The sequence below is a fragment of the Daphnia pulex genome, chromosome 7 (genome assembly GCF_021134715.1).
Source record: "Daphnia pulex isolate KAP4 chromosome 7, ASM2113471v1".
Lineage (NCBI taxonomy): Eukaryota > Metazoa > Arthropoda > Branchiopoda > Diplostraca > Daphniidae > Daphnia > Daphnia pulex.
In genome coordinates, this window is record NC_060023.1 from 6,806,253 (window position 1) to 6,877,021 (window position 70,769).

Genomic DNA, 70,769 nt, shown 5'->3' on the forward strand with positions numbered 1-70,769 from the left:
TGGAGTGTAATCACCCAACCAATTAAAGGAAGCAAGAAATGGAAAAAGGAAGTAAAAGAAATCGAAATCAAAGAGAAACTTAACAGCATATTTATTTTATTATTAATGTCACTTTTCGAGACCAGGGATGTGTTTGGAACAGCGTTTGGATATAAAAAGTGGACATTGAGGTATCCCTAAATCGTCCCAGACACTGTGTATTCCGTGATGGAACGTCACTCTCGTACCAACATAACGTATATACAACATAACCAACATGACGAACTAACTTATTTGGCTCAAGAAAGAGTTATCCGCTTTATAATTTACTTAAGAAAACTTGAGAAAATCTGAAAAAGTTATACAGTTGACAGTTGACAAAAAATATCATCAGGTAACGTTTTACAAGTCATTTAGCTTTAAGCAACATGGACTCTTAATATCAAGTTGGCGTTGTGATTAATTTAAGTTGGAAATATAGGTTATTGGTACGTGGCTTTTTCTTCTTATGATATTTGTTAACAGTTGCAAGCATTATCCCTTTTGTTCCTCAGTTCGTTCTGTTGTGATAATATGGCAAAACAAAGTTATCCTTTGTGTTCGGTTATTTTAAAGTTTAGTAATTCATGTTTTACTGTTAAATACGTTCCTTCCTACTGACAATTAGTTAATTCACTAATACCATTGCACGATGAGTGTTGATGGTAAAACAATACGTTATCGCACAAACATGTCAGTAATTGAAAAAATTTTCCATTCACCGCAGGGCTGCTTATTTGATGCATTTTAATAGAAATATTCAATCAACCAAGTGCACTTATTCATTTGATTGTCATGGGAAGACAAACAAAAGAAATTTTGGAAAATGTGAAGGATCGAAAACAGTAATTTTGGAACATGCTGATGAAATAGCAATGAGAAAACTATCACCTTTATTCCTGTCAACATCTTTGTGTTGAATGTTATCAAAAATTAATATCAATTATGGGTAACGAGGATGTGAGTGTTCATAATAATTGTTCTTCATCTTCGACAGGTTTAAATCACTTGACAAACAAGTTATTGATATTCCCACCATTAAAAACGACGAATTGAATGCCGCAAGCAAAAGCAATAGAAAATTTGATTCTTAACTTTAATTTTTTTGCTTTAGAAATCCTTGGAGAATATTGAGAAAAAAAAACACTAAGAAGAAAATAGATCATTCAAATAGAAAAAGAAGGTTTGAAACATGTAACATTTTAATCAAATATATTGTGAAAATGTTTTATTTATATTTCTGCCGATTTGGGTCGAAGAGAATAAATTCCCGTGCACGCTCCGAGGAAGAAGAAAAAGTTTTGAGGGATAATATTAAGGAAATGAAGAAAAAATATATTTTTTAATTCCCATAAGATAAAATTCCATTATTTGTACATATATATACGTCTTTTCAGGGATTATTTCCGATAAAGGAAAGTGTAATCCTCTGTTATGATAGGCAGTAAAAACAGCTAATCCAGGCGAGCCTGAAAGGGGAATTTAAAGATGCCTAGAAAGGGGTCTTTATAGGCATCCTGGAAACATTAAGTAGTTCTTTGAAACTCATAAGAAAACCGGCACCAAATCGAAAATTGGGACCTACCTCAATAATTCAATGGAAGAAGGAGAGCTTCAAAAGATCAGAGGTAAATGAAAAAGTATTCCTAATTCTGTGGCTGTAACTTTAAATTTAAATTATTTTTCAATTTACTGCAATAAAGGAGATGTATCCCAAAATGAAGTGTGATGGCAACGAAAAATGGTCATCCACGGTCAAGGCGAGAGTAGGAACGAAATTAATTTGTTGCTGGCGTAAGACCAAAAAGTGGCTTGCCAAATCCCACAGTCTCACCCAAAAATGTCCTTCTCTTATTGATAAACAGCAGTGTTGAACAATTTATCTAATGTTTTGAAAAAATCTGAAATTAAAACAAGTTTATTTTTCTTATTTGTTGTTAAAAAGGAAATTGATTTGTCCATGACTCCATGGTCCATTCAAGAAAAAATACGTAAACATTCTTTCAGGTGGCTATGAAATGAAGTTCGACGATCAAGACTATTAAAAGAAGAAAAGGAAAACATTTAAAATAACAACATTTTTACCTTTACCAACCACAAGAAAAGCAATCTTGGATGGTCCTTTTTCCACCTTTTGTGAAGCTACGTTGAGTTTTGTGCAGCAACTTTGTAAAAACCACCCACAGAAAATAGTGGAGTGTCCGTTTTGAAATGTGAAGGGCTAATTCCAACTTAAAATTAGAATTTCACGCACTAAGCTGCATTTTAAAAATTGTAAAAAATACCAAGCGAATCAGCGTGAAAAACTGAGGACACTTATATTTATTTAAACCAAATCCCTTATTTTAGCACCGACCCTATTCAGCTTAAGCTTTGCTTATGCGACGTTGCCTTTTATACGAAAGCATGTATTCTGCTCCTTTCTCTGTTGTTCTCCTTGAATACGTTCGTTGTGATTGCTCTTCAGACAATGTTATTCCTCCAACGCTATTGCTTTCTTTTTTCACAGCAACGTTGTGGCAACGTCACTTAAGCGAAGCTTAAGCCAAATTTTTAGGCCCTTATAGTCATTGATTAAATTGCTTTGCGATATAATCAATAAGGCCAACACGCCAGGCGTTGTGATATTGTTTTTAAGAAAGAGAATAACTTGTTGTTGTGTTTTGTTGATGAGGGCAATGCGAAGGTTTGAACCCATTTGAAAAATCTAAAATACAATCCTTGAGATAAGGACATCTGCTGGATTCCGCTAGGGGTGCACAAGGCGTGCAACAGAAAAATTGCTGCTATAGGCTTTGAGGAAAAAGGCTGAGCCTTCTACAAAATTTGTAATATTTTGATCAATAAAATCTAGGAAGGAAATTTCTTTTGGGATTTTGATGGATGAGACACCAATAAAAATTCCCATTAAATTGTTTTTTTCCCTCTAATTACCCGCTTCTCAGAAAAACGATCCAAAGTATCCACAATCTCTAATTGAAATTCGAAAAACCCAATTTTTACTTTTTTGTTGATAAACTATAACAGCATCCGATTTTCAGTAATGCGAAGGAAAATTCAGTAAAAATAAAACAATTGAGAATTCAAACAGTGTATATTTATATTGCCTCCGCTTACTTTGTTGATGGAGAGGCAGCGGAGCCCGCGCTGCATAGGCAATGTTGCCAGATGAAAATCTATTTTCCTTAATGTTGAGATATACAGTCATGCTTGCAAGTTTCTTTAGCAGGCAAACTGCTCTATATGGTTTTATTTGAAGTTGATGGAAAGTATAGCTTAGGAAGCTTACCGTACCTCTCATTTTCGTCAATCTGGTGGGAAAGTTGAAAGACCGAAAGAAAGAAAAGAAGAGAATGGAAAAGCGCAAAATAAATCCAAAGAGGAGGAAAGGTGTGCTTCATAGTATACCTTCCGTCAACTTAAAATAAAACCATATAGAGCAGTTTGCCTGCTAAAGAAACTTGCAGGCATGACTGTATTTACTTGCCATTGTTGTATTTTCGTCTGCTTTAAATATCATTAAAATCCTAGGAATCGCGAGAGAATGAGCTCGAGGGGATATCATCAGCAGTTTGTCAAACGTCAAAGCTGATCCTGGCTCTGAGAGTTATACTTAAGAAGAATTGGAAATTGGAATTAAATTACTGAAATTAATTAATTAATTAAATTTGAATTGATTACTTACATGTTCCTTTGCTGAATACTTCTAGTCGGCAAGTGTACCGTGCTGACGGAGTTAAAGGTGTTACTTCACACTACCTGCTTGGGAAAAGTCTTGCCAATTGAATGACAACTATATGTGGAGGGTAATTTCAAATGGTCGCCAATCCCTTTTCAATTTTTTTTGTATTCCCAAAATGTGGCTCCTGGTTGGAAATCCCTATCAATTATTCAAAATAAAATTTTTTAAACCGCCAAAATCAACGTGAATTATATCAAAGAGCAAATACCAAGGCACTGCATTGTGTCGAGCACTTTACCTAATGGTGCCAATGCAGGGGCAGTACCATGGCCTACTTAACCGTAAGGGCCTGGTCCCGTATGAAGGGGCCCGTAAGTGAGCCCGTATGTCGGACATACTGTCAATTTTTCCTTACCGAAAACACTTTTAATTTCAGCTTCTTCTTCATATTTAGGGTTCTGCGATCTGCCGCACCTTCAACACACTGCCTTGCACACATATTTACAGTATTTAATGGATCCCACTCAGTGTTTACGCTATAAATCGTGCTTAAAGCAAACATTTTTAACTTCAGGATCTTCTTCGTATTTCGGATCAATGAAGTATAAAATGGCAGTTATGGTCAATACCGCCAAAATCAACGTGAATAATATCAGAGAGCAAATACCAAGGCACTGCATTGTGTCAAGCACTTTACCTAATGGTGCCAATGCAGGGGCAGTACCATGGCCTATTTAACCCTAGGCCGGAGATCGAGCTATACCCTCTATAGTGTAGCTTTTTCAACACATTCCCTTCCGTTCAACCTTCCTGGGAGGTGGCACCATGACGGTTCAGTTGGCCTACTGGAACGGTCTCAAAAATTTGGCCAGTTTTGCACAGCAAACATTTTTAACTACAGGTTCTTCTTCAAATTTCGGATCGATGAAATACAAAATGGCAGTTATGCCAACTACCGCCAAAATCAATGCAAATAATGTAATGGGAGAGAAGCAATACCGAAGGGCTGCATTGTACCCAAAAACCAAAAAAGTCGTTTCGTGTCGAGCACTTTGTCTAATTGTGTTCCGACATTGACACACCCTGTTACCCAATAGATAAAAATAAATAAAAAAACGGAGCAATACAAAATCGATATAATTATACAATATAAAACATTATAAAATATAAATAATTAATAAAGTCAATAAGAGTGATGGTTTATCACTACGCATCGGGTAATCTTTTACGCTGAGGCGAGAACAAGGATCATCCGGACGCTGCTGGGATGGCAGACTGCCATATTGAATTTATGTGATGATTTAATATAGTTAGTTTGAAGACGAAGATCTTCTTATGTTTTCGATCTCTGGAAATCCTTGTCACATCATCCTTGTATTACACATGTGAAATGTGTAATCCCAATGTGCAAGTTCATCATCGATGAACTCAAAAAGGTAGTACCCAGAGTAGTCACCAGTTGTAAGTTTGTGGTATACTTTCTCAGGTGTGAATATTTCTAGGCTTTCCGGGTAACAAAAAGCTGAAATACTGACTTCTTCCTTTACTAATGTTTTGACTCTAAGGCGCAGGCTGACCATTTCTAGCTAGTTGACTTGTCAATCTTCAACGAAAGAAATGTTGGGCCATCTGTGAACGTAGCCAGCATATAATTAGTTTTAGAAAAAATCAGACACAAATGAAACACTTGCCTTTCTATAAGCTTTTTTTCCATAATCTGTTATCATAACGTAAACAATAACTTAAACAACGGCAGGAATGCATCAGACTAAACAGGAGACTAATCTCCAATTGTATAAAGACTTTGAGAAAAATTTCATTAGAGAGAGCCTACATATACATGGCTTTGAAGTAAAAGGAACGACTACGACTCTGGCAATGACTCCAGCAAGAGCTAAAAAGAACACGTACGATTCCGACAGTGACTCTAGCATCTGATCGTTGGACCGCTAGATACTATTTAAAATTTCATCCTTAACTAATCTTTTTACCCTTTGGCGTACATTAAACCTTTAATGTAGGCCTACACTGGCAGTCGAGAATAATATAATAGAGCAAAGTGAAATAATAGAAATCATCGTTCTCATCGTCGACCTCTTCTTCAGCAATCTCCTTGGCCAGATTCTGAAGGTATTTCCATTAAATCTTCATCTGAAATTTCAGTGCTGACGTCCCCAACAACAGCAGCCACCTTTTTTCTGGTTTTCTTGGTAAAAATGTGAGCATTGTTGAGCCTTGACTTGATGGTCACGTTTACTCTCTGGAGTCATTGATTTGTCTCCCTGATGCCATGCCGTCCAGCGAGAAGTTATGAAATCTAATTCAGGAATGAAGGAACCAACATATAGAACGCAATTTGTTTCGTAGCAAAAGGAAAACCTTACTTTGAATTTGCAGTTTTGAGATCAACGGGAAATTTCGTTTTAGGCACGCTGTTGGGGATAGAGTGGCAACGTGTACCCGAGAAACTTACGGCAGTCGCATTTATGGCATCAACTGATGAATTGCCACCTTTTCCATATGTATAATCATCGCGTAAAGAATTATATCCAACCATCAAATTCCCATGGAATGGAACCTTTAAAATCAATACAATTACTTTAACAAAAATTCTAAATTGTAATAAAGTGTATTCTACCATTCTTTCGAAATTGGCCTTTTTTTGTCGTGGTAGATCTGCTGTTTGGCTCACTACGTTAGAACTTGGAACGGTGAAAATAAGCGGAGGCTTATTCTTAAATTCTTTATGAATATCTACTAAGTTAGTGAGATTCTCTCGCACGTCTGAAAGACAAAAACAAAAAATCATAATTGAAGTTCGTTGCAAAGAATTTACATAAGCTTATATATACTTACGTTCAGTTACCTCTCTTGGAGCTTCACAAAACAACTGCAAACTCTTCACTTCGTCCTCAAGTTCCATGATTTAATCTTGTTTTTCAGCCAAGTTTTTGTTTGCTAAAGACAAATCATCTTCTAATTTCCTTACTTTCATTTTAAGGTTGTTGAATTCCTGATGAAATTAAATGTTTAAGTTCAAGTGATGTTAAGAAAACAAAATAGACACAGTATTGCTTTTTCATATCCCTCAGTCTGTTTGCTGATGGTGCGTTTTTATTCCCAGAGCATCTCTCTTGAAAAGGTGATTTGTTTTCGTCGTTTTGAATGTCACCTTTTCTAAAGAGACTTTTACTACAGGCTGGGACTTTACCTGATGTAGATGATACTTCCCATTCCAAAATTTCTTCAAGATTTGGTTACGGAAATTACTTTAGAAGTTTAGCCTTGGCATCTTTTAGTGTATTGATGTCATCTGGAATGATATCGTGGAAACAAAAATTTCAACAGTTTACCAAAATTACATCACAATTTACCAGAGATCTCTAAGGGAAAGGCAGATCTGAATCGTGATTCAATATTCGTAGACGTTGTATAAATCACATTGTGCAATCCCGTGCAACCCTCTTGAGGCCACCTAAACACAAAGTGAAAAGTACCATTTCAGTAAAGTGACAATAATAAGTTCAAGAAAATGACAGAGGCAATTTTCAGGATAATGCAAGAGAAAAAGAATAATGAAAAGTTACCTGATAGCAAGGTGACTCTTATTCACTGAAATCAACCTGTTCACCATTTGAATAGCTTCCTTCACATTCCTTTGAGCGTGGGTCTCAAAATAGAGCTTACGGAAGCAATTCCTTTTGGTTCACCAGATGTAAACTGAAAAGAACGAAATTTTCTTACAAAATTCTGTAACATGCAGGACACCATTCACAAGTCAATTAAAAATATCAAAAAATTTACTTTCATCAATACTTTAATTGCTCCAAAGATCAATAATGGATTAGGCACGTAAGCCTATCTCAAAATACAAAAAATGAAAATTAATGAAAATTAAGCTACGGATGAGGTAGAAAAGCTTTACAAAGCATCTGTTAAAAAATACTCATCACACTAAAGATAAAGAAAACAATATTGTAACCACCGTTACGCAAATGGTATCAAACATTTCTTATATTTATACAATTTAACAAAATAACAGTTATTTGATTTAATAGGAAATTGAGAGTGTGCTAAAAAATGAAAGGTCTAAAACAGAAAGCTCGTGTCTTAACTTGGAAAAAGCTTGTACACAATCAACTATAGGTAGAAGAACATAAAGAATTATAAGAAGAAACTAGCTGTGTAATCGATCGGCATATTTCAGATTCACCTACTTGCCCTGTGGAAGAAGGTTTTGTGGAATATGTGGAAAAAGACGAAGAATATCAAGACAGTGATTTTGATGATGTATTTTTTCAATCTTTCATTTCGTTTTTGGCAATCGACATTTAATATTTATTTTTCTTTGTAGAACATAGTCCTTGAAGTACAACACCCACATTTACTTGCCGTTATTAAGCGTATCCCTTTATTTGCGCTACCATTTGACCAAAAATGCATTGCATAACCATATTCGAATTTTAAAAATTGCTACGGATTTGAACGTGAAGAAATTAACTAGTCAACATAATCTATTGTCTCAGTATGCGCCTTTAAGAAATGACGTAATCAAGATATTTCTCTGCCCAATCAAGAAATGTTTTGCTATTTTAACAATGCAGAAGAATAAGAATTTTCCAGAAGAAAATCATCCGTGTCTTCGGCGGGAGGTAGGGTCCCATCCGTTAGGTTTAGGCCGATCCAGTTAGTGCCACTCTTGGAATAATCTGGGCTATAGGTCAAGAAGAGAAGTAAAAGAATTTAGGGAATGTCTTTGATTGATAGGGAGCCTTTGTATCAAGGCGGTTAAGGGTTGCACCAGCGCGTGTGCCGACGAGTTGCAGGATACCGTCTCGGGCGACGTTAACGTGTGTATTGGCAAAGCATATTTCCCCTACTTTTGCCGTTATTGATTCGGCAGAGACAAGATTAATTCCCAGGTTGGGAACAAAAATTGCATCACTGAATTTTATGCTCTGGTCGATGTTATTTACTGACGTTATGATTTTAATGTCTCCTGTTCACAGAATTTTGACGTGACTCTGGCCGATTCCATTTATCCACCTCAGTCCCAGACGAAAGGTTTTAAATTTTGTTGAAATGAAAAGAACAGCGAACATTAATAGTACATATGCTGAGTAGTCCCTGGGTCCAAAAATGAGTCGAGTTGTAGCTTAGATTGAGAAGAGAGACAAGCAGTGTGGGCCATTAATTGTTTAAGTAAGTTATACAGTTGTTTAGAGTTCAGTCTAACCACAGACTGATCAGTTTATTTGTATAGAACTATCTCACGCATACACACCTGATATAGTATTAGAATAGAACACACAAAGTCATTACCTTACACTAGACATAGAGAAGAAGAAACTAGATCAGGATCGCCATCCTAACAGCTGAGCGCAATATGGTTAAACGGTGGTTGCAAAAGGCATGTTTGCCCTAGCGAATAAGTACCTAAGAACACTCTCCCTCAAACATAACTTGTTTTGTTTGAAAAAGTTCCCATACCAATACGTTATCGCAGTGTCACAAATCTGGGTCCGGGAAAGGGTTTAGTGAAGATATCCGCCGACTGTGTTCAGATTTGACATGTATGATGTTTACTTGTTCTTTGTTTTGTAGTTCTCTTACGAAGTGTACTTTGACATCAAAGTGTTTAGTTCTCCAATGGAACATTGGATTCTTTGCCAACTTGATGGCACTTTCATTGTCACAGAAAATTGGGACTATTGGCAATGCTTTTTCTTTGGTTGACGATTCGCCTTTAATTGGATTGAGTTCTGCATTGAATCTGTTTAGCCACACCGCGTCTTTTCATACATCTACCAACGCTTGATACTGGCTTTGTGTTGTTGATAGAGCAATTGTATTCTGTTGTCGGCTGGCCCGTTTGCTGGGTGTGGGTTGGCACAATACTTCGCTACTTGGCCTACTGAATAGGTGATGTCTGGGCGTGTTGCGTTTGCAAGATGCAAAAGGGCTCCAACTGCTGATTGGTAAGGAACTTTCGTCATATCCAGTCTCTCTCCCTCGCTGGTTGGCAACATCGACGCAGTGAGACGGGCGTTGGGGTCAGAGGGCGTTAGGACTGGTGTACAACTTGCCATCCCGTACTACTCGAGTAGACTTAGAACGGCGTCTCTTTGCGAGATAAAGATTTTCTGATTTTGTCTGTCGCGTTCCATGTTTAATCCTAGAAACCGGGTGGGTGGGAGGTTGTGGATCTCGAACTCACTCGCCCTGTAGTCCACGAAGGTTTCAGTGCTTCATTTTTGTTACTTGCATAGATGACATCATCAACGTACACAATAAGTAGTGATCCTTCGTCTCCTTTTAGACGAATGGGTGCACATCTATCAGCAGTGAGCGGATTGAAGTCTACTGCCTCCAGTTTTCCTTTTAGTGATTTGTTCCATAACATCGGTGCTTCTTTAGTACCATAGAGCGCCTTTTTGAGAAATACGGCCAATATTCTTTCCCGAGTAAAAGGAAACCTTCTGGTCGAGTCATGAAAACCGGAATGTCAAGGTCCGCGTTGAGGTAGGTGGTTTTTATGTCGATCTGTACAATTTCCAGATTTTCGCCTGAGACGATTTCATAAACATACAAAACGATTCGTTTCGAGAGACTGGGGTGAAAGTGTCTTCAAAATAAATACAAAGTCGTTGAGCACAGCCAAAAGCGGTCAGACGTCCTTTAAATCGAACCGGAATGTTTCCATAGCCTGGTTTGTATTTCACAATCCACTAATGTCCAATTGGGATGCATCCAGCTGGCAGTTGGGATTGAGGGACAAGTTCCCAAGAATTGTTGTTGATTTGAGATCTGTACTCTTCTTCGAACGCAGCCATCTATTTATCCGCATATTTCGACTGTTGGGCTTCTTTAAAGCTTTGAGGCTCATCCACCTCCGATTCGGAAGTGTTGTTTGTGTCCTCAGGAGCTGGCGATGGTGCTGCTAACCCTAATGACTTGCCGTACGATTTTTCAGACCTGGTTCGATAGAAGTGATCGTGTACAGATGCAGCCGGGCCCGCAGCTTTTTCATTTGGCAACTCATTTTCAGTAACACCACCATGAGTTTCATTGCCAACTAACGGTTGAGCCTCTGTATGAAATTGATTTATTTAAAACACACAATTTGTATCACTTGTGTAATGATAAGTTGTTACCTTTATCAAACGATTCATCATCATCAACGTCGTCGTTTTGTGCTCGTTATCACCTTGGATTTCATTTATTAGTTGCTCCATGTATTGGTTCGCTTCTAGTGCCTCCATAACCACTCGAAAAGGCTCGCACGGATTGTGTTTGACTTCGGATTTTGGGCTGGAAATTTCATCTCCGATAAATTTTGTTTCATCGAATACGAAATCGCGTGAGACAATTATTTTTCTTGTTTTTTTGTTATTTTTCGTGTTCTCACAGTATCCCTCCTAACCATACACTTTGAGAAGTCGGGTTGATTTTCAGTCGTAGTTCAGAGGGAATAAAAACTTTTGCTTCACACCCAAGCACTCTTATATGATTCACAGACGGTTTCTTTCCGAAGAATTTTTCATAGCGACTGGTCTTCGTTTGATCCGTTAGGATCCTGTTCCTGACATAGACTGTTGAGCAGAGGAACTCACCTCATAGCTCTTATACGTTATTTCCTGCGTTAGGCGATTGACGGTAATCACGGGCGTTGTAGAATGAACTTCTTACGCCTTCTATATTTTCCGTTGGCTCTTTCGCTAACGCCATTCTGTTGTGGAGTATACCGGCAAGTTGTTTGATGAATGATTCCGGACTTTTATTTCCATTTTTTGAACCGCTCTCCACGATACTCCGCCCTTTGATCAGTTCTCAGAATTTTTACTGGACGTCCCGTTTGAGTCTTGATCTTCCAACAGAATTCAATGACGTGGGTGGTGGCATCACTTTTTCTTCCTCAAGAGTTTTGTGTTGGTAAATTCTGTTTACTAATCATTCTTCAGCAGTGAGCAGAACTGTCAGCCATCCGGAGTATTGCTGTTGACTATTCCCACGTCGCCATGGACGAGATCACCAACTCTCTCAGCTCTGTCCCTCCCTTTGGTTGGGAAGGGTAGTCGGTGAAACTTTCCGTACATGCAGCCGTCACACGGTTTGGCTTTGTTATCTTGTCCAGGGTCAAGATTGGTATCCTTGGCGGCCTTTTACTTGATTGTTTTGGCTACATCTCTGCAATTGAATGTGCAAAGTGTTGATGGAGAAGGTGGACGGACGCTGTTGACGCAGCTTTAGCTGCAAAGTCTTCACATTGTTTACAGCTGACTGCCAGTACACTCAACTGAAAGAGAGAGTCGCCAACCCTTTCTCCTACCATGACGGTGATGTCGTTTATACTTAAGGATGCCGGAGATGTAAATAGATAGGTGACTCAGCAGTATACAAAATTATTCCACTCAATTAATACCTTCCTTCCTTTGAAATGAACTTCAAGGCCGGCTTCCGTGGCCGATTTAACGGATAAGAAATTGACTGATAGATTTGGAACGAACAGTACGTCTTAAAATATTTCTTTTGTTTCTTTTCCTTCAATGAAGGTTGTTACATTAATGTTCCCAATCCCTCGTGCTTCCAGCTCTATTCCTCCAATTCCATTTACATTCCAAGCACCTGGGGGTATTTCTTTAAACGTGGTAAAGAACGACCTCTTGTCTGTCATGTGACTGAAGGCAGCAGTATCTGCAAATCAATAGTCCGGTTGATTGACAACAATACAGAGTTATGATGAGACACACCAAAAGGAGGTACGGTTCTTGTTGAAACTGCCATTTCTTTGTTGTTTTCTGTCTTCATTCCGTTTTGTGGAACAGTTATAGGCCTTGTGTCCTACTTGGTTACAGCTGAAACAGACGAAGATAGAGTTTGATTCACACTTGTTTCGGTTGTTGCTGGAATCAGTCCTGTTTCCAAAATCTTCCACCTCTGCCACGAAATACTCTACTACCTCTCTTGAACGCTGGGTATCCTCCACCTTATCCCTTGGTGACTGAAAGGCTACGTCAGATGCTCTGGGAGTTGGGTGAGTTTGTCCAGCAAGGAAGGCCACGTCTGCTGGATCCATCTCGCCTTTATTCAAATTTTTAGTTAAGGCTTCTTCTCCGATGAGTCGTACCGTGAGGTTCTGTATTGTCTGTTGAGGTACCGTTACACTCTGCCATGCTTATTGAAAGGCACGATAACTTGTCGGCAATGAATGCATAATTTTCATAATCAGTTGTTGTTTGGTGAGCTGTGACTCAAGATTTCTCAGTTCTTCTGCTATTACCGTTAGTCTCATTATGTGACTCATGTGATTGTGTTCTATAATTAAATGCGAAACAGGGACACAATTATTGAAGTAGGCATAAACATACGACGAATATTTGTTTTATATCTTTTTCATATTTATACTCAAAGAACTTTGCCAAGAGAAAATTAGCATTTGCTGTCGCAGCTTATGCGAACCGAAGAAGTAAACGATCCCACATTTTATCTGTCGTTGTGCACCCCTCGATGATAACTTGAAGTTGGGGTTCGACCTTACAGTAGATGATGGTTCGTGCATCCACGTTCTTTTGCAGCCACGTATCGCTAAGGAGTTGGTTCGTTACTACACCTTTCGCATTTACGATCTATGAAATGTCCAACAATAATAAGGAGGAAAAAATTAGTATTTGTCATCCACGACCAAACATAAAAATTGGTTTTGGTTTTATGTCTTGTTACTAATTTTTATATATCAAAGTAAATCTTGAGTAATTGTACATAATCTCAAGAACAATCATAATGAATGGCCATATTCATATCCCTTTTCAGGCCAATTCAAATTCCATGTTTTTTTTCTAAATTAGTTTTGGACTAACCAGCTACCTAGCTTAACCTAACCTAGCTTTGATGCCTGTGGCATTGAAGAAGTCCAAAACGGCTTCAAGAGTTACCTCCTCGTTGATAGCTCTTGCAATGTGGGAGTGTCTTCGCTCACTATGTATAACATTTCTTCTCGCTCCTTTGCGTACGCCGTGCAGGCCAGCAGTACATGTTCTACGTTTTCTTTTTCTTCAGCGTCGCAGTTGCTGCAGAAACCGGTCGGATGTTTTTTACGTTTGAACAGGCGATAGTTTAGTGGCAGCATGTCGAGGCGAATCTGCGATAAGAACACTTCTTGATTGATTGATTGAAAATCTCGCTTCTTGATTGGCCGAAAAGGGAGGCGAGTCTGGACACGTCTGGGCTATGTCTGTGTGTGAAACGTTCACATTCCGTTTTCGGCTTGTCCCAGAGGCCTTGCCATTTTTTCAGGAGGAGGTCTTCAACGTTTTCACGGATGTCATTTGTGTCTTTTCTGAAGCTGAGTTCGGGTTCTAGTTCAAGCCCATTTTTGGCAGCACGATCAGCCTGCTCGTTACCGGATATTCCAATGTGGCCTTTTACCTACGAAAAGCTGACAGTTGTGCCAGCTCTGGAAAGTGCTCGCCAGGTGTCCACGGTGCTTGTTTTGACGATGTTGTTGTCTTTAGTTGAGGTGAGTATTTGCAATGCCTTTTTTGAGTCTGTTAGGATAACAAAGCTCCCCAGTGCATGTGCTTCTGCCCACTTTACTGCCAGGTGTATTGCTGCGAGTTCGCTCTTTGCTGTCGCAAAACCGTCCACTAGACGCTTCTGCTCTACGATGTCTTTCTCTGGTACCACAAAGGCAACAGCACATCGCCCGTCTTTTGATTTTGCTGCGTCTGTGTATATGTGGAACACTTTTTGCCATTTCAGGTCGTTTGGTGTGTACGTCGTGACTTCTGGAAGCAGAGCCTTCCATGGCGGGTACTTGCTGATGGATAATTTCTCGCCTGAGCTCGGATTATGGTCCAAGGTGTTTGTCATGGACTCGACTCTAGAGAGGAAACACTGCTTGGCATTTTTAAACCATTCTTCTTTTTCTGCCAGCAGGTCAGACTTCACCTCGTACCACCTTATGTAATGTTTGACGCTGGCGAGATTTCTCCTTAGGTACAAGGGCATTTCACCCGTCTCTCGTAGCAGGGCCTCTGTTGCAGTGTCCTTTGGCGCACCAACCACTATTCTCAGCACTTGTGCTTGGATTTTGTCCAATCTTTTCTTTGCTGTGATAGAGGCGGACTCGATGAGTTCTCCCCCATAGTCAAGTTTTGAGCGGATCAGGGCCTGGTAGATTTGTAGCATGGGCTTTGCGTGTGCGCCCCATTTCGTTCCAGATATCAAACGAAGTAAATTTAAAACTTTTGAGCACTTGCTGACGACGTCGTCTATTTCTTTGCACCAATTTAGTCTGCTGTCTAGTGTCATGCCCAGTATTTTGATATACTTTTGCACTTGGATGCTTACTCCGTCTATACTGTGATGCTTAAATTTTCAGGTATGTTCCGTTAGGAAAAGACTATTGCTCCGGTTTTCGCTGCCGAAACTAGGAAACCCCAAAGTCTGAGCTCGTCGATAACATCTTTTGTGTCCTTTTCTTTTTCAGGAAGTGCATGTTTCGGTGCTTCTGCCAGATGAAGATGTCATCGTCGTACAAACCCGACATACAGGAGCGGCGTTTCTTGGCAATGTCGTTGATGAGGATTATGAACAATAACGGGCTGATGACACTCCCTTGTGGTGTGCCGTTTAGGCAAGAGAAGAGCTCAGACCGAGTTCCGTTTAATCGAGACTTGTGCTTTCCGACCGACCAAAAAGGATATAATCCACTTGAGCATGTTGCCTATTACGCCGAGCTTTTTAAGCTTGTAAAAAGTCGTTTTATCCAGATCATGTCGTAGAATTTTTCAAGATCTAGCGTGACTGCCATCACACATATCCTTTGTTGTATAGGGCCGATCGGACCGAGTTTTCGAGCCTCACTATATTGTCCATAGTTTCTCTATTGCGTCGGAAGCCACTCTGATTCGGGGCGAAGGTACCAAGACAGTCTGATCTTGATCATTCTCTCTAAAACCTGTAAGGGTCGTTCGAGACCTTACTTCACTTATTAAAGTAAACACAGAAGTGATCATCAGGGGATGACGCTTATGTATTACACACAAACTCTAAGCACACAGTACAAGCATACACTGCATAATAGACCAAACGGTATAATCAAGAGGGATATTACCAGAGGAGTAACGCGGCGAAGACTGATTAAACATGGGGAATACACGGGCTTTTATACCGCCGAACGCGGAAGTCAACGCGTCGGGAATTGGGGTCGCGTTGGTCACGACATAGCTGCGTAAGCGGCGATGGACCGAGTTACTTGGCACAATACGCCCGCCTTTGAACTGCGCGCGCCTGTGTCAGATCACTGTAGATGCGCCGCTTATTGGCTGGTTTCCCGCGCCCTCCCGTGGCTAGGTCTGGCGATCATTAGGGGTACATAAACGTAGTTCAGCCGATCCTTACAAACCTTGCATGGCACCGGGTGACATGACGGCATGACTTTTTGTGACAAAGGAAAAATTCTTTTAACAGGGGTTTCCGGACGCTCCGGAGTTCAGACAGAAAGCCGTGCTATCATTGGCTGACTGAGTTTTCCACCTCTGGCCCGCCCCTTTTCTGGTGGCCGGGAAGAGCAGGTTGCTGGTAGCCAAGGCGCACTAAGCGGCTTAACTCCCGCCCAGAAAAAGGGTTCCCTTTTTATTTTACACCCTCCAAAGGGAGTTAGCTGAGGAACCAGTGGTTCAGACCGCTTGGTCGCACGTCCCTAATAAGCCGCCCGCACTAGGCACAGACGGGCTAACTTTAAACCAAGTTCAGAACATGGGTTAAAGATAAAACATTGAAATCAATAAGTGGAAATGAGTAATTAGAACAGAGGAAAGAAAAAGAAACAAGATAAATATAAAAATTTGGAGAAAATATTGAACCATAAATAAGTAATCAATGGAGAAAAATGTAGGTTAATAAAGTAAAAATGAGTAATTAATGAATGAAAGTGAGCAATTAGAATAGAGAATAAGACAAGAATTATATAAAATCAGATAACATATTTAAAAAAGACCATGAGAATCAGCGTACAAAACTGATTCTTGTTGATTCTAGTTTTTTCAATCGAATCCCTTATTCATGCACCAACCCTATTGTAAAAAAAAGCGAGATCATTTGGCGTTCGAGTGGTTAGATGGTAAGATATGAAAAATTTCAGGGTAAACGTAAGCCGATTTTCAGAGATTTTAGGGCGGAGCCTGTCAGAATTTGTGAAGTGGAAACGTTAAAAAGAGCCATCTGGGCTCTCAAAAGTAGCTGAGCGTAGTAGCTGACACAATCACTAGAGGCGCTTTTTAAAATTTTACAAATCGGCTAACGTTTACCCTGAAACCGGGATAGGGAAGCCAACACAGCCGTGAAGCGACCAGGAGTCTATAGCTCTGCCAATAGTGCGATTTGCCATATAAACAAACATTTTAAATTTTGTACAGGAACTACGCCGGAAGTGTTTATAGCTCCTTAGCTAGTGAGCTGATAACAAATTTAACTAGATTTCTGAATTAAACATTCTGATACAAAAATTTTAAGTCGACATAATAATTTTATTAATTGCGTAACAATTAAAAAAAGACTCGAGAGAATAATTAATCGATATCTTAGATGCATGACTAATGAGAAGATAAGGGTCGTCTGCTTTCTTTGTGGACGGATTAGGACTTAACAGGAACGATAATAAGGACGGCATCTTGGCTAAGAAAGTGCAATAAAAGTGGGGATGATCCCAGTGAGATCAAAATGTAGGGCAAGAACGAATCGAACGGAAAAACGGACATTGATTTTCTGTAAATAATACAGCTAATAGTCATCAGCGCGGAATATTTTATTGCAATGTTTACAATGCTTGAGCACCGCACATCAGACAAAAAGTTGCGGTAGTACTGGCTGGGCAAGGGGGACGGCCATCGACAAACAATCACTTCGGTTGGTTTTTTTATCACTCTCCCTCGCGTTCCTGGTGGATGACAGCCGAAGCATACGAGATCTCTGCACCTCAGGCTTCATATTGCTGGCCACTAGACTATATGAAAGGGCCCCACAGTATGTTCCCCGGTCTAAATTGAAGGCCAGGAAAGCGTAGTTTCGGCTGTCATCCGCCAGGAACGCGAGGGAGAGTGATAAAAAATGGCGACTAGGCTGGGTGGGAAACTTGTCAAAATTACACTTTACTAGATTTAAAATAGCTCGGCCAATCTAATCCGGAATGTAAATTCCTTTTGGATTGGTATTAAGGAATGGCCGAGCAAACTTTTGTGAGAATTTTTTTTTTTTAAGTGTAGCATTTACCCAAAAAGCGATGCCAAAGACACCCCAAAATTGTAAAAATTTGAAAAACCCAAACTTTAACATAAAATATCTCCCGAACGGCAGGGAATATTTAAATTCTGCAAAAACAGGTGAATCCGGAGTAAAAAACTGGATATGCCCGAATTATTTCAGATTATTAAGTCCCATAGTGGAATGGGAAAAAATGGGGGGGTCCATGGATTTGGTGCGGTTGAGTGGTGGATTGCTTGTTAATAACTAACTACAATGCGTGCCATAACCATTGAAACATGGATGCACATACTATATATATTGAAAGTTCATTTTAAACACGAAGAAACCATTAAATTATCACAAATTTTTAATCCGCGTGAAAAATCACACCAACCAAATTAGCTGGAAATTTTTAGAAATTCATTTAAGTGGACTAATAAGGTTAAAAAATATGTTGAAGTAGTTCAGCATCAGGAGACTCACGATCCGCTTGCCCGGCCCATGTCCGGATCATGTCCGGCACAACTTCACATTATCTCCACTTATAAACGTATTGTGCTACAGGGCTGTACAATTAAACCTAATTTTTGACAATTTATAGTTTCACTTAATCGTTTTGATCACTTATAAACAAATGAATTTTGATTATCATTTTGATATACGGAAGAAACAACACTGCGTGCCATAACCTTTAAACCATGGTTGCTTATACTGTTTTAATTGGAAGTTAATTTAAAACACGAACAAACCATTAAATAAACACCAATTTTAAATCCGTGTGAAAAATCACAACCATTAAATGAGCCGGAAATTTTTAGAAATTCATTGAAAGGGACTAATAAGGTTTTTAAAAAAAATGTTGAAGTAGTTCAGCCTCGGGAGACTCACGATCCGCTTGCCCGGCCCATGTCCGGATCATATCCGGCACAACTTCACATTATCTCCACGTATAAACGTATTGTGCTACGGGGCTGTACAATTAAACCTAATTTTTGACAATTTATACTTTTACTTAATCGTTTTTATCACTTATAAACATATGAATTTCGATTATCATTTTGATATACGGAAGAAACAACACTGCGTGCCATAACCTTTAAACCTTGGTTGTTTATACTGTTTAAATTGGAAGTTAATTTAAAACACGAACAAATCATTAAATAAACACCAATTTTTAATCCGTTTAAAAAATCACACCCATTAATTTAGCCGGAAATTTTTAAAAATTCATTTAAGTGGACTAATAAGGTTTTAAAAAAAATATTGAAGTAGTTCAGCCTCGGGAGACTCATGATCCGCTTGCCCGGCCCATGTCCGGATCATGTCCGGCACAACTTCACATTATCTCCACGTATAAACGTATTGTGCTACGGGGCTGTACAATTAAACCTAATTTTTGACAATTTATACTTTTACTTAATCGTTTTGATCACTTATAAAGAAATGAATTTTGATAATCATTTTGATATACGGAAGAAACAACACTGCGTGCCATAACCATTAAACCTTGGTTGCTTATACTGTTTTAATTGGAAGTAATTTTAAACACGAACAAATCATTAAATAAACACCAATTTTAAATCAGTGTGAAAAATCACACCCATTATATTAGCTGGAAATTTTTAGAAATTCATTTAAGTGGACTAATAAGTTTTTAAAAAAAATGTTGAAGTAGTTCAGCCTCGGGAGACTCACGATCCGCTTGCCCGGCCCATGTCCGGATCATGTCCGGCACAACTTCACATTATCTCCACGTATAAACGTATTGTGCTACGGGGCTGTACAATTAAACCTAATTTTTGACAATTTATACTTTTACTTAATCGTTTTGATCACTTATAAAGAAATGAATTTTGATTATCATTTTGATATACGGAAGAAACAACACTGCGTGCCATAACCATTAAACCTTGGTTGGTTATACTGTTTTAATTGGAAGTTAATTTTAAACACGAAAAAATCATTAAATAAACACCAATTTTAAATCCGTTTAAAAAATCACACCCATTAAATTAGCCGGAAATTTTTAGAAATTCATTTAAGAGGACTAATAATGTTTTAAAAAAAATAATGAAGTAGTTCAGCCTCGGGAGACTCACGATCCGCTTGCCCGGCCCATGTCCGGATCATGTCCGGCCCAACTTCACATTATCTCCACGTATAAACGTATTGTGCTACGGGGCTGTACAATTAAACCTAATTTTTGACAGTTAATACTTTTACTTAATCGTTTTGATCACTTGTAAAGAAATAAATTTTGATTATGATTTTGATATACGTAAGTAAAAACACTGCGTGCCTTAACCATGAAACCTTGGTTGCATATACTGTTTCAATTGGAAGTTAATTTTAAACACGAACAAATCATTAAATAAACACAAATTTTAAATCCATGTGAAAAATCACACCCATTAAATTAGCCGGAAATTTTTAGAAATTCATTAAAGTGGACTAATAAGGTTTAAAAAAATGTTGAAGCAGTTCAGCCTCGGGAGACTCACGATCCGCTTGCCCGGCCCATGTCCGGATCATGTCCGGCACAACTTCACATTATCTCCACGTATAAACGTATTGTGCTACGGGGCTGTACAATTAAACCTAATTTTTGACAATTTATACTTTTACTTAATCGTTTTTATCACTTATAAACATATGAATTTTGATTATCATTTTGATATACGAAAGAAACAACACTGCGTGCCATAACCTTTAAACCTTGGTTGCTTATACTGTTTAAATTGGAAGTTAATTTAAAACACGAACAAATCATTAAATAAACACCAATTTTTAATCCGTGTAAAAAATCACACCCATTAATTTAGCCGGAAATTTTTAAAAATTCATTTAAGTGGACTAATAAGGTTTTAAAAAAAATATTGAAGTAGTTCAGCCTCGGGAGACTCACGATCCGCTTGCCCGGCCCATGTCCGGATCATGTCCGGCACAACTTCACATTATCCCCACGTATAAACGTATTGTGCTACGGGGCTGTACAATTAAACCTAATTTTTGACAATTTCTACTTTTACTTAATCGTTTTGATCACTTATAAAGAAATGAATTTTGATATACGGAAGAAACAACACTGCGTGCCATAACCATTAAACCTTGGTTGCTTATACTGTTTTAATTGGAAGTAATTTTAAACACGAACAAATCATTAAATAAACACCAATTTTAAATCCGTTTAAAAAATCACACCCATTAAATTAGCCGGAAATTTTTAAAAATTCATTTAAGAGGACTAATAATGTTTTAAATAAAATATTGATGTATTTCAGCCTACGGAGACTCACGATCCGCTTGCCCGGCCCATGTCCGGATCATGTCCGGCACAACTTCACATTATCTCCACGTATAAACGTATTGTGCTACGGGGCTGTACAATTAAACCTAATTTTTGACAATTTCTACTTTTACTTAATCGTTTTGATCACTTCTAAACAAATGAATTTTGATTATCATTTTGATATACGTAAGTAAAAACACTGCGTGCCATAACCATGAAACCTTGGTTGCATATTTTAATTGGAAGTTAATTTTAAACACGAACAAATCATTAAATAAACACCAATTTTAAATCCGTGTGAAAAATCACACCCATTAAATTAGCCGAAAATTTTTAGAAATTCATTAAAGTGGACTAATAAGGTTTAAAAAAGAAATGTTGAAGTAGTTCAGCCCCGGGAGACTCACGATCCGCTTGCCCGGCCCATGTCCGGATCATGTCCGGCACAACTTCACATTATCTCCACGTATAAACGTATTGTGCTACGGGGCTGTACAATTAAACCTAATTTTTGACAATTTATACTTTTACTTAATCGTTTTGATCACTTATAAACATATGAATTTTGATTATCATTTTGATATACGGAAGAAACAACACTGCGTGCCATAACCATTAAACCTTGGTTGCATATACTGTTTTAATTGGAAGTTAATTTTAAACACGAACAAATCATTAAATAAACACCAATTTTAAATCAGTGTGAAAAATCACACCCATTAAATTAGCCGGAAATTTTTAGAAATTCATTAAAGTGGACTAATAAGGTTTAAAAAAAAATGTTGAAGTAGTTCAGCCTCGGGAGACTCACGATCCGCTTGCCCGGCCCATGTCCGGATCATGTCCGGCACAACTTCACATTATCTCCACGTATAAACGTATTGTGCTACGGGGCTGTACAATTAAACCTAATTTTTGACAATTTATACTTTTACTTAATCGTTTTGATCACTTATAAACATATGAATTTTGATTATCATTTTGATATACGGAAGAAACAACACTGCGTGCCATAACCATTAAACCTTGGTTGCATATACTGTTTTAATTGGAAGTTAATTTTAAACACGAACAAATCCTTAAATAAACACCAATTTTAAATCAGTGTGAAAAATCACACCCATTAAATTAGCCGGAAATTTTTAGAAATTCATTAAAGTGGACTAATAAGGTTTAAAAAAAATGTTGAAGTAGTTCAGCCTCGGGAGACTCACGATCCGCTTGCCCGGCCCATGTCCGGATCATGTCCGGCACAACTTCACATTTTCTCCACGTATAAACGTATTGTGCTACGGGGCTGTACAATTAAACCTAATTTTTGACAATTTATACTTTTACTTAATCGTTTTGATCACTTATAAACATATGAATTTTGATTATCATTTTGATATACGGAAGAAACAACACTGCGTGCCATAACCTTTAAACCTTGGTTGCTTATACTTTTTTAATTGAAAGTTAATTTAAAACACGAACAAATCATTAAATAAACACCAATTTTAAATCCGTGTGAAAAATCACACCCATTATATTAGCTGGAAATTTTTAGAAATTCATTTAAGTGGACTAATAAGTTTTTTAAAAAAATGTTGAAGTAGTTCAGCCTCGGGAGACTCACGATCCGCTTGCCCGGCCCATGTCCGGATCATGTCCGGCACAACTTCACATTATCTCCACGTATAAACGTATTGTGCTACGGGGCTGTACAATTAAACCTAATTTTTGACAATTTATACTTTTACTTAATCGTTTTGATCACTTATAAACATATGAATTTTGATTATCATTTTGATATACGGAAGAAACAACACTGCGTGCCATAACCATTAAACCTTGGTTGCATATACTGTTTTAATTGGAAGTTAATTTTAAACACGAACAAATCCTTAAATAAACACCAATTTTAAATCAGTGTGAAAAATCACACCCATTAAATTAGCCGGAAATTTTTAGAAATTCATTAAAGTGGACTAATAAGGTTTAAAAAAAATGTTGAAGTAGTTCAGCCTCGGGAGACTCACGATCCGCTTGCCCGGCCCATGTCCGGATCATGTCCGGCACAACTTCACATTTTCTCCACGTATAAACGTATTGTGCTACGGGGCTGTACAATTAAACCTAATTTTTGACAATTTATACTTTTACTTAATCGTTTTGATCACTTATAAACATATGAATTTTGATTATCATTTTGATATACGGAAGAAACAACACTGCGTGCCATAACCTTTAAACCTTGGTTGCTTATACTTTTTTAATTGAAAGTTAATTTAAAACACGAACAAATCATTAAATAAACACCAATTTTAAATCCGTGTGAAAAATCACACCCATTATATTAGCTGGAAATTTTTAGAAATTCATTTAAGTGGACTAATAAGTTTTTTAAAAAAATGTTGAAGTAGTTCAGCCTCGGGAGACTCACGATCCGCTTGCCCGGCCCATGTCCGGATCATGTCCGGCACAACTTCACATTATCTCCACGTATAAACGTATTGTGCTACGGGGCTGTACAATTAAACCTAATTTTTGACAATTTATACTTTTACTTAATCGTTTTGATCACTTCTAAACAAATGAATTTTGATTATCATTTTGATATACGTAAGTAAAAACACTGCGTGCCATAACCATGAAACCTTGGTTGCATATACTGTTTTAATTGGAAGTTAATTTTAAACACGAACAAATCATTAAATAAACACCAATTTTAAATCCGTGTGAAAAATCACACCCATTCAATTAGCCGGAAATGTTTAGAAATTCATTAAAGTGGACTAATAAGGTTTAAAAAAAAATGTTGAAGTAGTTCAGCCTCGGGAGACTCACGATCCGCTTGCCCGGCCCATGTCCGGATCATGTCCGGCACAACTTCACATTATCTCCACGTATAAACGTATTGTGCTACGGGGCTGTACAATTAAACCTAATTTTTGACAATTTATACTTTTACTTAATCGTTTTGATCACTTCTAAACAAATGAATTTTGATTATCATTTTGATATACGGAAGAAACAACACTGCGTGCCATAACCATTAAACCTTGGTTGCATATACTGTTTTAATTGGAAGTTAATTTTAAACACGAACAAATCCTTAAATAAACACCAATTTTAAATCAGTGTGAAAAATCACACCCATTAAATTAGCCGGAAATTTTTAGAAATTCATTAAAGTGGACTAATAAGGTTTAAAAAAAAATGTTGAAGTAGTTCAGCCTCGGGAGACTCACGATCCGCTTGCCCGGCCCATGTCCGGATCATGTCCGGCACAACTTCACATTATCTCCACGTATAAACGTATTGTGCTACGGGGCTGTACAATTAAACCTAATTTTTGACAATTTATACTTTTACTTAATCGTTTTGATCACTTATAAACATATGAATTTTGATTATCATTTTGATATACGGAAGAAACAACACTGCGTGCCATAACCTTTAAACCTTGGTTGCTTATACTGTTTTAATTGGAAGTTAATTTAAAACACGAACAAATCATTAAATAAACACCAATTTTAAATCCGTGTGAAAAATCACACCCATTATATTAGCTGGAAATTTTTAGAAATTCATTTAAGTGGACTAATAAGTTTTAAAAAAAAATGTTGAAGTAGTTCAGCCTCGGGAGACTCACGATCCGCTTGCCCGGCCCATGTCCGGATCATGTCCGGCACAACTTCACATTATCTCCACGTATAAACGTATTGTGCTACGGGGCTGTACAATTAAACCTAATTTTTGACAATTTATACTTTTACTTAATCGTTTTGATCACTTCTAAACAAATGAATTTTGATTATCATTTTGATATACGTAAGTAAAAACACTGCGTGCCATAACCATGAAACCTTGGTTGCATATACTGTTTTAATTGGAAGTTAATTTTAAACACGAACAAATCATTAAATAAACACCAATTTTAAATCCGTGTGAAAAATCACACCCATTAAATTAGCCGGAAATGTTTAGAAATTCATTAAAGTGGACTAATAAGGTTTAAAAAAAAATGTTGAAGTAGTTCAGCCTCGGGAGACTCACGATCCGCTTGCCCGGCACATGTCCGGATCATGTCCGGCCCATTTTCTCATTTTCTCCACGTATAAACGTATTGTGCTACGGGGCTGTACAATTAAACCTAATTTTTGACAATTTATACTTTTACTTAATCGTTTTGATCACTTCTAAACAAATGAATTTTGATTATCATTTGGATATACGGAAGAAACAACACTGCGTGCCATAACCTTTAAACCTTGGTTGCTTATACTGTTTTAATTGGAAGTTAATTTTAAACACGAACAAATCATTAAATAAACACCAATTTTAAATCCGTTTAAAAAATCACACCCATTAAATTAGCCGGAAATGTTTAGAAATTCATTAAAGTGGACTAATAAGGTTTAAAAAAAATGTTGAAGTAGTTCAGCCTCGGGAGACTCACGATCCGCTTGCCCGGCCCATGTCCGGATCATGTCCGGCACAACTTCACATTATCTCCACGTATAAACGTATTGTGCTACGGGGCTGTACAATTAAACCTAATTTTTGACAATTTATACTTTTACTTAATCGTTTTTATCACTTATAAACATATGAATTTCGATTATCATTTTGATATACGGAAGAAACAACACTGCGTGCCATAACCTTTAAACCTTGGTTGTTTATACTGTTTAAATTGGAAGTTAATTTAAAACACGAACAAATCATTAAATAAACACCAATTTTTAATCCGTTAAAAAAATCACACCCATTAATTTAGCCGGAAATTTTTAAAAATTCATTTAAGTGGACTAATAAGGTTTTAAAAAAAATATTGAAGTAGTTCAGCCTCGGGAGACTCATGATCCGCTTGCCCGGCCCATGTCCGGATCATGTCCGGCACAACTTCACATTATCTCCACGTATAAACGTATTGTGCTACGGGGCTGTACAATTAAACCTAATTTTTGACAATTTATACTTTTACTTAATCGTTTTGATCACTTATAAAGAAATGAATTTTGATAATCATTTTGATATACGGAAGAAACAACACTGCGTGCCATAACCATTAAACCTTGGTTGCTTATACTGTTTTAATTGGAAGTAATTTTAAACACGAACAAATCATTAAATAAACACCAATTTTAAATCAGTGTGAAAAATCACACCCATTATATTAGCTGGAAATTTTTAGAAATTCATTTAAGTGGACTAATAAGTTTTAAAAAAAAATGTTGAAGTAGTTCAGCCTCGGGAGACTCACGATCCGCTTGCCCGGCCCATGTCCGGATCATGTCCGGCACAACTTCACATTATCTCCACGTATAAACGTATTGTGCTACGGGGCTGTACAATTAAACCTAATTTTTGACAATTTATACTTTTACTTAATCGTTTTGATCACTTATAAAGAAATGAATTTTGATTATCATTTTGATATACGGAAGAAACAACACTGCGTGCCATAACCATTAAACCTTGGTTGCATATACTGTTTTAATTGGAAGTTAATTTTAAACACGAACAAATCCTTAAATAAACACCAATTTTAAATCAGTGTGAAAAATCACACCCATTAAATTAGCCGGAAATTTTTAGAAATTCATTAAAGTGGACTAATAAGGTTTAAAAAAAAATGTTGAAGTAGTTCAGCCTCGGGAGACTCACGATCCGCTTGCCCGGCCCATGTCCGGATCATGTCCGGCACAACTTCACATTTTCTCCACGTATAAACGTATTGTGCTACGGGGCTGTACAATTAAACCTAATTTTTGACAATTTATACTTTTACTTAATCGTTTTGATCACTTATAAACATATGAATTTTGATTATCATTTTGATATACGGAAGAAACAACACTGCGTGCCATAACCATTAAACCTTGGTTGCATATACTGTTTTAATTGGAAGTTAATTTTAAACACGAACAAATCCTTAAATAAACACCAATTTTAAATCAGTGTGAAAAATCACACCCATTAAATTAGCCGGAAATTTTTAGAAATTCATTAAAGTGGACTAATAAGGTTTAAAAAAAAATGTTGAAGTAGTTCAGCCTCGGGAGACTCACGATCCGCTTGCCCGGCCCATGTCCGGATCATGTCCGGCACAACTTCACATTATCTCCACGTATAAACGTATTGTGCTACGTGGCTGTACAATTAAACCTAATTTTTGACAATTTATACTTTTACTTAATCGTTTTGATCACTTCTAAACAAATGAATTTTGATTATCATTTTGATATACGTAAGTAAAAACACTGCGTGCCATAACCATGAAACCTTGGTTGCATATTTTAATTGGAAGTTAATTTTAAACACGAACAAATCATTAAATAAACACCAATTTTAAATCCGTGTGAAAAATCACACCCATTAAATTAGCCGAAAATTTTTAGAAATTCATTAAAGTGGACTAATAAGGTTTTAAAAAAAATGTTGAAGTAGTTCAGCCTCGGGAGACTCACGATCCGCTTGCCCGGCCCATGTCCGGATCATGTCCGGCACAACTTCACATTATCTCCACGTATAAACGTATTGTGCTACGGGGCTGTACAATTAAACCTAATTTTTGACAATTTATACTTTTACTTAATCGTTTTGATCACTTATAAACATATGAATTTTGATTATCATTTTGATATACGGAAGAAACAACACTGCGTGCCATAACCATTAAACCTTGGTTGCATATACTGTTTTAATTGGAAGTTAATTTTAAACACGAACAAATCCTTAAATAAACACCAATTTTAAATCAGTGTGAAAAATCACACCCATTAAATTAGCCGGAAATTTTTAGAAATTCATTAAAGTGGACTAATAAGGTTTAAAAAAAAATGTTGAAGTAGTTCAGCCTCGGGAGACTCACGATCCGCTTGCCCGGCCCATGTCCGGATCATGTCCGGCACAACTTCACATTATCTCCACGTATAAACGTATTGTGCTACGTGGCTGTACAATTAAACCTAATTTTTGACAATTTATACTTTTACTTAATCGTTTTGATCACTTCTAAACAAATGAATTTTGATTATCATTTTGATATACGTAAGTAAAAACACTGCGTGCCATAACCATGAAACCTTGGTTGCATATTTTAATTGGAAGTTAATTTTAAACACGAACAAATCATTAAATAAACACCAATTTTAAATCCGTGTGAAAAATCACACCCATTAAATTAGCCGAAAATTTTTAGAAATTCATTAAAGTGGACTAATAAGGTTTTAAAAAAAATGTTGAAGTAGTTCAGCCTCGGGAGACTCACGATCCGCTTGCCCGGCCCATGTCCGGATCATGTCCGGCACAACTTCACATTATCTCCACGTATAAACGTATTGTGCTACGGGGCTGTACAATTAAACCTAATTTTTGACAATTTATACTTTTACTTAATCGTTTTGATCACTTATAAACATATGAATTTTGATTATCATTTTGATATACGGAAGAAACAACACTGCGTGCCATAACCATTAAACCTTGGTTGCATATACTGTTTTAATTGGAAGTTAATTTTAAACACGAACAAATCCTTAAATAAACACCAATTTTAAATCAGTGTGAAAAATCACACCCATTAAATTAGCCGGAAATTTTTAGAAATTCATTAAAGTGGACTAATAAGGTTTAAAAAAAAATGTTGAAGTAGTTCAGCCTCGGGAGACTCACGATCCGCTTGCCCGGCCCATGTCCGGATCATGTCCGGCACAACTTCACATTATCTCCACGTATAAACGTATTGTGCTACGGGGCTGTACAATTAAACCTAATTTTTGACAATTTATACTTTTACTTAATCGTTTTGATCACTTATAAACATATGAATTTTGATTATCATTTTGATATACGGAAGAAACAACACTGCGTGCCATAACCATTAAACCTTGGTTGCATATACTGTTTTAATTGGAAGTTAATTTTAAACACGAACAAATCCTTAAATAAACACCAATTTTAAATCAGTGTGAAAAATCACACCCATTAAATTAGCCGGAAATTTTTAGAAATTCATTAAAGTGGACTAATAAGGTTTAAAAAAAAATGTTGAAGTAGTTCAGCCTCGGGAGACTCACGATCCGCTTGCCCGGCCCATGTCCGGATCATGTCCGGCACAACTTCACATTTTCTCCACGTATAAACGTATTGTGCTACGGGGCTGTACAATTAAACCTAATTTTTGACAATTTATACTTTTACTTAATCGTTTTGATCACTTATAAACATATGAATTTTGATTATCATTTTGATATACGGAAGAAACAACACTGCGTGCCATAACCTTTAAACCTTGGTTGCTTATACTTTTTTAATTGAAAGTTAATTTAAAACACGAACAAATCATTAAATAAACACCAATTTTAAATCCGTGTGAAAAATCACACCCATTATATTAGCTGGAAATTTTTAGAAATTCATTTAAGTGGACTAATAAGTTTTTAAAAAAAATGTTGAAGTAGTTCAGCCTCGGGAGACTCACGATCCGCTTGCCCGGCCCATGTCCGGATCATGTCCGGCACAACTTCACATTATCTCCACGTATAAACGTATTGTGCTACGGGGCTGTACAATTAAACCTAATTTTTGACAATTTATACTTTTACTTAATCGTTTTGATCACTTCTAAACAAATGAATTTTGATTATCATTTTGATATACGTAAGTAAAAACACTGCGTGCCATAACCATGAAACCTTGGTTGCATATACTGTTTTAATTGGAAGTTAATTTTAAACAAGAACAAATCATTAAATAAACACCAATTTTAAATCCGTGTGAAAAATCACACCCATTCAATTAGCCGGAAATGTTTAGAAATTCATTAAAGTGGACTAATAAGGTTTAAAAAAAATGTTGAAGTAGTTCAGCCTCGGGAGACTCACGATCCGCTTGCCCGGCCCATGTCCGGATCATGTCCGGCACAACTTCACATTATCTCCACGTATAAACGTATTGTGCTACGGGGCTGTACAATTAAACCTAATTTTTGACAATTTATACTTTTACTTAATCGTTTTGATCACTTATAAACATATGAATTTTGATTATCATTTTGATATACGGAAGAAACAACACTGCGTGCCATAACCATTAAACCTTGGTTGCATATACTGTTTTAATTGGAAGTTAATTTTAAACACGAACAAATCCTTAAATAAACACCAATTTTAAATCAGTGTGAAAAATCACACCCATTAAATTAGCCGGAAATTTTTAGAAATTCATTAAAGTGGACTAATAAGGTTTAAAAAAAAATGTTGAAGTAGTTCAGCCTCGGGAGACTCACGATCCGCTTGCCCGGCCCATGTCCGGATCATGTCCGGCACAACTTCACATTATCTCCACGTATAAACGTATTGTGCTACGGGGCTGTACAATTAAACCTAATTTTTGACAATTTATACTTTTACTTAATCGTTTTGATCACTTCTAAACAAATGAATTTTGATTATCATTTTGATATACGTAAGTAAAAACACTGCGTGCCATAACCATGAAACCTTGGTTGCATATTTTAATTGGAAGTTAATTTTAAACACGAACAAATCATTAAATAAACACCAATTTTAAATCCGTGTGAAAAATCACACCCATTAAATTAGCCGAAAATTTTTAGAAATTCATTAAAGTGGACTAATAAGGTTTTAAAAAAAATGTTGAAGTAGTTCAGCCTCGGGAGACTCACGATCCGCTTGCCCGGCCCATGTCCGGATCATGTCCGGCACAACTTCACATTATCTCCACGTATAAACGTATTGTGCTACGGGGCTGTACAATTAAACCTAATTTTTGACAATTTATACTTTTACTTAATCGTTTTGATCACTTATAAACATATGAATTTTGATTATCATTTTGATATACGGAAGAAACAACACTGCGTGCCATAACCATTAAACCTTGGTTGCATATACTGTTTTAATTGGAAGTTAATTTTAAACACGAACAAATCCTTAAATAAACACCAATTTTAAATCAGTGTGAAAAATCACACCCATTAAATTAGCCGGAAATTTTTAGAAATTCATTAAAGTGGACTAATAAGGTTTAAAAAAAAATGTTGAAGTAGTTCAGCCTCGGGAGACTCACGATCCGCTTGCCCGGCCCATGTCCGGATCATGTCCGGCACAACTTCACATTATCTCCACGTATAAACGTATTGTGCTACGGGGCTGTACAATTAAACCTAATTTTTGACAATTTATACTTTTACTTAATCGTTTTGATCACTTATAAACATATGAATTTTGATTATCATTTTGATATACGGAAGAAACAACACTGCGTGCCATAACCATTAAACCTTGGTTGCATATACTGTTTTAATTGGAAGTTAATTTTAAACACGAACAAATCCTTAAATAAACACCAATTTTAAATCAGTGTGAAAAATCACACCCATTAAATTAGCCGGAAATTTTTAGAAATTCATTAAAGTGGACTAATAAGGTTTAAAAAAAAATGTTGAAGTAGTTCAGCCTCGGGAGACTCACGATCCGCTTGCCCGGCCCATGTCCGGATCATGTCCGGCACAACTTCACATTTTCTCCACGTATAAACGTATTGTGCTACGGGGCTGTACAATTAAACCTAATTTTTGACAATTTATACTTTTACTTAATCGTTTTGATCACTTATAAACATATGAATTTTGATTATCATTTTGATATACGGAAGAAACAACACTGCGTGCCATAACCTTTAAACCTTGGTTGCTTATACTTTTTTAATTGAAAGTTAATTTAAAACACGAACAAATCATTAAATAAACACCAATTTTAAATCCGTGTGAAAAATCACACCCATTATATTAGCTGGAAATTTTTAGAAATTCATTTAAGTGGACTAATAAGTTTTTAAAAAAAATGTTGAAGTAGTTCAGCCTCGGGAGACTCACGATCCGCTTGCCCGGCCCATGTCCGGATCATGTCCGGCACAACTTCACATTATCTCCACGTATAAACGTATTGTGCTACGGGGCTGTACAATTAAACCTAATTTTTGACAATTTATACTTTTACTTAATCGTTTTGATCACTTCTAAACAAATGAATTTTGATTATCATTTTGATATACGTAAGTAAAAACACTGCGTGCCATAACCATGAAACCTTGGTTGCATATACTGTTTTAATTGGAAGTTAATTTTAAACAAGAACAAATCATTAAATAAACACCAATTTTAAATCCGTGTGAAAAATCACACCCATTCAATTAGCCGGAAATGTTTAGAAATTCATTAAAGTGGACTAATAAGGTTTAAAAAAAATGTTGAAGTAGTTCAGCCTCGGGAGACTCACGATCCGCTTGCCCGGCCCATGTCCGGATCATGTCCGGCACAACTTCACATTATCTCCACGTATAAACGTATTGTGCTACGGGGCTGTACAATTAAACCTAATTTTTGACAATTTATACTTTTACTTAATCGTTTTGATCACTTATAAACATATGAATTTTGATTATCATTTTGATATACGGAAGAAACAACACTGCGTGCCATAACCATTAAACCTTGGTTGCATATACTGTTTTAATTGGAAGTTAATTTTAAACACGAACAAATCCTTAAATAAACACCAATTTTAAATCAGTGTGAAAAATCACACCCATTAAATTAGCCGGAAATTTTTAGAAATTCATTAAAGTGGACTAATAAGGTTTAAAAAAAAATGTTGAAGTAGTTCAGCCTCGGGAGACTCACGATCCGCTTGCCCGGCCCATGTCCGGATCATGTCCGGCACAACTTCACATTATCTCCACGTATAAACGTATTGTGCTACGGGGCTGTACAATTAAACCTAATTTTTGACAATTTATACTTTTACTTAATCGTTTTGATCACTTCTAAACAAATGAATTTTGATTATCATTTTGATATACGTAAGTAAAAACACTGCGTGCCATAACCATGAAACCTTGGTTGCATATACTGTTTTAATTGGAAGTTAATTTTAAACACGAACAAATCATTAAATAAACACCAATTTTAAATCCGTGTGAAAAATCACACCCATTAAATTAGCCGGAAATGTTTAGAAATTCATTAAAGTGGACTAATAAGGTTTAAAAAAAAATGTTGAAGTAGTTCAGCCTCGGGAGACTCACGATCCGCTTGCCCGGCCCATGTCCGGATCATGTCCGGCACAACTTCACATTATCTCCACGTATAAACGTATTGTGCTACGGGGCTGTACAATTAAACCTAATTTTTGACAATTTATACTTTTACTTAATCGTTTTGATCACTTCTAAACAAATGAATTTTGATTATCATTTTGATATACGTAAGTAAAAACACTGCGTGCCATAACCATGAAACCTTGGTTGCATATACTGTTTTAATTGGAAGTTAATTTTAAACACGAACAAATCTTTAAATAAACACCAATTTTAAATCCGTGTGAAAAATCACACCCATTAAATTAGCCGGAAATGTTTAGAAATTCATTTAAGAGGACTAATAAGGTTTTAAAAAAAATAATGAAGTAGTTCAGCCTCGGGAGACTCACGATCCGCTTGCCCGGCCCATGTCCGGATCATGTCCGGCACAACTTCACATTATCTCCACGTATAAACGTATTGTGCTACGGGGCTGTACAATTAAACCTAATTTTTGACAATTTATACTTTTACTTAATCGTTTTGATCACTTCTAAACAAATGAATTTTGATTATCATTTTGATATACGGAAGAAACAACACTGCGTGCCATAACCATTTAACCTTGGTTGGTTATACTGTTTTAATTGGAAGTAATTTTAAACACGAACAAATCATTAAATAAACACCAATTTTTAATCCGTGTGAAAAATCACACCCATTATATTAGCTGGAAATTTTAAGAAATTCATTTAAGTGGACTAATAAGTTTTTTAAAAAAATGTTGAAGTAGTTCAGCCTCGGGAGACTCACGATCCGCTTGCCCGGCCCATGTCCGGATCATGTCCAGCACAACTTCACATTATCTCCACGTATAAACGTATTGTGCTACGGACTCCGATAACTTATTTTGTTACACATATCTCTGCGGGATGAACACACGGAACAAATGCCAGCCCTTTTGCATATCAGGCGAACTGTCGATTCTACATGAAGCTGAGAATGAAATAAGATATACGGCCCAGGCTTAAATGTGTTTGCTGGGCAGCATTTTAAAACAGACCAAAATCAAAAGCATTTTTCAAAAATCGCTCTTCGAGTCAACACATTTTCAGTTAGTGGTCATCGTTAATAGACAAAAGAAATGGCCTTGTCGTCGTCATTAACGCTCTATTCGTGATCGGTGCCAACAGTTTGCGGGTTTCAGAAAATCCTACTCTGCGTTCGACGCCGATTGCGTAATGGTCGATTCGATTTCCAGCCGGATCGTTGGTGGAGCAGAGACGCAACCAAACGAATTCCCGTGGCAGGCCTTCCTCCAGGTGGAAATGCAAAGTGGCAACGCTTACGCCTACGGGGGGACTTTGATCGCCGATCGTTGGATCCTTACAGCCGCTCGCTGTCTTGTAGTGCCAGGGTAAAAATTCCATCATTATCAACGAGGTTCAAGTGAAAATTTCATTCATCTTTTATGAATTAGACAAAAGGTGAGATAGGCCTACATCGACGTCTATCTGGGGGTTCACGATCACACGGCAGAGTCGGAAGGCAACCGGAAATTGTATTCCAATAGCGAAACCTTCATCCATCGTGCCTGGAATCCTGCCACCGATGCAGGAGACATTGCTCTCATCAAACTCAAAAGCGCCGTCAAATATTCACGTATCATTAATTCGTGTTCTTTAATTTAAAATTATAATTAAATTTAAGATTTTGTACAGAGTACATCCGCCCAGTGTGTCTGTCAATTTCCGGTATCGACGAACCTGATTACGTCAACGAAATGGTTACCGTCACGAGATGGGGTACAACTTACGACGGTATTCCGTTCAACATACGACGACGAGAGAATCCAAAATAAAAGTTAAATGTTTCAAAAATTCAGGTAGTCCACGTATAAGCCCAGTGTTACATAAGATGACGGTCCGGCTCATCTCCAATAACGACTGCAGGACAACTTATGGCGACAACATCCAAGGAGGACATTATGTGCACCAGTGATGGCGCCAACAACATGGGAACTTGCATAGTAAGTGAACGCATAATCATCCTAGTGAATTTACTTTTAAAATGTATGCAAATATGGCAGGGCGATAGTGGCGGATCGATGAATTACAAACAGATGGACGGCAGGTGGAAACAGATCGGGATCATATCGTTCGGTTCGACTGAGGGATGCCAAAAGAAAAGGGTCATCCAAACGGTTACAACAGACTGAGCTCTTATTCTTCATTTCAACGTAGATCCGGGATATTATTGAATCAACTTCCGGCACTCATTGAACATCCGCCTTTTTATCGACACCCCTTATGCTCGTTTCAATCGTATTCGTGATTAGCCTTTCGACGGCGTGGTTCTAACGACTCATTTGAATGCCCTCCCAGGGCTCCCACCTACTAATGTACATTACTATATCGTTTATTCATTTAGTTTGTAATAACAAGTCTCAAAACAAGGTGAATCATTAAACGCAACATTTTCTAATCGAATCCAGAATTTGAAAATCTCAGTCATTTTAACAGTCCGGCAGTTGTAATAATTAGATACCAGCGTAAGCATTTACGTGCGAGCATGTACGACGGCGACATAATCAGCACGCAAATTGCTGTAAAACATTACATCTTTTACAAGTTGGAAAAAAACATTTAACTTCACCGGAAATCCCAAGTAGGATCTCTTGCCCTCGTCCTCCTAACGGCCACCGGTTTACTTTCGCCTCTGATGAGATCGACCCTCTGCAACCGTTCGACAACTTAATATCCCAGCTATTTAATACACATTTGGACTGTCCTACACTGTCGACGAAGCAACGATGTGCTGACATTTTCCATTTTAAATTACTGTTTTCTTATACCCTGTTACAAATGGATGCATTTTAGTATTTTACCATGAATCGTCCATTCGAGATCCAACCATAAAGTATCCACAGTCCACACGTATAGTCGTATACTTTATGAATCGACATTTGAATCAAGAAAGGGACGCAAGGCCACCTGGTGAACGAACGCCGAAGTTGACTCGGCCGACAACTCGACAAAGCGGTGGCGGTTGACTAGGGCACCATCGTCTGCACGCTGTAGCAAATGCAAATCTCTTAAATTTGACTGGAAATCTCGTGGTCTTGTTAACTTACTCAGTTTTCACTTTTCACTGTGATTATCTTACCCTTTAAACAATAATGGCAGACGATGACTTTGAGAACGACGAGTAAGTTAATAGTTAGTTGGAGTTTTTCTTCTTTTCTTAATCACATGTACAACATGTTGAATTTCTGTTATTTAGTGGCGACGATTTTGAAGATGCTGAAGACGATGATAACATGGATGAAATGGAACAGCCAGACGATGATGCACAAATTGATCTACTTCAGCAAGGTGAAGGTGGAGCTGGCCAACTGCAAACCAAGCGCATTACAACACCTTACATGACAAAGTATGTAACACTTGAAAGATGCATAGCTCATGAAAGACTATAAACAAGTCTTACATTTTTAGGTATGAAAGGGCACGGGTGTTAGGGACCAGAGCATTACAAATAGCAATGTGTGCACCAGTCATGGTTGAATTGGAAGGCGAAACAGATCCCCTGCAAATTGCAATGAAAGAATTGAAGCAGAAGAAAATTCCTATAATCATTCGCCGCTATCTTCCTGATGGAAGTTATGAAGATTGGGGAATAGACGAACTTGTAATCAATGACTGAGTCCAACATACAATAATACACTAAGATGTCTTTTTAATTGTACTTTGTAATTCTTTCACCATTTGTCTCCCATTGATGAGAAGTCCCTTGATTGTTTCCTTCAAAATAAAATTCTGTGAAATAAATTCCAAATGAAAACAAACTAATTAATACTTCATTAGTGTGAGATCGGTGTGTTTCAAAGTCACTCCTAGCCCACTTGATGATTTCGTCTTTTTGATGCCTATCTACTTTTCTAGCTGTGCGTAGAACTTGATGAACAAAACACTTGTTTAATAGTTATCAGAACTATGTACCCTAATATTAAGTAATCAATTACCTTCTCTGTATAAATTCAAAACCTCTTGCCTAAGCATGAACTGAGAGAGAATAATTTTTTATCAGAAGCTCTGCAATGTGATATGTTAATGCTATAAATATGGAATTACCTGCTTAAGAGTGAGCACTTTTTTAGGAATTCTTGAAATGGTAGACATAGTTATTTGTGGGTAAATTCAGATTACTAAAACCAGTTGAAAGTGTTTTGATTACTGAAGTGATTTATTCTAGGAGTCTATTATCAATATCATCTCACGATCTATTGACAATATTCATTAATGGTTAATTCTACGATACCCTTCAGAAAAATAACTATTTTTATTTCCATCTCAAACAAATGAGCGACGAATTCCGCCCGCCATCTCTTAAGGAAAATTACCATTACAATATTTAGAGAAATAAAGCTTGAACGAAAATATTGGATACGCAAATTTATTGTCTGTGGACAACGTATAAAACAGTCAGAAAAATTATCGAGAAAATTGCCGTTTGTCGCTTGGTTTCTGTCCAACTTGACGATATGTGCTTGCTTTTGTACGGTGCTTAGTTCCTCCATGGGTCTCCCCGAAGTTCCCTTGGCGTTTGCGAGGGCGGTCAGCTTTAGTACTACGCATGTCTACAAAGTAAAATGTATGAGTCAAATTTTGTGAAATCTGAAATGTCAAGGCCAACAGATAAGATTAAACATACTAAGGTCTACTGTCGGTGGAACTTTGAAACCAAAACTTTGGGCCACTCTAGCCAGGTCGAGTGTATGAACGTCGAAGATTGTTTTCAAATGATGAGAATCATAAGCACGAATGTAGGCTTTGTAAGCTTCTTTTGCTGACATATGGAGGAAATAATTCTTGGAAACCAGTTTTTCCAGCTGAATAAATAACAAAAAGTTTGTTAGTGAAATTAATAGAAATAACATAACCGTAAATATTTTTCTCCGAACCTGAGGTTGAATATCAGCAATTTTGCTCCAGGAAAACTCAAATTCGTTAAGTGGAACTTTGGCTTGCTTCAAATACCGTAAGAAACCTAATTCTTCTGGCCTCAAAAGAAGCAAGGCGTGGCCCTTGCCGCCTTGGCCGCGAGCAGTACGCCCGACACGATGAATGTATTCCTAAAACGAATTGCTATAGTGACAATTTTTCAAGTATTTCTATTAGATTGAGTTACCTTAGGATCATCTGGAGGATCATACTGGACGATCCAATCGACCGCTGGGATATCCAATCCTCTTGCTGCCACGTCCGTACAGAGAAGGATTCCAGAATCCGCATTACAAAATTGGAAAAATGTTGTCGTTCGCTTAGTTTGCTTTTGTTTACCCTATTTCATAAATAAAAAAGATTAGTACGAAACGAGATGTAAAACCCAACTGAATCTTACGTGAATGCACATGACAGGCATATCGATGTAGTTTAGCAATTCATGGTGAAATTTGACGGACAAGCACGAACTAAAGAAGACCATGATTTTCTTCTTGCGATTACGTTTAAGAAAAGAAAAGAGCATGAGAAAACGCTTTTCGGCAGGGCACACGACATAACCTTAAGAATACCAAAGATTTAAACGCTGAATTTAATGACGAAAATGCTAATATAGAAATAACCTTGTTCCAGTCCCTCAACCGTGGCTTTCTCAACGACATCCTCTACTCCAACAATAATTGGCTCCTTCTTGAGGGCCAAGCGAGCAAGATCCTCAATTTTCTGAGTTGATGTAGCGGAAAACAGCATTGTCTGTCGTTTTTCTGGCAAAAGTCGTAGCGTGAATAATTGATTAAAACAATGGCAATTAAAGCTTAGACTTACTAGGTAAAATACGAATGAGCTGTTTTAATTCTTCTTCAAATCCGATATCCAATACACGATCTGCTTCATCGATAATGAGACATTGGAGATTTTTAAATAGAAAATCAGTCGTGCTATTCAAGTGATCGAGCAATCTTCCAGGAGTTGCCACTAAAATATTAACACCCTTTACAAGCTTTGCAGCTTCAGCTTGACGATTTGCACCTCCCATAACCAGACCATATGTATGGGAATGGTGTCTAGATGAAGACAAAAGATATTGTAAAACCCCAATTTATGTTTCAAAAATGCATGAACTCACCTTAACAGTTCACGTAAAACTCCAAAAGTTTGCATGGACAACTCTCTTGTGGGAGAAATAATAATAACTCCAGTACCTTTCATAGCAAACAAGTGGTTAAATACAGTTATTATTGAATAGAATACAAAATAAATACCATTTCGCGGCATAAACTTCAATTTATATATCAGCTCAATCGCGGGTATCAGAAAAGCCAATGTTTTACCAGAACCAGTTTTGGCTTGTCCTAACAAATCACGTCCCTCCAGTAAATGAGGAATGGATTTTGCCTGAATACATATTCATCATATTTTTTAAATAATTACTATTATTATTAAAAGTTTCCTTTTTATGTTACCTGGATTTCTGTCATTTTTTTGAAGCCCATCTCTTCAACAGCTTTCAAAGTCAAATCTGAGACACTGCCTTCCAACGAAGCAAATGTCTGGTCACTAAGAATTCCAACGTTGATTGATGATCCAGGTACTAAGAAATAAATCATTTGATTTTCAAGATAAATAAGAAAACAAAAATCAAATAACAATATCCTCATTTCACCAACTAGAGTAACTTACATTGTTGTAAATCTTCAGCATCAATATCCTCATCATCTTCATCTACTACTTTCTCATTATCTGAAGTAACCAGTTGTGTTTGCTTCACAGCTTTTTTAGAATTTGTTTTCAGTTTCTTCACTGGCACTAAAAGTATTGAGTAAATTAGTAATCATGATTTCTTTTAAACTGTCAGGTTTAACCTTACGTTCAGTTTCATCAACATTCTCTTCTTTTGTTGCGACTTCATGTTCGTCTTCGTCGGATGCGTCTATTGCAAAAATCAACAAATTAGTAAAAGAAAATATACAACTCAACAAATTAGATTGCTATTACCCTCGTTTTTCTTGTTTAGAACTCTTAGTCGACTCTGTTCTCGTTTCTTGAGTTTGCGTTTTAGTTGAGGATCGGGCATAGACATTTTGAAAGAAGCAAAGAAACACGTGCACAGCTTTCTAGACGTTTATGCAGACGACTCTGCGACAGAATCGATACTCGATAGTGTTCACTGTTCAGCGTTGTTCTGAATCGGATGTTACTTTTTAGATTTTAATTTATAAATGTCATGTTACATTCAAAATAATTTCATTCAAAATTAATTCAAGTAAAATCTTTGATTTAAAAAAATAAACCAATAACTTTGATAAAATACAAATTTTGTAGTTTTTGATTTCCGATATTTTTCTATATCGATACTTAAGAAAAGTGGAAAAAATTGTTATCTGGCAAACGCAATATTTTTGTAATCATGTAATGCCCGCAGTAGAAAATAATAATAATTCAAGATTGTTTCAAGTTCGATTTACAAATCCCGCAAGAGAGACGGTCACGTGACATGTGCTAGGAGAGACCTAATCCTAACGTGGGATTCTTGTGTCACGTTCTTAAGTTTGTTTATTACATGAGACATTTTAACTCATAAGAAACTAATAATAAAATATGTTATATGTTACTCTTCTTAAATAAGAAAATGTACAATAACTTTAAGTAGTTCTTATACACTTCAAATGTTTCTTTGTTCCGGGAATGAAGGCAATCACGCCCACACATTCAGTTAAAAATTAACCGTCCTCCCCCCCCCCCCCAGACTAAAAAATGTGCAATAAAGGTAAAGTGAAGCCAACCATTCAATCCGCTTTCGATCGACATTTTCCTGTGGTATTTTCGGTCGTTAAAAGAGGCGTCGTTCGATCAGTCGTTATATTTTCTATTTTGGACAATTGGTACTACGCTTGGGCTAAATTTATATTTTCCAAATCTGTCCAATCAATCGAGATATTTTAACTTGATGGGTCTTTAAGACTGTACGTCCGTATCCCGTCGTAGACAATCTCTTGGCTGACACCTAAGAAAGAGATTAGGTTCTCCAAGAAAGAGAAGAAAGAAGGCTAAAGCATTACGGGCCATAGAGGAAGCCCTTTGCGTTACATGGTCACTCGGTGTGCATTTAACTATTTATAAGAACACTCAGGCAATCTAAAACTCGTGCCCTGCCAACATGATGGCTCGGGCCATTTTATACTGACGCTGAGCTGATAATACAAGATGTTGAACTTGTGTTCATCAATTATGAACAAACGCCGGACGGTACTATATCATACATAGAGCCTATTAAAAGAAGCTTGTCTTTTCGAGAAGATCAAGACCGCAGACTTTGAATTCCAGCAGCATATAATCATTAGAAAGCTAGCCTTATTCTAATTGAATTTCACAAACAGCAAGGGGATGCAACTCCGGGAACTGTGTGAAAATGTCGACGATCTACTGTGTCCCTCACGTATTGTTATAAGCTCTCACAACAAGAGAATAGTAGCCAGAATAGTAGGTGGATAGCCCGCTAGCGATAGGGAAATACACGTTTTTATATGAGGGTTGATGGCAAATGGATTGGGCAAAGCCGGAAATCGGTAAAACTTCAATGCAGTTCCCAGGCAGTTCCGAGGGAAAAGAAAAACAAAAGAACAGGCGTGGTTTTATAGGGTCCAACGACAAGTTATAAAACCGCGATAGCATAGATCCAGAATCACTATATAGATTGCACCCAGTTGAATGATGAAGATCCAATTGGAACTGATGATAACCGCCTTCTAAATCTATTTAAAAAACAAAACAAAAAAAACGACTTTTAGTTTGCCGATCAAATTTGAATTTCCGAATGAATTCCATTACTGGCAAATGGCAATCGGGAAATAAGCCAAGCAAAAAGTAGTTTAATTGGCTCGGAACTTGGTGGGTGGGTGTGAGTTGTTTTCAAAAAACCCAAAAGAGACTATATGGCGGAAGTCTTTTGTATGCGACATTTTGATCAAAGTTTGTCATATATAACTCAGCTCAACATATTGAACAGATTAACCAAGAGGCGCTAAATTTTTGATGGCGTTTGATTATTATCCCGCAAAAGTTTTCGTTGAAAAAAAAAAGTGTCACTCCCGCGATGTTATATAAGGTGCTGCTGGTTGTACCGCGCTGTGGGAGTCGAGACAATTTGACACAAAGCTTCCGCAATCTATATATATACAGGGAATATAAGGAAAGTGGTTCTGTGGCTCTCTCTATACCCTTCTCTCCTATAAAAATCACCCCGCAAAACAAAGTAAAATTTATGAGTCGCTTGTGTTAGCAGCAGCAGGAGCAGCAGCAAGCATATATCGACTCCCTTGAAAGTTGCTGGCAAAATCCCATTAGAAAACACACCCCGGCTGTATTTTGTTGGCGCCCACTTGATCCTTTAGTTTTCTAGCTCCCCCCAATCCTTGCTATATCGCCCGTTGTCGTGAGAGACTACTTTCGCTTCTTCTTTCACGTGTATAGACGCAAAGGAAAATCCCTTTTTCCACGGCTATATAGCAGAGCAGAGAGCAGCAGACTGACTCGCTTACATCGCTCGCTCATCCTGGCCGGGTCCTGTGGGAGTCAGCCGAGTGGTTGAAGGAGCCTATCTCCTGGTACGCTCTTGTCATAGTCGAGCTTGTACATGTTACTACGCTAGATCACGCAAAGTGTATAGAGGGCCTAGAGATCTACCCTTGGGTCAAAATAAACGATAGACGGAATTAACAGGGACAGAAAAGCCAACGGAATCGGTCGGGGGCTACAGCACTACCTCATCAGTCGCAGTGCCCAATAAATAACTGATTTTGTTTTTTACGATAGATTATTGAAAAGTGGATCGGGTTTTTTTTTCAGTGTCTCACTTATTGGCGTGTAATTCAATCTGCAGACAAGTGAGACCAACCCAGCAATCCAGCTCGGTGAAACCGCCTACGCAGCGATTTCCTGTCATCTTAATACCGACTTTTACCTGTGCATAGTATTTGTAAAAATATATACCACGAATACAAAATCCGCATACAATGTTAATTATAAGTAATAGGATCTGGCAAATGCATGGGCTTAGCTTTACTTGGAAATTATATCTTAAAACTTGAAAAGAAAACGTTCGTGGGTGGCAGATGAATTCCCATTTCTAAAAATGTATACGATACGGCAGCTCTATGCATCGGTATATACGGTATATATTATTAACTATATATTGAGAAAAGTTTCTTGTAACGATGGAATTTAGCCCATTGAACTTTTGTATTTCATCTACAATATTATATATACTTGTACCGGCTAAAGAGAGAGAGAATACAAGTTTTGCTACTTTTCCTTGTACAAGGCAACTAACCTATGATCAGATAGCTAACGATCCAATTATCGACAATTATCTAGCTTCCCCGATCTGGGAGTAACTTGGCCAAGGACACATGTCTCTTATTATATGTAGCCTGCGCTTTAGATTTTGCTAACAATCACTAATATCAAAGGACAATTGGCGTAATGGTTTTCTTCATTGGGTGTTTTGAGTCAGAACGTGATTCGACTCATTTGTTGACCGGAAAAAGCAGAAAGTTCAATCATTATTTGACCTATGATTCTGGAAATTATTTTGATGATAATAATAGCTAGACTCCTTTCTGATTTATTTGCCAAAAGTTCTAATATTGGCCCAGGTCAAAGGATATGACAACAATACATTTTGCATTCCTGAAAAAAAAAATACTTTGCACGTAACCATTATAAGTTTTCTTATACTACGACAAGACATATCTCTTGTAAGTCTCTAACGAAAAGAAATGTTGGCGTACAAGCTATATACACACTGATCCCTCCCTCCTCCTCCACGCAAGATTTATAAGCAGAAGAACTTTTTGGTGAATAAAAAATAGAAAACTATAGGAGCGAGCTCTTATATATTCTTCACTCGGAGCTATAGGCATTATTTCGCTTTACTAAATATCGTGCTGCAACTCTGCAGCATTTGTTGCCGCACTGCTATAGACTGAAATTCATAAAAGCTCAATTTGTCTTTTAAATAGAAATCATCTAAAAATAATCTAACGATTTATGAGCTCGCTGATGTATAGGAGAAAAAAAAATGCGATCGATATTATATATATTTAAAAAAATAGAAACCTGCTATATAAGATGATGTTGTAACATCTAAATGTGCTTCTTGAATGTGTTAGTGTATACGGCCTATCACATTACTGCGGATATATGGACTGTGTAACTCTTTCTCGTATTTTGTTAATCGAGTCTCCTTTTCAAGGCGGATCGAATTTCCGTAAAGGATACACACACACACACAACACACCTATATATTTATAGTGTACCTGATTCGAACTGTCATTACTGTTTCGGTGTGTGTCTATGCGCGCGACTTCCGACGCCCTGATTTCCATTTCCGGCTGGCTGCAATGTTTTTCTAACTGTCGAATTTCTTTTCTTTGCGATACCCTTGGAAAGCTTTGCACTTTGACATTTAACGATCGGCTGCTGATGGGATGGGACTAGACAGGAGACACAGTCGTTTGAGCAGCCTTGATTCGACAAAAGGGCATAGCATTTACTGTGGGTCGATCTGCTGTGTCCCAATGGTTATGTGGCACAAGTTAATCTGCGTACGTCGTAATGGTAGTCCATTATTATAGCCGAGTCTAAACTGACAGAGTCTCATCATTCCGATTTCGGTTATTGGGGGCTCGTATATGCATCAATGCGGCAGTTTAGAAATTCCTTGAATTCAGAGGAACGCAGTTTACATAACGCGCTGTGTCGGTTATTTGTGTGGAATGTGTATTTCAAGAGCTGTGAGAATTTCAAGTATGTGTGTGGAGTATAGATCAAGCCAATAAGCTACTACATATATTTGGGGCGTCAAAACACAACACCAACCGGTGGTCAATCGTGTGCAAAAACGGACATAAGAAGTGTAAATGATCGATTTGCAAGGAAATTTGATGGTCCTGAAGTTTTTCTAACTATATTCGAGTTATTAACGATGACCGTATCCCTTGGCCGATGAGCCGAAACCTCCGAATCCAGCCGACGATCCTTGGTGGATACCGTTGACACCTATCATTCGGATTGATTTGTCAGTCGAAATATTTTAAAAATCTCATAATAGAGAAGAAAATATTAAATCTTACCTTGCAAGTAGTTGCCACCTTGAGCGCCGTAAGGTGAAGCGAATCCAGACGATGCCAATGGAGAAACGAGAGAACTAGAATTTGAATATTTTTAAAAAATATTATACAAAAGAAGTTCAAGTGTGACAAAGTTGCAAAAGTAAAATACAACAAACAACCGCCTTCAAATAAAATGGGGGAAGAAAAATATATACCTTCCAGCGAATCCTCCAGCACCTGCGTCACGACCGTAACTGGCAGCACCGCTGAACCCGCCCGTTTGGAGACCGCTGCAAACAAATAACACGACAATAGAGAAAAAAAGTTAGATTTGGCGCGTTATACAACAAAATAAATGGAAACTGGCGCGTCGAACAATTTTTCTTGGCCGTAATGTAACGACGTTGTTGATGTTGATGTATTAATAGTACTCACTGAGTCACTCCGGCGTAAACCTGGTTGACAGCGAGTAGCAGGCAAACCACAATCAGCTTCGCCATCATCTATTAGATATCAAGATGATGTATTGTTATATATATAGAGATCGGACGCTAGACCAATTATCTTCTAGTTTATATCTTGACGGGGGTTTTTCCTTTTCCCGTGCTGGGGATCGACCCAAGGACGTCTACTATACTATACCGCGCCAAAAGGGAAAGCTTTTGAATAGAATCAAAGGCGAGTAATTACTTGGAGCAGTCGTCCATCGCTGGGTAGAGAGGCAGGCAATCAAGAGGTTAGATGCCAAAAATGGACGACAAACTTTTTTTTTTTTTTTTTGGATTCGCATTCAAAAGAAAAATCATTTCACGAAAAGGACTAAAAGGAATCGGAAGAAAATAAAAATGTAAAACATCACAATCGAGCGCATTTCAGCGTATCCGCTATCATAACATATTGTCTGTGATATGATGCTCAGTTGCATGCAACTTCAAACAAAGTTTGGATAATGTATAGTGCGGGTATCAAAAGCGGATACATGCTCCGTATATAGTACGTGTATGCAGTGGGAGAGTTTAATTGCCAATCGATGATCGTTTCTTTTTGATAAAATATGACGTCCTTCCTTTTCTTGTAAAATACGGAAAGAACAAAATACGCAGACAATAATTTCAACTGTCAGCCAGAAATTTTTGGCATAAATCTCTGAAATAAAACAGTGACGGAAAGATCTAACCTTCTTAAACTAAATTAAATTAAAGCAGTCATAAAAATTTCTGACTCAATTTCTTTGATTCTTCTTAGAAGAAATTGGCGGGATCAAATTCAAATTCAAACAAAAATAATTCACCTTGAATGCAGAAATAGAACTCATGTTGTAAAGAGCGGATATGACAAAGTTGAACCGGTGAAATCAAATATTCCAGTGATGTTCTACAGAGAGCAATAATGTAGTCTAGTTGTCTTGTCGATGGGACTCACTTACTGACGATGGGAGACTCAACGGTATCGGCTTTTAAGGCCGGTCCATTTTCAGACCGTGATCCCTTTTTAGTATACATCCACTGGCTCTCTGCTGTCAGCAGAGAAGTCAATTGTTCTTATTTTAGCCTAGATAGTATAGACTATAGAGTAAAGACTCACGATGGCGGAGACATTATCAGCGCTTCAGTTTGACAAAGTTCCGCTTTTTAGAAATCGACCTGCAATTGTTTGAGCTGCTGGTCCATCATCACCGAGCGAAGACGGTGGATCACGATTCTTATCGCAACGATATGCAAATAAATGGGGGAGGGGGGAATAAAATGACTTTCTCTCTCGCCCCCGTCGTCCATTCAAACGATTGCTATTCAATTTCAATCGGTTCCAGTCGAATTCAAAATGAAAGAGAAACAGTTTTTGAGATGACGACTTCGCCGATTGTTACCACCGCCAACAATGGAAATGGATTTCTTTCAATTAATAGCAGTCTCAGCCGTCATAACCGAATTATAGACAGACAGTTAGACATCCATCTTTTCATTCCAGTGGCGTGTCGGATACCGCGGCTTAGCAGAAAGTGAAAGCGTTTGAATTTTCTCGTTGTTTTCTTTGGGATAATTTCCATATCCCCCGTCGGAAAGTTTAGAAATCAAAATTCGGTGGATAGAATCCGGCAGTCGACGAATAACGGATTTAAATTCACATAACGGAGCTGGGCGGATCAAGCCCAGAATAAACAAAAATGGCGCAGACCTGCATAAAGACATGTAAAGTTGAAAGCTGAGAGCTGAGAGTTGAAGGACGAGACAAATGACATAGAATAGACGGACTGAGATTATTATATAACAACAAGGAAAAAACAAACGAAACAAAACAATTAAAATAATGATGAAGGCGGCTTTTTTCAAATAGAAATAACATATATACCTGGACGTTGAACTTTCGAGCCTCATTAACCAAAGTTAACTTGTCGACACAATGACTGGACCCTGGACTGTCTGACTACCTATTATATTACGCTGGACTCGTTTTCCTCTTTCCACTCAATTGTTTCTTTTTAAAAATTTAACAACGATCCTTCATTTCCTTGTTGTCTGTTGTTTATAGAATCCTATCAACTCAAGGAGGGAAAATGATGACACGCAAAAGTCTACCAAATTAAATCATCCTTATATAGACACAGGTAAAAATGGGGAATTTCAATTATCTAGGCTATACAGCAGAAAATAGAGAGAGAGAGAGAGGGAGAGAGAAGCCATGTTTGGTTAACTGGGGCTGCCGATTTCCGAGTTGATAATACCGCCTGCAGCCTTTGCCGTGTGTGTGATGGGTGGTGGTGTGAAACAGCAGCGCAGTCCACAAATACAGCCAGCAGTTTCCGCCCGAAAGAGAAAAGAAAAAAACGTCTATATATTATAACCAAATACACGGGCCGTTAAAACAGTTGAAGCTACACAATCTATATATATGTGCGCGTATATTTAGAGGGCTATATATACGATGAGGCTATATATCGTATATACCCTACTAGTATATACTTTTCTTTTCTTTTTCTTTCCCAGTATTATATATACAGACTAGTCTATACTATAGACTATACTATGTATATGTACTACATTTCCGCGTATAGTGTACATAGAGCCCCGCAGACTACCTTTTTCCGTTTTTTTCATCTTCTATTATTTATTTTTTTCGGGTGGTGTGTGTTTAAAGGTGGGCGGGGTTAAATTGATCAAAACAGAGCAAGCACAGAGCAACGGTACATATATACATCTCTCTCTCGCCAGCGTGAAAAAAAGGGAAAAAAAAGCCGAGGATAGCCGATTCCGCATCGCCTGCATATTGATCGTATAGTAGTAGTAGTAGTAGTAGAGGGTGGTTGGGTGGTGGTGGTGGGGGGGAGGGTGAAAGGGCCGGCGGTGTAGTATAGGAGAGAACCGGTGCGCAATTGCGCAGGGCACACCCCGCGACATCCGGCAGAGCGCCACGTCCGCAGCGGATGGGTTATATGGGATATGTGCTATGTGCGGCCCCACCAGCGAAAAAGCGACGGACATTTCCAGCAGACATCGCAGACAGTAGATGGCTAATGCCCGCGTCTGAGCTCCTCTGCTATTCTCCTCTTGTGCTGCGCCGCCACTCGATGCCCGTCGTCGTGTGTCACTTGTGTCTCATCGCAGCAGCGCCAGTCGTTTGGGACTTCCGGTTTCTTCTTCTTCTCTGTCGCTAAAAAAGAAGAAAAAACAAATAACGGACATATATATAGGATTTTTTGTTTTTGTTTTATTTTCCCTGGCGGACGGAATTACTTTTTTTTTTTTCTTCTTCCGTCTTCCTCCCGATGTTTTCCCTGCAGTCCTATTGTTATTGAGTTGAGTAGCTTTGGCCGTTTTGACGCGGGTGCGCGGGCCTTTTGATATTTCGGCTGTTGTGTGCTGACGCGGGTCGCGGTTCCACTTCTATTCCGGCGCTCTATAATCCTCATCCAGCCGCCGTGGCCGCCGTCGCTGCATATCTTCAAGCTCCAGCGCCTGTTGTGTGTCTACCCATCAACTCACAAGAGGCAAGTTGCGTCTTCTTCTTCTTCTTCTTACTCCCCTCTAGAAAAAAAAGTTCCATCTATCAATTATTTGCGGCGGGCGCGGTGCGGGTGATGGTTGGCTCGTAGAATTCACGCCCGACACATATCACAACAGCGCACAGCCAAAGCCCTTGGAAAAACAGTACCCAACTCGACTATACTAGCTACTACCTATAGTATAGATGTTGTTTTGTGTGTGTGGTGTGTATTTCAACTGCGGCTGGTGGTAGGGGGGGGGTTCCCGATCGCTCAATTGACACGGACAGGAAAAGCGCTCGATCCCATATTTTTGCCGACGTCGAGGCGCGGCCGGGCTAAGAAGAAGAAGAAGAACCGACGCGCTGGGGAATAATAATGCAGTTGGAGCTGAGTGCCGAGAGCAGCAGCAAAGAGAGAGACCATTCTTCTTCTTTTCTTCTTTTCTTTTCTTGTTTTATTTCACCGCCGCATCTATTGTGTGTGTGTTGTGGTGGTTCTGCTGCTGCTGCTGCTCTTATATTATTCTTGTTTGTATATAACTGGCGTTATATAAGGGTCGGCAGTTCAATAGACTCCCCGAGTGGGTATTATTATTAGACCACGTTGGATGGCAAGCTGGAAATGGCAAGCGGAAAAGACACCTGTTCCGCCGAAACGGATGTTAATCGATCCGCCGCCCCCGTTCTTTTATATTTTTATATTTTTGTTAGGAATAACTCGTCAATTTTTACAAGAATTTCATTTTCTCTTTTTTGGCTATAAAGTTACTAAAAATAACGGAGGGAGAAAGAAAAGGTGACGAAACGTTTCCTTGTCGTTGTGCAATTATTGCTGACGCAATCCGCATATTTTTAGAGCAGCAGGAGGAGGTGCATGCCAGGAACTATATGGGAAATGTCTAGATTAGAAGATCGAAATTGGGTTCCCCCCCAAAAAAAGTTTACACCCCGCGGCTGTTCTTCTTCCATTCTTCATGTAAATTTGTATCGATTGAAATTCCTAATGGCCGTTCTCGCGGAGCGCGATGAGAGGGAAAAAAAAGAACCAAAAAGTGAAAAAAAAAAATAAAATAAGAATTTTCAAACGTGCTGGCTCATTCCTAGTCTTATCTGAATTTTTACTCTCGTCGTCATCATCGCAAGCACACAGACAGAACAGTCAGAGTGAAACTATGAAAGGCATGTGTGTGTGTGTGTGCTGGCGGAGATGGGCGCCGACTATATTTATACACGTTCCGGCGATGCGTGTATACTGCCGGCCCGACCCCGTTGAGACTAAGCGCATGCTGCTTCTGCTGCTCTTGCTGCTCGCTGCTGTTGTCTTCCGTCGCGCCTTTTTGCCGTTCCTATAAATATTTGAGTGGTTTTTCCGGAGATGTGAAGACTGTGAAACCAGCAGCAGCAGCAGTGAAAGTGTGAAACGGTACGAACGGTATATAGACGTACGCCAGTTAGATTAGAGTCCCAGTCTAGATCTAGATTCTTTTTCATCCGCATTGTAGACAACGACAAAACAACAAAAGAAAGAGAAAACTTTCCTTTTGGGCGCCCCATCAATATTGATGTTAGATATAGAGTATACACCACGACCATTTCTACTCGAGGGTTTGAGCTGTATAACAGCATAATACTTATCGCTAAATCATTCAAATCGCAGTCGCAAGTACTATATAGAGTTTCCCTATACAAACAATTGGCATGTTGGCGCTGCTCTGACCCGACCCCAACCCGCCGGAATATTCTTGCGTAATGGGCTAAACTCGTTTCGACGGAACAATCGTCCGCGTTGCATCACCCACCCCTTCCCCCTCACCTCGACGTAGCTATAGTAGTAGTATTGATTCTGACTTTTCAACCGTGAATTATAAATTGCAACTCCTAAGGTTTCCCCTCACCCCACAACCCTGTGGAAAGCCCAGGGACATGTTTTACGTCCAGGTATACACTACACTTATAGGATTTCCGTCTTAAAAATCAAATGCTAATGCCCCCCTGTGTCCGCGGTATAGATATATAAGGCGGCGCTTCCTATATATTTTAGACGCGCGTGTCTCTTTTTTCTTTTTGGCTATATCAACTGATATCATTTCCAGTTTGGATCTATACACACATATATGACACATAAGGCAATCTCACGGTATGTTAGTTTCTTTCTAGCTGTGCGATCGATCTTCTTCTTCTTTTTTGGCCGGCGACGTCGACCTCGAACCCGCACACACACGGCCGGGCTCTCTCTCTGCTGCTGTGTGTGGGTTTCATATTTCATCTTTTCGTCATCACTGTCATTCCTTTCTCTCTCTCTCTCTCTCAATCCGTATATACACTATGTAAAAGATACGGCGGAAAAATAAGGAGAAGAAGAAGGTGGATGTGCGTGTAGCCCGCAGTTTTAATCCTTTAAGACCCCACGCTCGTATTTTGTACCTCGGCCAGAAAAGTGTTGGACAACTTTTCCATTTTCTTCTTTTTCTTCTTTTTCTTCTTGATTTATTTGTTTTTTATTTGTTTGTTTGTTTGTTTTGTTTGTTGTTTCAACCTTTTGGTCGGTGGTGGTGGTCTCTTTTCATCGAGTAATGAGACATCTATATAGCCCTTGGCAGTTGCAAGTGGCAACTTGCAAAAACTTGGTCGCGACGTGAGACCGGGCCGCGGCTATAATATAATATGCCCTGCCACCAATTTTCCGCCATCCTGCGTTCTTCACCGCTGGCGCGTATTTCTAGACTTAAAACAAACACGCTCTGACGCTCCTCCGCCCCGCCAGCAGGCCGTACGTCGTCCTTCTCTCTTTCTCTCTTTTTTATATTACTTGGGTTTGTGTGGAGTGTGTGTGTAGTAGTAGTAGAGACTAGCAATTTATTACTAGACTGTGGCGAGAAGGTGGAGCCATAAAAAAATACCCCAGCAAAGAAAAAGAGCTGGACCACTTTTTATTTTTTGTTTTTATTATTTTCTCTACGCGCTGAGCAACGCACCAAAACACCGGGCCGAGAGAGAAAATTACTGGCCAGCAGTTGCGCTGCTGGTTAGTTTTTGGTGGTCGGCGGGCAGTAGCAGCAGATGAGATGCCCGGTCGAACATCACCGGGCGCTGTTCAATCAAATCGCTAGCTGTGCGCTGCGTTTGACCAATTGGATTTAGAGACTATTTTATATCTATGCGAGTGGAAGAAGAATTCTTTTGCTATTTTCTATCCCTCGCTTTGCTGGATGTGTGTCCGCGATCGATCGCCATAGTCCACCGGATGCTGCGGCACCTGCTTTTCATCAGCTGATGCCTTTATCGTCCTCCGCACAGCCGGCCAGCCGCCCGCTCGCTGGCTGCTGCGATCAAACAACGTGATTCCGATAGATTCGGTAGGACCGACGAGCTGCTGCGCGCCTTCATCCGGTTGTAAACGAATCTCTCCGGAAGGAATTCTCATATTACAGTATACAAACCCACGCCTACCCCTCTCCCGGCCAACTAAATCTCTGTGCGTGTGTGTGTGGGTGATCTATTCACGCAAGTACTATACTACCACTCTGGATGATGGCTTTCCATCATCCGCAAACTGCTCAAGTCGAAATAGAAAAGAAAAACAGGAATAACTAAACCACGGCTGATGACCCGTGAAGAAAGAAAAAGAAAAAGGATTGACGCCCAGGAATTCTAGTCACGTTTTGGATGTTCCGCCTACTATATACATGAATAGAACCCACACAGACAACCATTGGCGGCTTATTGAAATTTTTGATCCCTGGGAAACAGCATGGGGGGTGAAAACGTACGGTACGTACGTCGCGCGCTCGATCAAATCATCCATTTGCGGATGTTGGTTGATTTTTCTTTTTTCTAAAAAAGTCAAACGTGTTGAAGTGACAGGCATCTTTAATATAATCCGGTGGGCGGAAAACTTGCGTGACACGTCAGTTGAGGGGGAGTTGGGTGGTGATGGTGATGGTGGGCGATAGAAAAGACGCCCTTCTAATGAAGTTATTCCCCAGTTGCTGTGCTGCTGCTGTGCTGGTGCCCACAGTATAGAACATTCCGGCGGGTATATGTATGTGTGTGCGGATTCATTAGTAATTTGTTTGCGCAACCGTGTAGAGGGAATTGTATATATAGAAGAAGAGCGCCAACCGGATGTATATCAAAATGACTTCCGCATCTACATTTCTAAAGAGATAAATCGAATAGCGTCGAATAGAGACGGTCAAGTGCCGTAATACCTTTCTAGAGCGCCATAAATTTGAAATGAATATTCTAAAGCCCGTCTAGACTGTAACTCTAACTCGTGATGTATCTCACAATTAATGTCTAATGTTTGATTGTTTGCAGGGAGGGGGTGGCTATACTAGCTGCTGGGTGTGGCGCCCACTCTGTTGGACTTTGTTGTCGTCGGGGATCTAGAGAGACTCGACTATAGTCTAGTCTACTTGTCGTCGACTTCGCCGAAAGTGGATGACGACGATGCCAATGCTGTCGCACAGCAATTCACTAATGGACGACGATCCGGGGATGATGTCGGAAGCCGAAACCTCGGCGACGGGATTTCGGCGCGGCTCAAAGCAACGGGCCACACTGCCGGTGGTCCGCACGCCCTCCAAGACTCTCGAGCGCCCATTAGGTGAGACATTCAGACCCTCTACTCTTACACCACTACTGCTGGGCTAGACGCCCAAATTTTCCCCCTTTTTCTTTTATTATTTTGAAGTCAAGCTTCACCTATTACCTGAGGAGTTTCGTCGGTAGCCATGAATAAGGTCTCTCTCCATCCTCTTGAATGTGTGCACAAGAGAGAGGATCGAGAGCGGATCTAGAGCGTGAGAGAGAATTCGGCTGAGGGGTGCTCCTCCTTGTGCCTCACGGGAGTCACGACCAAAGGCTTACCTTAGTCAACTCTTAGACAGACACTACTAGATCTCCTTTCCTTGTATAGATCATGTGTCAGGAGCCAGCTAGAGCTATGTAGGAGGGTTTATCGATTCACCATCATCCGGTGTCTGCCAGCGCATTTACAAGTTCTTTTCCATAGACTTTTATTTTATTTTATTTTTGAACCCACCCAAAATATTCGTCAGTTCCGTATTATACACGCACACCCATCTGTCTGAATTTAAAATAGAAAAAACTAACGGCTCTATGCGTGTATAGCAGCACACTCTCTCTCTATTCTGATGCGGAAACAACCAACTTTGCTCGCAAAAGCTGTGCGCCAGTGCGTGCCGTGCGCGCTCGTTTTGTTTGAGTTTTTGTTGCAGATATGTCTAACTAAGTGGGCTAATAACATGATTCGCTGTACACGTATATACAGCCCCGCTGCTGTTATCTACACTTTGCGAGCCTTTTGTGTAACTTGAAACCACTCCATATCGATTCAGATATGTTACTATATGGATCGACCAGGCTATCATCTGTACATCGCTCAGCTGTTATAGACCTATCAACCAAATTGATACTCTCTATATAATATCCAAGGAATGATACTCCTTATTAGACTCCATGACTCCATGACTATGTGTACTACTACATTAACTATCTGATGGCATGTTGAGTGGATTGTCGTAAAACAAAAGGGAATTCAGATAATAGTAATAATCATACGATATCGTGGGTGTATAGGGGAAACACGCTTCCCCCCAAAAATGGTTTTTCCTTTCCCGCGCTCAATCAATTGGGGATTTGCTGCCTTTGGCATTTTCCCTTTTGGGCTAGGGGGTTTATTCGTTATAGTATAGTAGTACTTTATCCCAACCAGAGCCCGCACCTTTTGTTTAGAAAATAAAGACAGATGCGGTTGTGTATTCAGATTCTTGCGCATTTCTATACTATAGACGCTGATTCTGTATATACCCGCGAGTTGCTCTTTCTTCACCGTATTATTTATAAAAATAAAGTTGCAAGCGGAATATTTGATTAGAAACGTCCATTAGGTAAATGTGCATGTGTGTGTGTATTTTCTCCTTTCAAAATACAAACAAGTGGAATTATTTGAGCTAGCATATTCCGTGAAATGGTTGAAAAGTTGGGCGAGATGCGTAAATGGCAGCCCCGTCAAACTGCCAGCCGCATTCGAAATCTTTTGAATTTGGCGGGTAATTCTTTAACTAGCGAATTTTTGATTTATAAGAAACGGGAATAATTGAACGACGAGAAACTGTATATATGGCGGCCTATTTATATACCGTTACTAGCCTATTTCCCAGTAAATGCCAGTGAATCAAGTCCGCTAGTTGATGAAATAATGATGCGCTAACTAAAGCAATTAGACGAGTGCCAGCACGCAGCTATACGCAGTATATAGTAATAGATCCATCTTATATAACAATGCCATAGAGTACGAGTGCAGGTAACGTCGCTCTCACCTTCTATATATATTATATACTACATGTGATCGTGATGTTACTTCTTTTTTTCCTGGACACTCAATGCCGCCATTATACGATGACTTATTTTTCCCAGGATTGGTTTTCTTACAATTCCGGCACGAGACGAAACGGGCCCTGCTGCCCAATGAAATCACGACGCTGGACACGGTCCGGGCTCTGTTCGTCCGCTCGTTCGCCCGCCAGCTGAGCATGGAGTATTTTGATTCCAACAACGTTCACATCTACATTCACGATCCTAATCAGGATATGTTTTACGAGCTAGAAGATCTCAGGTAAGGAAAAACACTTCAAATCTATAAAAAACTCAATCATCAGCCCAAATTCTTTTGATTTTGATTTTGATTTTTGTTTGCGGGGGGACTTTGAAATATTTTTGGCCTTTGATCCTTTTATTGATTATACTGCGGTGGCGGCCTATGCCCTTTTACTTTATACTCTTAGTATAGTCAGTGAGTGGAGTGATTGATTCTGCATGCCGAATTGACTTTCGGAGGAGCGCGGGAGAAAAAGAGAAAAAGGAGAAAAATAAAATTCAAGAGAACTTTTTGCGCAGCAGTCGACTAATTATTCTGATTATTCCGTCAAAATTCGCTGTCGGTGAAGCAAAAGGGCGGCGGGCGTTCTCGTGAAGAGAAAAGATATATCCCACATTTGACTTACAATCGATCTCCCCGCCAGCAGCAGTATGCAGCACGGAGGCTATAAGCAGTTCAGTTTCTGCGGCACCAAGACGATTATATACTTTCGGTTAACTGTAAACACGCTAAACTACACATCTCTACATTCCAGCTTATAGAAGATAGAATAGATGTTTATACTTGTTTGAATTTCGGTTAGACCGTGTGTGGGTTGAGGCCCATATATAGTTCATTTGCAATATGCTTGAGACAATTTTCGAGATGACACAATAATATATATGTATATACCGTATATATATTTCCTTGGCGGTTTTCGTATACACACTTGTTTCCGGTTACCAAACACATTTTCCATCGAATTCTGACATCTTTTGTGTATAACGGTGGGTGAGCGTCTATATTATACTTTTCCGTGTATATGATTCTCTACTTCCTTGGCCGATCGGATTTCTATGACGGAAGTCTTGGAAACGCACGGAAAACTTTTCCCTTTTTCCCTTTTCTTATTTTTACGAGGGATGATTGTGAATGTTCGTTATAACAACCCACCCCACAAAAAAAAAAAAAAGTTTTTTTCCGGCACTGCGCATCTTACCAAAAGTAGATGGAGAAACGGCAGAGAATTCAATCTCTCAGCCCGCTATATATATGCCCCCAAAAGTTAAGAAGAACATCGAAATCGAATTAAATGAGATGGCGAATACGTGGAGAAAAAAAAAAACTTTAATTTGAAATAATGTGCTGTGTAGCAAAGATTTGACGTTTTTTTTCTGGCTATTTAGTGAATGCAGAATTTTTCGAGTCGAAATAGAACAGAAGAAAAAAATCAATTCTAAATAGTATACATCAACTTTATTTCATCCGCTCCTCCCCTCCTCCCAAGAGAGGTAATACGACTAGCGTACCGTATAAAATAACCGAAATAAGACACTTACGCGGAAGCCCCGAGTGGTTAAAGAAATATATATATAGAGAGAAAAATATTTGTGAAGCCCTTTTTGGGCTGGTGACGATGAGCCGTGCCAGTGAATTTACCTAGACATTTTGTATTACTACTTTGCTTTTTCTTTTTCTTCTTTCTGTTTTTAAAAGTATAGGGAGGAGGTCATTATCTATTCTCTTTTTGTAGACGACGTATAACTTTTTGACATGTTTGCTTTAGGCTGTTTGATATTCTGTCATTTTCTTACGAAAAAACTTTCGGTCAAATCAGGTAAAAATAGTCTGGGACAAGTGGAGGAAGACAAAAAGAAAAGTTTCCTTTTTTTTTAATTTCCAGGAATAAGCGATCAGACGTTTTTTTTTAATTTCCAGGAATAAGCGATCAGACGTATAGTGCCGCATAAGCTAGATATTTGCATGGCCAACAGATATACTACTACTACGCCGTACACGCCGTATATATTGAATTACAAGTCTAAGTGGTTTCTCTCTCTCTTTCCTGTCGGGCTGTTCGGGTTCGTTTTTTTTAGTTAGTTAATACTTAAATAATGTAGTACCACGAGTCTCTCTTTTGCTCCGCTAGCCCTTCCGCGTTCTCCGTGTTGCAGGGGTTTAACACGAGTGAACTGGGGCGCGTTAGATGTTTCCCGAGTTTTCTCTTTTTTGGCTCTTGGCTCGGGGGTTTTCGCCTTTTTTCCTGGTGCATACATTTTTTAGCGCGTGTATAGCACACAGCCTGATGGACCAAAAGGCGTCCATAAAATACACTTAGCGTCTTGTCCGCTAAGCTATATAAGTCGCCCAGGAAATATATTAGTAGCAAAAGACAACCTTTCTTTATGTAGCATGTACAGCGCAGTCACCTGGGCGCCTTTTTTCTGTGTAGGTGAATCCCGACCCGTCCAACAATCTTTTGATCAATAAAATCGTGTGCGGAATAAATCAAGGAATCCCCTCGCATGTGTGAAATGAGACAACGGTGGACAAGGCGATTTATATATTTGTCCAGGAAAGGAAATATTAACATACACAAAAAAAAGACACCAAGGGCTTCTTTTGAGCCCAATAATTCACACCCGAAATACAACTACAAAGTATCTCCATACACTTGAAGGGTATGATGGCGCTGTTGCGTGCCACTAAGGATGACGTTGTATTCCGTCCGATTTTATTTTTCTTTCAACGTTGACTTTGATGGAGTTGTCAGTGGCGAAAAGATGATGTCGTTACATATTTCACGGTGGAGAATTGGGTCGGCAAATGACGGCCGTTGCATCAAATCGATGATGTAACGGACGGAAGGTATATAGCTACATCAAATCCGCTTATTCTTTTTTGTTCTATGATCTATTTCGATTCAGGGATATACGGGACAGGTCGATCCTGCGTCTCTTCGAGACGGACGAGCTGAAGCAGCCGTTCAACTTCCAGTCGGCCTTGCCCATTTCGCTGTCGCAGTTGTCCTTTCTCGACGACGGCGAGGCGCTGCTGGACGCCAACGACTTGGATCAGCCGCTGGATCGATGCAACCCGCGACTGATGATCAGCTCGCCGCTCTCATCGGGCACCTGGGACGAGATGTCTTACTTCAGCGAACCTGAATTCGACTCCGACTATCGACCCCAACACGTTCACAAAGCCAAGGTTCTTATCCAGAGATTTGTCGACTCTTTTATTCAGCCTTTTGTGTCTTTTGTGGCGTACGAGCCTGTAGCACTGACAATACAAACGATTGATCAAAATCAGACTAGGACGGCCAAACCCATGATGGGACTGGCCAACGGCCGCCAATCCATTCCGGTACCAGCAGCGCCTGTGAATCACGGCTCAACGGTGTCCCTCATCCAACCACCGCCCAACATGCCACCGAGAAATCTTCAGGTATAGATAAAGTATCTCCATTTCTCTCAGGTGTCTACACGCAATCGTCGGTGGCAACAATGTGTGCAAGTATCTATACGTTGTGTTTCTTCTGAATTATTTCGCAGGGAAGATCTGCCTTACACCGGTCCTATTCCATTGCGGCGGAGCAGACGCCGTCGCCGCTCAGGATCGATCGCAACGCCATGTCACCTGGTGAGATTCTCATCTCTTTCTTATCTTTCAAAAATAAAATAAAACAAAACAAAATTATTCCAAATGATAGAAAATTCAAACGTCCCAATTTCAATTTATATTTCTCCCGGTACACAACTAAGATCTTTGAACCGTAACAAAACGGCGGATATAGTCTCTCACGACGATCTATCCGAATGTTTTTTTTTTGTTTTTAATAATTGGAATCTTACCGCCCGTGATGATTCTCCTATTATGGTTGTATAATAATTTCCTTCAGACGCCGGACCGCTGTGTGTTAACGATGCGTGATATAGTTTGATGATATGACGAACGAAAAATAAGACGGGAGAGAGAGTTGAATACTAAGAAGTTTCTGAAAACACTTTGTTCTATATATACTTAATCCCCTTTTAATAAGTCGGGCTCATTACGTTAAGTGCCAAGACGTGGGAACTATATCTTTTTTAACTCTCAAGCTGCATGCTCAGCAGAATTGTACAAACTATATGTACAAAACGTAACTAAACACACACAGACGCACAATTATCGGCGTGAGCTTTGCGAAACAAATGTTCCACAAGGTTTTGTCTTGTTTCTTGGTTTCTTCCTCGCATTTTCGTGAGTAAATGAAAGCTGCTGCTGCTCTCGGATTACAAACTTGTCCTTCCGTTTTTTCTGTGAATCCGACGATGATTGTCTTCTCCGACGTTGTCGTCCTTTGTTGTTTTCAGTTAAGAAAAATCCAACGAAGTAAAAGAAACGAGGAAAAAAAAAGCGATAGCGGCAATGCAGATCTATCTTTTGCGTGCGGGGTTAGTAGTAGTATTGTACCCGCTGCCACTGGAGTAAACCCTCTTGTGCTGCTGCTGCTGTCCAAACTGAGTCTGTGTGATGCCAACGCTCCCAGGTATTGACCCTTATATATGTGCGACTGGAAACGAGTGGGAGACGAGAGAGAGAGAGAGAGAGGAATAAAGCTTTGAAGTGTCCATTATTATCTACCTCACGAGTCGTCGCGACTCCTTTGCTTCAAGCACGGACTATATAATAGTCTTCTCGTCATAATATAACGAGGGCATGCAGAGATAGAGAGAGTCTTTGGGGGAGAAAAACATAATAATAATAAAAACGTGTGCTAACTCGCGTATACCCGCAGAAAACCCCGTCCAATCAGATTTTCGGTCGAGTGTCGTGAAATGTTTCCTTTTTGCGTTGTTGTTGTTGTTGAGGAGGAGAACAGCTAGCAAACTCTTTGAGTTCGCAACCTGCTTATTTGACATGCTAGATAAGTATTCTATGCACGACTAACGAGATAATAATTTTTGCAATTGCTTAAACTGGCAGGGAGGATAAAAATCTGACGGGGGGAAAAAAGTTGCCGGAAAAATCGTTAAAACTGTCTGTCAATTTTGGGCTAAAAAGTTATGAAAATTCAAAAAGTTGACGATAACTAATGAAAAATGCAATCGTGACTATGTATTATTTCAGAAGCCAGGATTTTTTAGACGTGGGCGTTCGTTTAGAAATAGAATGCGCAACATCTTCTGACAGAAAAAACTTAAAAAAAAAACTCTTTCTTTCTTTCTTTCTTTTTTTGTTTTTCCTTGTTTCCACCCAGTCAAAGTTGCCCGGGATTACGCAACTAGTGTTCCCAGCAGCGATCAATCGGCAAGATGGAACGAGCAGCAGCAGCACGGAGCCGAGGTAATCCACGGCTTTTTCCCGTGCTCGCAACAGGCGTTACCGCCTCAAGTGCCGCCGAGACCGCCTGAGCGCTCGTTTCACAATTACAGCAACTTATCGAACCTCAAACCCAGTTACGGAGCCTCATCCTCTTCACTGGCCATTGCAAGGTATTACACTCATTTGCATATATTCATCTACTTCATTAGAGTCTTCATGAACCAATGCAGCAGTTCCTATAGTTGATACATGTCTAATAATTCGAAACAAATGGATGATGCAGTATGATTATGTTTGTCGCTGAAAATCAGTTTACGTTAAAATCTTTTTGTCCTGTATACATTTTGGTTTTAGATAGAGGGGGAGGAAACAAAATGGATGTAACAGACAATCCTTTGATCTTTTCAATGTGAGTCTTGGACATTGGGTTGGTTTTGATGCAAAGTAACGCAGTGATGGCGATGTATAGTACCGCAAACTTATGTTATTTTGAAAGGGGAAAAGTCCGACCGATTGCTTTCTTGTAGGAGACGTGACCTTTTCGGGTAGAGAGCTTTGCATGGGTTTCGCCACAGCACTATATATATACTTTTACATATATATATACGCATCTATATGGCCACGGGAACATGACAAGATACACTTTGAACGCACCAGCGCGCCAACGTAATATCGTTATGCCTGTTCAAAGTTCTGACAAAGGATCTTTGGGTATTATGTCTGTCACGATAACGAAGGTCTACAGCATCTCGAGAGAAGCTGCTGTCGTCTTGACACCGCGCGTCCGAAACTCCAAATGTAAGAGTTGACGATGCGTCGTCTTGCGTCGCGGTTCTCATCCACCAGCATGGATGAGATCAATAATTTTCAGGTCCGGCTTAAGCCGTGATGTCGTCTGTCTACCTATTCTATTCTCACGGCAGCAGCATAGTCTGTGTTCTGCTGAACTGCTGAGAGAGACCCAAAGAAACCTTTCTTCGGCTCTTGGGGCGCGCTAGGTAGAATTCGATTTTGAATAGCTGGAAATGAGATTATTACGTCGATGCGCCTCTAGGAAAGAATTAGACTTGATATACCTTTTTTTTCTTCTATAATATCAAAGGGCTTAGTACCAGCAGAGTATTATTGGTAGTAGGTTCTAGGATTTGATGACAAATATCTTTTTTCTTTGGAATTCTATTAATGCCATTATGTCTATAGTTATTGTATGGGGTTATATCAGCTGGTAGATTTTCAGATCTGCGTGTGAAACCTTTTATCCTCTTTTATTTTAAATTCTAGAATTTCATTTAATGTGTGAGAAACTGCAAATGCTATTTTATCATGGGCACATGAGTAAATTCAAAATACCGCGCGCATTTTAATTTCAAAACATGAACCGATACGCTATATGTCCGATCGCCTATATGTCACTCTTAAAACTGCTGGGTTTAAAAATTAATTGAAAACAACGCTGTAGTTGCCAATGCCAAGTGGCAAACTTGCGAAAGAGGTTCAATAAATAACAAGCGACTTTTATTTGCACCGAAATAACAGCAACGCAGTTATTGGTCCCGCGCTGAGCCGGTCGCCCGTGTTTGGCAACGGATTCAACGACCTTCGAAATTCGCAATCGTCAGTCTTCCAAAGCGGAATAGCTGATCCAGCTTTAGTCGACGAACAGACCAGGTTTGTTTTCACATACATACCCGCAAACACAGCAATAATCTACAATTCCAATGTATAGAGGAGCTTGCTAGCCGCATTATGTAATCCAATCTAAATATTTTCTCTGTTTTTTTTTTGTTCTTTCGTCGTACCGTCTCGTCGTGTGTAGGAAACGAATGGAGCAAGTTGAACGGAAATTAGCTAGCCTTACCGGTTTAGTGCAAACGGCATTAACCAGTGCCGTCGGAGTCCACGTTCAGCTGTCTGACAATGATTTAGATAGTGACACCAATAGCTCCGGACTTCCCTTGCGTATTCCGCCAGTCGAGCCAGGTAAAGGATATGAGTTATATTTATTGCCTTTCTGTTTTTCTCTCCATTTTGAAATGTTATTTTTGCCACATCTTTCATCACGACCAAGGCAGCAACCAAAAGAGTTCCTACTTTTCATTTTGGACAGCAGCTCGCATTGGTTTTGTTTTAAATTGTTGAAAGAGAATTGTGTGCTGTTTTTAGCCTGAGTATGAAATGACTAAACATAATCTCTTATAGTCTATAGATAGCCTATTTAGACGATTTAGTTTTTAGTTTTATGAAATGTTCGACTAATACGAATTGTTTGGTGATAATGAATGCTCATCCAGACGCAAGCTCCCCCCACCTTCTCGCCGTCAAGACCCCCAGACTGGGACTTGGAAAGTGTAAAGGTAAATGTTTTACCAGATATTTTTAGACACTCCTAAAGCCCACTACTTATTTACAACATTTAAATATGGATTTTTCTTTATTTTTCCATCGACTGTTATGTATAGGCCTACATGAAAATTGAATTATCGAGTTTTTTTTGTATACAAGCTCTGAGTTGAAACTATGAAACGTACATGCCTTACAGCTTGGTATAGCGAAAGCAAACTTTGCGGATCGATATCAAAATAAAATCGCAGAGGGCGAAGGGTTTTATTGTTGTTGGAATAAATCCAATCTACCTTGAAAAGTTGAAAGTGCTCAGATGATACATAGGCCTACTATAGTGCTAACAATACGGAAGGAGAGTCGATCGATGTAATTTCATAATTGCTGCGTCCGCGAAACGTGACTGTCTTGTATGGTCTCTTGTTCTATAGTGGCACTGCAACAAGCACCTAGCCGTGTATAACATCAATGATTAGATTAATAGGCCTAGATTTTTGTTCCCGTCATACTGTACTCCACACGAATGTCTGAATGTTGGAACTTGTTTGATAATCATTTGACCTGACGATTTCTGTGATATATACTATACAGATAAGTGCGTGTCGTTTGAGAAGTCTGTGTCTTTCTGCGACGACCCCGTCGAGTTGCATGAAGGGAAGCATTCGCCACAGCCTACAGGTATTTATTGTCGATGTATGCGCATGACGCTTGGGTTTTTTTTTTAAATTGTCACTTCCCACCCAAGATTCCTGTTAATTGATAGATCACGGATTCAGTAACAAACTCAAAGGAATCCACGATTATATATGAGACCTGAGATAGCACCACTTGCAGTTTGGAATAATATACCAAAAACTAGTTTTGCATTAACTTGACTTGACGTATGTAAATGAACTAGCGCAGCCATACAAATCAGAAAAAAAAATCAAGATAGTCTCGCGCTTAATAGCGTCTCATTTAGCGCAATTCACTTTACCACTGTTAAATTCCCTGGGGATATATAACGAATAGAAACTGTTTTGCATTTGGTAATTGGAACATTTAGCTTTATTTTAATTGATTTTGTCACCTAGTTTATTTTATCAATCAACTTGAACAAGGGAGAATTTAGGAACATTATATTCTTTTAATTTCCTCGTTGTTAGCTGTAGCTTAGTACATACGTGAAGCGAAAATTTAACAGATTCTTGGTATACTAATTACTGTTTAGAAAGCAAGCCAACTAAACCTGCCATCAAGTCGTCCACTTTGCCCCGGGCTTCTTCTCAAGGTACACGATCAAAGTGACAAATTAATTTTACCAAATAATATTTTATACATCCTGCATCAATGTGAGGGACAATTTGATGTTGACGCATTACTTTTCTTTTCTTTCATGTGCAGTTTCGGTTTACAAAGGAGATTCAGGTATAAAATCTAATCAACATAATTTAGTTTAAAAAGAAAGTGCTAATAAAGACTGAAAATTTATGTTGTCTGACAGATTGGATCGGGAGCGTGGAAACGTACACTCAGTTACGCCTGCTGCAGAAAAACGCCAGAGAACTGCGGTCGGAAATGCGAAGCCTGCGCCGCTTGAGTCAGGCCCAACTCTCAGCCGTCAACGAAGCCGTCAAGGACACGATTCAGATCATGAAGAAAACCTTCTTGGAAAACAGTGACGTTATCACGAACGCGCTGTGCGATAACGATTCGTCCAACGTGGAGACAACGCTGAGGAATGTGCACCGACAGGAAGACAACTACCAAAAAGAAATGAAGCAACTGGAGAAAGATCTTAGGTAAAAGATGCTATATATAAGGGACCTTAATGATGAAGAATAGCAGTAGGCTACTAGTTTGACTTATATCAAATAAAGTCAAGTCGGTGCTCTCTGGAAATCTGATATGACGCTACATCTATCGAGAGTCCTATACTATACATATCACATTTCTTTTTAGCGAATTGGAAACTTCGGTTGAGAACTTACGAAGTCACGTAATCAACAAGAAGACCCGAGTGAGCATGGCCGATGTGGAACAACTCGCCACTTTGCTCAGCCGATCCAGGTGAATTGAAACTTTGAGGTTATCAGCGCACGTAGTACTGATGTCAGCGAAAAAATACGCTTGAACGCGCTTGATTAACTTTTTTTCTTGTATTTCAGTAAATCCGTCGACCAATTGAAGACTCAATTTCCAGTCCTGGAAGAGTCCATCAAAGGTGCGCTTACTTTACAATTGGACAAACAAGCCGAAGACAATCAGTAAGTGTCCACCGATCAAACGAATAACTAATCAATGCTGAGTAAAATAATAAGCTTAAAAAGGACAAAAAAATTATTAACAATTAGAGAACTAATTCGACAGATTCCAATTATAGCACCGGTTTACGAGAAAGAACTTGATTAATAAAATTTATTAACAAATAACTTTGAGACCAGCTGGTTGCAGAAACCACAGACGAATGATTCAATCTTTACAATAATCAATTTGTCATGCAAAATGAGATGTGCTCAAAAGTTTCGCTTCGTCTTTATAATTTGTTTTTCTTCGGATAGGTTTCTGACTGAGACGCCGAATAAGTTGGAGAATACCATTGGACGTTGCAAAAAGTTGACGAGTACTTTAGTCACTTTGAGAAGGTAAGAATAAGGTCCTTGTTAAGAATAAAGTTAGTTGCTAAACGAATAATTTGCGCAAAAATTTTAAAATACAATTTATTACGAGGTGTTTTTTGCTGCACATTACATTGATTTTTTTTGTCAGGTTGGCTTCGGTCCAAGAGCAACGACAACCACAAACTTCAGAAAAATCTCCCACATCTAAAAGGTACGTCATATATAAAGGGGCAAAGAAGTCGAGCAAAGTAACGGAAACATTTATTGGAATGCTTGAACATTTGGTACTGTATTTCTTAATTTCATCAGCTACACCACGTCTGTGACAGTCGATACGCCTTCCAACGTAATCCGCAATCCCCCCCAACAGGTAACGCTTGATTTTTAAAATTCAATACAAAACAAAACAAAAAAAAACAAAACAAAAAAAAAAAAAACAAAAAAAACAAACACAAACGATTACGACTTCAAGTTCGTACTTTCACTGCCCTGAACTGCCGACCTTGGCTGTGTGGCACGCGCGTTCAGATGAAGTAAAACATGTCGCTGATTCTTTATATACGTCAAGTCTCTGTAGTGGGTAGAGTGGCATTGTTCTGTTCTCTTGCTCCGAATTTGTCGTTTGATTAGATCCTAGATTTATAGAGTAGAATTATTATGCTCGTATGTGTTTAGTGTCTTAAACTGAAGCTTGCTCCATATAGCAGAAACATCTAGCATATTTAGTACAGCCTATACCATCGCCTATATACACAAATATTATACTAAAACAGTCAAACTGTACATATATCGATCCTGTCACTATTAAAATAGAATAATGAGGAAAAAAAACAAATAGTTTTGCTTCTTGCACGCTTAACAAGGGGAGGGGGTAATCATTAAAGATTCTGAAAGTTGCGACCCACCCTCCACTGCCACATGCAATAAGATTTCATTTTCAATAGACACCAATATAATGACATGAAACTCGGCAATATGTTTTATCTCGTTCGTGATATATAGACTTCGTTTGCCGAACAGTAGTTCTCTTGCCGCACCGCACCCAAGATCGATTGACAAGAATGACAACCGAATTTCAATTATAAAGCTACCATCGACTAGGTCTATAGTTCCATTCATCTCATAAAAGTAAAAGTGTTAGTACTGTACATTTATTAAACCACTGCAAGGAACGTTATTAAATTTCACTTTCAAAATCAAATTTCTCACTTTTCATAATTACTAGTTTTTTTTAAATGATTTTATCATAATTGTTCTATGAAAGAACCAACCAATGGGACAGCAGAAAACCATTGGCCACTTTTTCCTTAAGTAGATAGATGCAAGCAATCGTATAGTTCACGGTAAATCCCATATTTTTCTATGGTGTTCCGTATTTCTATAAGATGATACGAAACACTGTAATTTATTCCAAGAAGAAATTTAACTGTTGAATTAAAACCGAATAAATAATGAAATAATATCTCGATGCATAATTACAGGCCTACACTGAAAAATGATGTATGAGTTGTAAAGAAAAAGAAAACGGTTTTATTTATCCGGTCTGTAGTATATTTAGATCGGAGGAAAATAAAGTATTCACATTTTATTCTCTTAGTAGCTTGAGTTTCCATTCTTCAATGACTGGTCTTTCTCTAGTCTGTTGATGTGTCAATTGATGTTTGACTTCCTTCCCTATGTCTCTCTCGTTCACTAGCGAAACAGAAAGCAGTGGATGTCAAGCTCGCACTTCCGTGAGACCGTCAGCGTTACTACTGCCGAGTAAAGAAAACTAATAATCTATATTTCCATGTTTCGCATTTCGTATTCTCTTCTCTCTTTCTCTTTTCCATCGATATACTTCCATTTTATAGGATACATATATCCTCTTTCCCTTCTTGATTCGTTTTTTTACGTACAAACATGTAATCGCTTATCATACGTGGGCGTTTACCTGATATTTGAAACATTTCTTTATTTTTATTACTTTGAAGGAGTAGTATTATTACTATTGAAAAACCTTTTCCGCAGCCGCTGCTGTTCGTTTCTTATATAACTCGATGTTTTAATTTTCCATTATCTTTACTATATATCCATCGCAGTACTTGAAATGCACCAAAATGCACAAATAAATTCTGTCAAGTTTTGGATTTTGTTTACGTACTATACAGTAAACGCGGCGAGAACGAAGTAGATTTCATTCTCGCAGTATGAGACGTGCATGCTGGATGCGATTTGTGGTTATATATTTCCGTTTTGCGATTCTGAGGAGCCGATGGTAATGATTATAATGATTATAATTGTCACTACTCGATGACAAGATTTTTGATACAGAAGGACACAGAAGAAAAGGGAATTTATTTTTTTTCCCATTTTTCTTTTGTTCGCAGAAGATTGGTTTTTATCCACTGAAAGCCAAGTATCAAGTCTTTTATTACAGTAGTAAAAAACTGCGTTTTCCCTCAGAAAATATGTAGGTGTTTAGTAGAAAGTAGCCTATTAGGATTTATAGCATGTTTGTTTGTTTGCATGGTTGCATGTTGCCACCTCTGATATCATTCAGTCGTTGATGATCCAGTGAATTTGATTGACAACCTTCTTCACATGGGTTCACACGCTTTTGCCTTGTGTAGTTACGAGAAGCTTTTTACTTCAAAATATTTCAATGTTATTTATTTGATTATTTCCATATTTGGTCTCGTTGTTTTACCCGATAAATCGGTTTCTTGAGTAGACCCTACTGTTTTCTGTTTCCTAGGGAATCTCGTGGAACGAATTCGCTCAGCAATCCGATTGCAACGATGCCTTTACTGCTTCACTCGAGTTATATCCAACCTATCGTGCCGACGTCTCTGAGCCTGGGATCGTCGACGCAACAAGTCGGAATGACTCCCGGTCCTTTCACCAGTGTGGTGATCAATCGCAACGAACAGAACCTCGATCTCCCAACGCACTCGACACTTTACTAGACGAACTGAAGCATTATTCGGAGACCACCAACCCTGTAAGAGCTTTAATTATTTAATTGGGTATACAGATGTTGTTCCGTTCTGTGCGGGAGTTGTCAACAAATTTTGTCACGCTTGAGAGGGAGCGGAAGGAGAGAGAGGGTGTAGAAACTTTGGTACACGGCAGATCGCCCACGGATTTCAGTAACAGCGAATTGCAGAAGCAGGGGTATAGAAATTTCGTGAGCCGCAAAAAAAATCAAAATAAAGTTACTTACCCCATCGTACTCGACTCCATAAACGTTTGGACCGCCGGCCGTGGCTATTACCAGAGCTATTACCGCTTCAATTAGGCCTACACCTTTACCTTCTCAATGGTTGATTTTCCTACCCATTCCATTTTTTCGAAAACGGAATTCAATCCCCTATACCTAGCAGCCCCCCTATACCAAATCCCCGCGATTTATAAATAAAAAAGGACTATTCTCGAGTGAGGAAATTTCATTTCTTTATCGTTTGCAATACAAATTTTAAATTTTATGAGCATTATTTCGAATAAAAACAGCCTTTTTTTTAAAAGGCCGTTGTTTTGGGTGGGTTGGGACAACTGATGTGTAAGACAGGGACAGCATGCACTAGGTGGGGCTTGGGGAGGTGGGTTTTCATGCCATCCGTGCGTCCCAATTGACCCCTCTCTCACCTACTGTATGTAATATTGGCGAATTTCTGAATTTCTCCCTGTCCTTATTTCCCGCATCGTTGTTGAAACATAACTATACAGATATCAATATTTTTTTCAGTAAGAATAAGCCAGGAGCTTGTTAAAAAAATAGCTAGGTGATACATTATTGATTGTACACATTGACTTTTTTACATGAACATATTAAACTAACTTTAACAGCTGTTAATTCCATTGACAAAAAAACAGGACATGGGATCTCCACAAATTGTCACTGCCAAGACTGGATCTGGGCAAAGAACACAAGCACTTCAGCCAACACTTGCCATGCAACCCATTTTAAAACCCCCTGTACCTACGTCAACTTCCTATGCTGAATCTTCCGTTGACGGCGTCGTCTCCAGCACTTGCATTGGTAATCCGACGAGCGGTCGTCGAAGAGCTCCTCCTCCACCTCCACCGCGAACATCTTCTCGATCACCTCTCGCCTCACCTCTTCGTACCAACCATAAGTTCAATCCTCGGCCGTTACCAAGTTTGCCTGCCACAGTGGAAAATAATCACTTTACAATGCCATTGGTCACGACGGTGACGTCGGTGTCGCCCCAGTCTCAAACGCGGAGCACTTCCATTCTATCAGCAGATTCAAAAGTCGTAAAGACTAATAAAGGTCGACTGCCCGTTCCAACTCAAACCAAAGAAAAATTGGTTGAGTCACACGACGTTCTTTTGCGCTATAAATGTGCGTCTTCAGCCAATTCTTCTCTTTCTAGACGAACCAGTGAAGCTGATATCGATAACAGTAAGGATATTGTTTTCTGATCAATATAGTTACAATTTCTTACAGAATAAATCGTTTCCTTATCAACTTGTAACTTTCAGTGATAACTACTTGTGGTGATAGCGGTGTACCTTTAACGCTACCAGGCTCTCCGAAACGTGATACTCTGGAGTCGCGACATCAAGAACTTCTGAAAACCCAAAAACACCTTCAAGAACAATATGATCGATTACAGAGATTCCATGGCACCCAGATTATGCCTGTCCCATCTGTTAACGAAAAATTGCAATTTATAGTACCACCTTCACCACAATTTACTGTTCAAGTA

General features: G+C 38.8%; 6 protein-coding genes across 10 annotated transcripts in view; 3 read left to right on the forward strand and 3 right to left on the reverse strand.

Annotated features, from left to right (window-relative positions):
- The first annotated feature begins 34,570 nt into the window (after positions 1 to 34,570).
- LOC124198380 (chymotrypsin BII-like) lies at positions 34,571 to 35,330 on the forward strand. The gene is made up of 4 exons (XM_046594212.1): positions 34,571 to 34,735; positions 34,826 to 34,991; positions 35,051 to 35,149; positions 35,215 to 35,330. The coding sequence occupies exons 1-4, from the start codon at positions 34,571 to 34,573 to the stop codon at positions 35,328 to 35,330; spliced, it is 546 nt and encodes a 181-aa protein (XP_046450168.1).
- Positions 35,331 to 36,349: 1,019 nt separating this feature from the next.
- On the forward strand, positions 36,350 to 37,173 carry LOC124196733 (DNA-directed RNA polymerases I, II, and III subunit RPABC2-like). The gene is made up of 3 exons (XM_046591913.1): positions 36,350 to 36,536; positions 36,612 to 36,761; positions 36,824 to 37,173. The coding sequence occupies exons 1-3, from the start codon at positions 36,508 to 36,510 to the stop codon at positions 37,029 to 37,031; spliced, it is 387 nt and encodes a 128-aa protein (XP_046447869.1). The 5' UTR covers positions 36,350 to 36,507; the 3' UTR covers positions 37,032 to 37,173.
- On the reverse strand, positions 36,998 to 37,687 carry LOC124196734 (LYR motif-containing protein 2-like). Its single transcript, XM_046591914.1, has 4 exons — positions 37,460 to 37,687; positions 37,351 to 37,390; positions 37,185 to 37,282; positions 36,998 to 37,129 (listed from the first exon to the last, which is right to left on the reverse strand). The coding sequence occupies exons 1-4, from the start codon at positions 37,505 to 37,507 to the stop codon at positions 37,052 to 37,054; spliced, it is 264 nt and encodes an 87-aa protein (XP_046447870.1). The 5' UTR covers positions 37,508 to 37,687; the 3' UTR covers positions 36,998 to 37,051.
- A 78-nt stretch (positions 37,688 to 37,765) lies between these two features.
- On the reverse strand, positions 37,766 to 40,490 carry LOC124196732 (ATP-dependent RNA helicase DDX18-like). The gene is made up of 13 exons (XM_046591912.1): positions 40,325 to 40,490; positions 40,197 to 40,259; positions 40,010 to 40,135; positions 39,793 to 39,920; positions 39,592 to 39,724; positions 39,456 to 39,531; positions 39,155 to 39,393; positions 38,953 to 39,093; positions 38,730 to 38,890; positions 38,517 to 38,669; positions 38,290 to 38,460; positions 38,040 to 38,217; positions 37,766 to 37,965 (listed from the first exon to the last, which is right to left on the reverse strand). The coding sequence occupies exons 1-13, from the start codon at positions 40,407 to 40,409 to the stop codon at positions 37,820 to 37,822; spliced, it is 1,800 nt and encodes a 599-aa protein (XP_046447868.1). The 5' UTR covers positions 40,410 to 40,490; the 3' UTR covers positions 37,766 to 37,819.
- Positions 40,491 to 45,088: 4,598 nt separating this feature from the next.
- On the reverse strand, positions 45,089 to 46,900 carry LOC124197777 (keratin-associated protein 19-2-like). Its single transcript, XM_046593322.1, has 5 exons — positions 46,733 to 46,900; positions 45,877 to 45,944; positions 45,657 to 45,731; positions 45,463 to 45,536; positions 45,089 to 45,388 (listed from the first exon to the last, which is right to left on the reverse strand). Exons 1-5 carry the CDS (start codon positions 46,754 to 46,756, stop codon positions 45,309 to 45,311), a joined length of 321 nt encoding a protein of 106 aa, XP_046449278.1. The 5' UTR covers positions 46,757 to 46,900; the 3' UTR covers positions 45,089 to 45,308.
- A 1,996-nt stretch (positions 46,901 to 48,896) lies between these two features.
- LOC124196737 (coiled-coil domain-containing protein CG32809-like) overlaps positions 48,897 to 70,769 on the forward strand; it is a 22,963-nt gene continuing 1,090 nt past the window's right edge. Inside the window, exons 1-22 of one of the 5 annotated variants that reach the window (XM_046591922.1) lie at positions 48,904 to 49,426; positions 53,743 to 54,031; positions 55,867 to 56,065; positions 58,735 to 59,017; positions 59,120 to 59,254; positions 59,362 to 59,449; positions 61,050 to 61,284; positions 62,651 to 62,782; positions 62,931 to 63,094; positions 63,406 to 63,468; positions 64,046 to 64,132; positions 64,665 to 64,724; positions 64,838 to 64,861; positions 64,938 to 65,235; positions 65,396 to 65,503; positions 65,602 to 65,700; positions 65,995 to 66,078; positions 66,203 to 66,265; positions 66,364 to 66,424; positions 67,751 to 67,815; positions 68,792 to 69,037; positions 69,910 to 70,046. In XM_046591922.1, coding sequence (XP_046447878.1) covers positions 53,866 to 54,031; positions 55,867 to 56,065; positions 58,735 to 59,017; positions 59,120 to 59,254; positions 59,362 to 59,449; positions 61,050 to 61,284; positions 62,651 to 62,782; positions 62,931 to 63,094; positions 63,406 to 63,468; positions 64,046 to 64,132; positions 64,665 to 64,724; positions 64,838 to 64,861; positions 64,938 to 65,235; positions 65,396 to 65,503; positions 65,602 to 65,700; positions 65,995 to 66,078; positions 66,203 to 66,265; positions 66,364 to 66,424; positions 67,751 to 67,815; positions 68,792 to 69,002 — 2,625 coding nt within the window. In that variant the 5' untranslated portion in view covers positions 48,904 to 49,426; positions 53,743 to 53,865 and the 3' untranslated portion in view covers positions 69,003 to 69,037; positions 69,910 to 70,046. Of the gene's footprint in view, positions 49,427 to 53,742; positions 54,032 to 55,866; positions 56,066 to 58,734; positions 59,018 to 59,119; positions 59,255 to 59,361; positions 59,450 to 61,049; positions 61,285 to 62,650; positions 62,783 to 62,930; positions 63,095 to 63,405; positions 63,469 to 64,045; positions 64,133 to 64,664; positions 64,725 to 64,837; positions 64,862 to 64,937; positions 65,236 to 65,395; positions 65,504 to 65,601; positions 65,701 to 65,994; positions 66,079 to 66,202; positions 66,266 to 66,363; positions 66,425 to 67,750; positions 67,816 to 68,791; positions 69,038 to 69,909; positions 70,463 to 70,542 lie in introns of those variants that run through there. The other 4 variants (XM_046591918.1, XM_046591919.1, XM_046591920.1 and 1 more) reach the window with 4 other exon arrangements.

Coding starts and splice junctions, on each gene's coding strand:
- LOC124196734 (XM_046591914.1), bottom strand. CDS start 37,507: ATGTCTACCATTTCAAGAATTCCTAAAAAAGTGCTCACTCTTAAGCAG. Junction 37,283..37,350: donor TTTGAATTTATACAGAGAAG/GTAATTGATTAC, acceptor TTGTTCATCAAG/TTCTACGCACAGCTAGAAAA. Junction 37,130..37,184: donor ACCGATCTCACACTAATGAA/GTATTAATTAGT, acceptor TTTATTTTGAAG/GAAACAATCAAGGGACTTCT.
- LOC124197777 (XM_046593322.1), bottom strand. CDS start 46,756: ATGAGTTCTATTTCTGCATTCAAG. Junction 45,945..46,732: donor GTTCTATTTCTGCATTCAAG/GTGAATTATTTT, acceptor GATATCTAATAG/ATGATGGCGAAGCTGATTGT. Junction 45,537..45,656: donor GCTGGAGGATTCGCTGGAAG/GTATATATTTTT, acceptor TTCAAATTCTAG/TTCTCTCGTTTCTCCATTGG.
- LOC124198380 (XM_046594212.1), top strand. CDS start 34,571: ATGGTCGATTCGATTTCCAGCCGGATCGTTGGTGGAGCAGAGACGCAA. Junction 34,992..35,050: donor AAGCGCCGTCAAATATTCAC/GTATCATTAATT, acceptor GATTTTGTACAG/AGTACATCCGCCCAGTGTGT. Junction 35,150..35,214: donor ATGGGGTACAACTTACGACG/GTATTCCGTTCA, acceptor TCAAAAATTCAG/GTAGTCCACGTATAAGCCCA.
- LOC124196732 (XM_046591912.1), bottom strand. CDS start 40,409: ATGTCTATGCCCGATCCTCAACTAAAACGCAAACTCAAGAAACGAGAA. Junction 39,921..40,009: donor TGCTGAAGATTTACAACAAT/GTAAGTTACTCT, acceptor TTTATTTCTTAG/TACCTGGATCATCAATCAAC. Junction 39,394..39,455: donor GTTTTACGTGAACTGTTAAG/GTGAGTTCATGC, acceptor GTCTTCATCTAG/ACACCATTCCCATACATATG.
- LOC124196733 (XM_046591913.1), top strand. CDS start 36,508: ATGGCAGACGATGACTTTGAGAACGACGA. Junction 36,537..36,611: donor GATGACTTTGAGAACGACGA/GTAAGTTAATAG, acceptor TCTGTTATTTAG/TGGCGACGATTTTGAAGATG. Junction 36,762..36,823: donor ACAACACCTTACATGACAAA/GTATGTAACACT, acceptor TTACATTTTTAG/GTATGAAAGGGCACGGGTGT.